The 72089-nt window shown below is 41.2% G+C and overlaps 2 protein-coding genes across 2 annotated transcripts; one reads left to right on the forward strand and one right to left on the reverse strand.

Moving 5' to 3' along the window:
- Positions 1 to 9654: 9654 nt before the first annotated feature.
- Positions 9655 to 51295, reverse strand: larp (La related protein). Its single transcript, XM_065217066.1, has 9 exons — positions 50143 to 51295; positions 39145 to 40200; positions 30304 to 30574; positions 30146 to 30234; positions 29217 to 30085; positions 28008 to 29145; positions 27071 to 27944; positions 26647 to 26998; positions 9655 to 11694 (listed from the first exon to the last, which is right to left on the reverse strand). The coding sequence occupies exons 2-9, from the start codon at positions 39922 to 39924 to the stop codon at positions 11313 to 11315; spliced, it is 4755 nt and encodes a 1584-aa protein (XP_065073138.1). The 5' UTR covers positions 39925 to 40200; positions 50143 to 51295; the 3' UTR covers positions 9655 to 11312.
- Positions 51296 to 59612: 8317 nt separating this feature from the next.
- On the forward strand, positions 59613 to 67411 carry Sptz (Spastizin). Its single transcript, XM_065217049.1, has 4 exons — positions 59613 to 59917; positions 59998 to 65835; positions 65902 to 66023; positions 66089 to 67411. The coding sequence occupies exons 1-4, from the start codon at positions 59858 to 59860 to the stop codon at positions 66525 to 66527; spliced, it is 6459 nt and encodes a 2152-aa protein (XP_065073121.1). The 5' UTR covers positions 59613 to 59857; the 3' UTR covers positions 66528 to 67411.
- Positions 67412 to 72089: the final 4678 nt, after the last annotated feature.

Below are 72089 nucleotides of genomic sequence, written 5' to 3' on the forward strand. Positions count from 1 at the left end.
CCCCATCGTTACCCCTACGAGTCCTGGAACTCTGTACCGTTACCGTTACCGTTCAGGTGTTTGCTGAAGCTCATCGAAGAGGATGGTGAGGACTTTCCTGTCGCCGCTCGTATTGTGAAAGAAGAAACCTACATGGACGATGTACTCTCCGGTGCAGACTCGGTGGAGGACGCTATCGAGGCTCAACAACAGCTGAAGCAGCTCCTTGGACAAGGAGGTTTCCCCATACATAAGTGGTGCTCAAATTCACCGGAATTCCTAGAGCATATTCCCGTGGAGGATCAAGAAAAAAGGATCACGTTGTTTTGGCGAAGCTTCTAGCGCAGAAATTGTAGCAGCTTAAGTCCGGGCTGACGAAGACATCGCACAGCAGTGGCGACAACTCCAAGATTCCTTGTCGCATCTTCACGAGATCGAGATCCCAAGACGCGTGACGATGGACAACGTGATGCCTCCAACAAGGCTATTGGAGCCTGCATCTTTTTGCGAAGTATTTTTGGCGATGGCTCGGCGAAGCTTCGTCTCCTCACCAGCAAATCGAAATTGGCTCCCCTAAAAGAGCTGTCCATCCCACGAAAGGAATTGTGCGCCGCTCTTCTACTAATCCGGTTGGTACAGAAGGTGTTACCAGCCCTGGATATGACTTTCCGTGAAATAGTCCTGTGGTACGACAGTACGGTAGTCCTCGCTTGGATTAAGAAACCTCTCAACCAGCTACAGTTGTTTGTACGGAATCGATTCGCAATTATACAAGAGCACACCAGTAAGTACCGATGGGAGTATGTCCGGTCCCAACAGAACCCAGCAGACATCGTATCCCGAGGTCAACTAGTTGAATCCCTGAAGCACAACAGCCTTTGGTGGAATGGGCCCGAATTCCTGCAAAGAGTTGAGTACTACGTAGATGCCCCTGAAGACGTTCCAAACGAGAAGCCACCGGAACTTAAGGCCTTGGTAGTAGGGCCAGATGTGAGTATGGACTTCTTATCTTTTCTTCCAAAGCTCAGTAACTTCCGCAAAATCCAACAAGTTGTGGGCTATGTCCTGCGATTCACTGCCAATTGTCGGAAAAAGGACCCGACCAATCGAGAGATAAAGCCCCATCTGACCGTCCGTGAGTTACGCCGCTCATCTGAAGTCATCATGCAAGTTTTGCAGAAGGCACATTTCTCCGACGAGATTAAGCTAATTCTGGCAATCAAACCCTGCAAGAGACTCGGAGCTCTTCGTCCAATTTACCACGACGGACTGCTTCGAGTAGGTGGTCGGTTACCATTCGGAAGTCGCCATCCAATCATTCTGCCAGATAAGGATCCGGTAGTACGACTACTAATTCAACAAATGCACGTCGAGCTCCTTCACGTCGGGCAAACGGGCCTGATGAACGTTATTGGTTGCTGAACGCAAGATCCACCATCCGATTTATCACACGCCGGTGCGTGAGAAGCTTCCGGACTAATCCTACCACTCCCAACCAATTGATGGGAAACCTGCCAGTATCGAGAGTAGTGCCGTCGCCCCCCTTCGCTGTGACCGGCGTGGATTACGCCGGGCCTTTCTGGACCAAGCAAGGCACACGTCGTCCAACTTTGGTGAAGTCGTACGTGGCCGTTTATGTTTGCATGGCAACCAAAGCCGTCCATTTGGAGGGCGTCTCCGATTTGAGTACCGATGCCTTCATGGCGGCCCTTCGACGATTTATCGCTCGCCGTGGAATGGTCCAAGAAATCCATTCGGACAACGCAACCAATTTTCGTGGTGCTCACCACGAATTGAACAACCTTTACCAGCAGTTTTGTGACCAACAAGCCGTGGAGACCATCGAATCTTTCTGCCGCAATCATGAGATGGCAACTCTGTTCGCTTATTGTGCAAGTTTAGTATCATCGGCTCTCAAATTTTTCGGAAATTCACTATAAAAGTGCCTCCTATATTTGTGAGTGATTAGTGCAAACATCAAGAAAGTGCTAAGGATTAAAACTTTCAACAGTATGAGTGGATTAGAGATGGAAAATAATAGAGAAGGCGAAGTAGAGGAATTGCGACTTCAAAGCAAATCCATCGAGGATGTTCTTTCGTGTTCTTCGTCCATCCTAAACACTGATAATGATGGTACTGGTAAGGATGATGACTACGATGATGACGACGACTACGAAGATGGCATCAATGTAACCCTATTGTCATCCCCACCATCAACAATACTCTCCAAGAAACCGGAGGAGACGTTCAATGCCTCTTTTCATAAGAAAGAGGGAACAAAAGGGAAAAAACTAAGTGGAGCTGGTCAAAACCGTTACAAAAAACTGTTGGAAAGTGGGCATAGTCGAGCAGAAGCTTTCAGTTTGGCTAAAAACCCACTTACACCATCAGATCCATACAAACGACCGCGAAACTCGGACCTGAATGGGTCAAATACAAGTGGCAATCCAACACCCGCTAAAATTGCTCGGCAGAACTGGGGTACTCGTAAACCTCCAGTCAAGAATAGTTCGGTTCAAAACCGTATTGATGCGTTTCGATCAGAACACTCAGAACCTCCTAGAGGTAAAGAGGGTAAAGTCAACCCATCCTACAGCGATGTTGCGAAGTATGTGAAGCTGGGTGTGCTCCCAAAAGGATACCCGAATATGGAGCTTACAACAGCTCAATTAATTGCTACGCAAAAAGCAATTTTAGCTAAAGTAGCAGGTCAACGAAAAGCACCATTGAAACCAAAATTTGGCGATTGTGTTTTCAAATCGGGCTATTTAGTCATAGTCTGTAAAAATAAAGAAACTGCAGACTGGCTAAAAAGCATTATTTCTACAGTAACTCCCTGGTCAGGAGCAGAGCTGTTAGCAGTGGATGAAAAGGAAATCCCGCGTCCTGAAATACTCATTGGTTTCTTCCCTTGGAGTTCAGTGGACAAAAATGAAGAAATTCTGACTCTCCTAGAAAGTCAAAACGATGGGTTGGCTGTTGATGCATGGAGGATACTGCAGCGCAACGTAAAAAACCAACATGTTGAACTAGTTTTCACTGTCGACGGAGGATCCTTGAACTCCATCAAAAACAGTAAATTCATCCTTGATTTCAAGTTTGGAAATGCCAACATAAGAAAAAAGTTCCAGAAGAGAAATCTACATGATGGTAGTGAAAGACCAGGGCAAAGGGATGATGGTGAATCTCAAAAGACCTACGTAGGCACTGGCGATGACAAGATGATCGTAGATCAAATTGACGAATTCCCAGGACCAAGTGGTGTCGAGAGCAAAAAAACAAACCGTAATGCTCCTGGCTACACTACAAATACAGTCGGTGACAAAAGAAAAGAAAAGAATACACCACAAAAACAAGGATTGAAGCCAGGATACAAAATTACTAGGATCCAAGCAGAAAACAATCCAAATAAGGGGAACCGCAAAACCAATGTTGGGGAAGAACTAAATCCCCATGCGAGCGGTGAACAACAACAACTTCAACAACAATAAAATCAAATTTGTTCAAGTGAACCTTCACCATGCAAAGGGAGCAACTGCTGTACTTTGTAAAAGGTTCACAGAGAGAAAACTGGACATTGCCCTTATCCAGGAGCCATGGACAAATAAAAGTAGGATATTAGGAGTTCCTACAAAATCTTGTAAGTTAATTTACGATGAAGGGCAATTAGCTCCAAGAGCTGCAATTTTAGTAAATGGAAGAGTAAATTTAGTTCCTATTACAGAATTTATAAAAAGAGACATTGTTGCGGTCCTGATGGAGGTTCCAACAACTCACGGGAAAACGGAAATATATATTGCTTCAGCATACTTTCCAGGAGACCTGGGAGATTTACCTCCACCAGAAGTAGCGGCGTTTGTTTCATACTGCAAGAAACAAAATAAGGCATTTATAATTGGATGTGATGCAAATGCTCATCACACAATATGGGCTAGCACGGACATCAATACCAGAGGTGAGTACCTTTTAGATTATATTTCCAACAATGATATAGATATATGTAACAGAGGAGATGCTCCAACATTTATAAATGCAATTAGACAAGAAGTTCTTGATCTGACTTTGTGTAGTCCAATAATCTCAGACAAAATCAAAAATTGGCATGTGTCAGACGAAATATCTTTGTCTGATCACAAGCAAATATTATTTGAATATGAGGCTGGTCAACAGCTCACACAAACTTTTAGAGATCCAAGGAAAACAGACTGGGAGCTATATAATTCAGAGCTAATGGCAGGAAGAGACACGATAGCAATTAACTTAAACACTTGTGAAGAACTTGAGAATAGTTCTAAACAACTTTCAAATTTGATCCAACATGCCTTTTATGAGAGTTGCATCGAAAAGGAACGCTCTACAAACAGGGATGTTCCTTGGTGGAACAACAGGCTACAGAAACTTCGTAAAAAAGCCCGGAAGCTTTTCAATAGGGCTAAACGAACACAACAGTGGGAACAATATAAGGAATCCCTCACCGCCTATAATAAGGAAATACGGAGATCAAAGAGGATACACTGGAGGCATACATGTGAGAACATTGAAAATACTCCAGCAACTGCTAGGTTGCAGAAAATACTCGCTAAAGATCATTCCAATGGTCTGGGCACTTTGAAAAAAGAGGATGGCTCTTTTACTACTTCTACAAATGAAACGTTAGAGTTGATGATGAGAACGCATTTTCCATGTTCTATTATTAATTCAAACGAAGACCAAAACGTGACGACAACAGCAATTGGTATCGATGAAACCAGGACGGATATTCATGAAATATTGAATGAAACGACTGAGTTGGACAGAACAAGAGCTGATGCTTGCACTTTGGCCAACAAAATCTTTACTGAAAGAAAAGTTGAATGGGCGATTGACTCCTTTGAACCTTTCAAGTCACCAGGTAGGGATGGATTTTTTCCTGTACTACTACAGAAGGGAAAAGCGGTTGTAATGCCTATTCTAACAAAGATATTTCGAACAAGCTTAATATTAAGCTATATACCGGCAGTGTGGCGACAAGTGCGGGTTATTTTTATTCCCAAGGCTAATAAAAAGGATAAAACTTCACCAAAATCCTTCAGGCCAATAAGTTTATCGTCTATTTTGCTAAAAATAATGGAAAAAATAATAGATGAACATATAAAGTCATCATATTTAGCCACAAATCCTCTGAGCAAATATCAATTTGCATACCAGGAAGGTAAGTCATCAGTAACAGCACTCCATACGGTTGTTACAAAACTAGAAAGTTCTTTTGAAGCAAAAGAAATTTCACTTGCTGCATTCCTTGACATTGAAGGTGCATTCGATAATTCATCTCACGATTCAATGACTACAGCTATGATGAAACATGGTTTCGATCAAAGCATTGTAAATTGGATCAATGAAATGTTATCAAAAAGAGAAATATCAGCAAACCTTGGAAGCTCACTCATCAGTGTAAGAGCAACCAAAGGATGCCCGCAAGGAGGCGTGTTATCACCTCTATTGTGGTCTTTAATAGTTGATGATCTTCTCAAAAATTTAATAGCCAATGGCTTCGAAATAATTGGCTTCGCAGATGATATAGTCATAATTGTACGTGGCAAATATGATTGTATTATCGCTAACAGAATGCAAATTGCTTTAAATTTTGTCTCATCGTGGTGTGATAGGGAAGGATTAAACATAAATCCTTCTAAAACTACTATCGTGCCATTTACCCGAAGGAAGAAATTTTCATTAGACAACATAAGATTGAAAGGCACACTTTTGGAACTTTCTAATGCTGTCAAATATCTTGGAGTAATCCTTGATAGTAAACTTAATTGGAATATGCACCTAGAGCAGGCAATAAACAAAGCTACTAATGCTCTATGGATATGCAAAAGAACATTCGGTAAACAGTGGGGACTGAAACCGAAAATGATCCATTGGATTTACTCGGCAATTGTGAAACCCAGGATTACTTATGGTGCATTGGTCTGGTGGCCAAAAACAAAAGAGAGTGTTGTTCAGAGAAAGTTAGAAAAACTCCAAAGGTTAGCAACTCTCTCAATAACAGGTGCAATGAGAAGTACACCATCGAAGGCCTTGGATGCTTTGCTTTATATGCTACCATTGCATCAATTTGTACAATTAGAAGCCGAAAAGTGTGCTCTAAGGATTACAAGGTCAGTGAAACTCTTTGAAGGAGACCTTAGAGGACATCTTACGATTCTAAAAACTGTTAGTATCAACTCTCTAGTAAGGAACAACGAAGACTGGATGGAGAAAAGATACAACGTCAATCGACTTTTTCGAGTAGTTGACCCTGGGCGTAATTCATGGCAATTTGGTGGCCCGGTTCTTCGTCCAGGATCGATTGTTTTTTATACAGATGGTTCAAGATTGAACAATCAAGTGGGAGCAGGAGTAACTGGCCCAGGGATAGAAATATCGGTTCCTATGGGCAGATGGCCAACTGTGTTCCAAGCTGAAATCCAAGCAATTTTAGAGTGTTCCGTTATATGTTTGCGTAGAAACTATAAGAGTTCAAATATATGCGTCATGTCCGACAGTCAAGCTGCTCTAAATGCTTTAAAGTCGGCGACATGTACATCAAAACTTGTCTGGGAGTGTGTTCAATCACTTCAAAAATTGTCTTGTCATAATCAAGTCAACTTATATTGGGTTCCTGGTCATTGCGGGATTGAGGGAAATGAAAGAGCTGATGCACTAGCAAGACTCGGATCTTCTCATAAGTTCATCATTTTGTGGCTTATCGGCTGCATCTCTTAGAATGGAGCTAAAAGCGTGGGAATCTTCAAAAGTGGAGGAAAACTGGAAGAACACTTCCATTGCTAGGCAGTCGAAGCGATTTATTAATCCAAACATTTCTGTGACCCACAAAATCCTGGAACTTTCTAAAAAAGATCTTAGTATATATGCAGGTCTTATAACAGGTCATTGTCCGAGCCGTTATCACTTGAAGCTGATTGGAAAACTTCAAGATGATGTGTGTCGCTTCTGTGGCATAGAAAAGGAAGACTCGGAACATTTGCTATGCCACTGTCCGGCAATTTACAATAAAAGGCGTAAGTTCTTCGACAAGGGGCTGATAGAACCCTTTGACATTTGGAGAACAACTCCCAGTGCGGCAGTGCACTTTATTCGAAGTATAATGCCGTGCTGGGATAATGCTATTAGTCAAACGATGGCGATCACTCCTAATAATAGTGATACGGCATCTTGATATAGCTAAAGAAAAAAAAAATGGGGAATATATCACAATAGATCAGAAAAATGGTCGCAGTGATGAAAATACCCGACAAGGAAAAAAAATGAGATTGAGTGGAATTTCATTCCACCCGACGCACCCGAGTTCGGTGGTTTGTGGGAGGCAGCCATGAAGTCGGCCAAAACCCATTTGAACCGGGTAGTCGGTGATGAAATAAATCGAAGCAACCCATGACTGTCTGTTACTACAAAGGAAACATAAATTCCTTCACTTGTGATTTAACCGTATAAGATAACACACGCGTTTTACTTTTACCCTGCTGCCTATTAGGTTATGGGCCCAGATAGTTTTGTGAAGCCAGAAAAATGCAGAATCCTCAAGCGAACCCTGGAGGAAATGGATCCGGTGACCCGGCTAGAACTCTAGCGCGTGCAGCCACACAGAATTATTCCACACAGAACCATCCGGCGATTGAGCGGTTGGTTGGTCGTGAAAACTGGAGAACTTGGAAGTTTGCAGTGAAGACTTTTCTGGAAGTGGAAGACCTTTGGGACGTGGTGCAGCCTACCCCGAATGACGACGAAACTTTTCCTGAGGTGGATGCGCGAAAGGACAGGATTGCACGAGGTAAAATTGTTTTGCTGATCGATCCGGTGAATTATATTCACGTCGAGGAGGTGAAAACGGCAGCGGAAGTGTGGAAAAAGCTGACCAATACCTTCGAAGACACGGGACTGACACGACAGTGGGCCCTTCTACACAAGCTTATCACGACGAATTTGAACAATTGCGGTACAATGGAAGCGTACGTAAATCGGATGGTTTCAACAGCGCATCAGCTAATTGGAATCGGATTCCCGTTGGATGACAAATGGATCGGAATGCTGCTGCTGGCTGGCTTGCCCCAGGAGTATCGTCCGATGGTGATGGGCCTTGAAAATTCGGGAATCGAAATCACGGGTGACATCATCAAAACCAAGTTGCTCCAGGAGACGGATTTGTCAGCGCCTACTACGGGACCGGCGTTTATTTCTGCAAGATAAAACTCAAATGGTTACCAAAGCAACGCAAACACAAATTCGAAAGGCAAAGGACCGAAATGCCGGGGGTGTGAGAAATTTGGTCACATTGCGAAGAATTGTCAAACCAGGACCAGGTATCAAGAACCATCGGAACGAAGCGGATCGGATCGGAAAGGAGACGCCTTTTGCACCGTGTTGTCAATGCAAGACGCGACAACGGACAACAGTCGGCAATACGACTCTAACGTTCGAGGAATTGTATACGATCCTGTCAGAAATCGAGGCCGTCTTGAAATCCCGACCGCAATTGTTCGCAATTTCCAACGACCCGGCGGACCCGCTGGTGATAACTCCAGCGCATTATTTGATTGGACGACCGCTGATTGCCCCAGCTGAACCATCCCTGGAGAACGTTAAAGCATCCCGCTTGACACGGTGGCAACATCTCCAACTTATGCGCGAGCAATTCTGGCGAGCCTGGAGCCGGGATTATTTGAATACCCTGCAGCCTCGGAAGAAAAATCGACAAACATGATCGTGTTGCTTCACGATCGTAACCAACCACCACTCAACTGGAAGTTAAGCTGGGTTTAAACAGGGCAAGTCAATTGATCAAGTCAGTTGAATTCAACTGACTTGAACGCGAATTGAACGTGTAAACCATGCCATTCAACTGACTTGATCAACTCACTTGAATTGAAAAAAGTTGAACCAGGCTCAACTTTGCAAGCCAATTGAATTCAACTGAGTTGATCATTTGACTTGCCTAGTCTAAACCCAGCATATAGCTGTCTATCCTGGAACCGACGGCCTGGTCCGAGCAGTTGATGCCTTCGTGAATGGAACCACGTATCGACGTCCCATCAATAAGGTGTCCATTCTACCCTCCGACTTCCAAAAGGTATTGAGATCTCTCAACCGCCTACTGCCGAAAGAGAGGAGAAAACGTCGACCATTCAGCGACGAGCAAACGGTCGGTCCCGTTCTATAAAAATCCCCGCAGTAGCGTGCTTAAGTTAACTCAGAATAGAGTGCTGAGGATGGTTCTTGATCGTCCTTTCGACACTAGAATAAAAAATTTACACAAAGAGGCAGGCATTGCCAAAATAGATTCGCTCCCGCCCAGTACAGTCCACTTCACCTTGACAAAACCAGTTCAGTAGGAACAGTTGATAAGGTTAACATCATTGGTGCTTCATCCAGCCTGTTGATGTAAAACAACAATAATAATAATAATAAGTCCTCTGGTCAGACTTTACTCTGAATTTTTAAAGTTAAATTCTTTACTCTAAACATTGGTCGTAAAAAGTGACTGTAGTGACTGACTTGAAAATAAAGACCAAGTCACTGAAAGTGACTTGCTACGAGCCCTGCAACGCCCACCAATTCCTGATCCGAATGTCATCAAAACAAAAAACAACTGACCAAATGGGAGCAACATTTTCGGCACGAAATCATAAGACCCAGAAAAACGCACGATATTGTGTGTCCTTAATTTATTAAATTATTTTTAATGTTTACCGAATATATAAGTAGTTTATTATTTACAAGTTATAGGTTTTTTTCCTTGAATTCACAATTAATTACAGTATATGACTATAATTTTTATGTACCTTTTTGAATATTTTTAAACTTTTTTTTTTCGCTTTTCGAATCAATTATACGTTCTTTCTGCAAACTTTTCCCTATTTTCTTCTTTTACAGTTGTAGTAGCACTGTGATACTCAGTAGCATTTTTTGTTTGTTTTTAAATGTTTGTTTGTAGTTTGTTTTGCATCCGTAGCTGTAATATAGTCCCAAAAAAAAAGAAGAAAACAATTCTTTTAAAATTAGTTAACTTATGAAAGAAGAAAAATCGAAGAGAAAGAAATTAAAATTCTTCCTCCCCTTCACGCCTATATATTCTCAAACTACACGTTTATTTAGGAAAAAAAAAACTTGGTAAGGCTTATGCATATTTTCTTCTTCTTCTTCTTCATCATCTTGTCTACAGGTATTCCTGGTCCATCGTGAACTGAGGCGGTCGACCCAGCGGATGGATATTCCTATGTAACAAGCAACTCTTTGAAACTTAAGGCAATTATCCGTCAGAAAGAGGAAAGTATTTTTTTTTTCATTCAAAGACACTAACATAAAAATGAAAACTTCGTGTTGTTACTTCAGTTTTTTTTTTCGTTTGCTTTGTTTTATAGTAGATCACTGTTGAGGCATACAAACTCGGAGAGCGGGGAAAAAAGTCTCCTATCAAACCTTGAAATGTGTATGTGTGTGTTTCGTTTCTTTTCCTCGCACGAATCGCCGCATCTAGAATATAGTTGTGTCTGCCGGTGTGTGAGTGTGTGTGTATGTATATGTATGTAAGTGTATATAAGAACTTATGTATTCTCTTCGATTATTATTTTTCGAACATATTGTATCATGATAGAATGCATGAACAAACTTAAGGAATCGGAAAAAAAGCATACCCATTCAACCGCGGATGGCGGAAAGCTCTAAAATGAAGCGACATTTAAAAGTTATGTTTTTTTTGCTCCTCGATCACTGCTGCAGCAATTCTGCTTTGATTTATTCAGGATGCTCATATCCTACCTAAACTGGTAGAATATCGGATGGCAGTTGATCTCTCTTTTGGATCCTGCTGTTGCATCAGCACACGCGTGACGAGAATTTATTTCAAGGTGGATTCCTTTTCTTGTCCATCAAAGTTGATAACTAACAGGTTTATTTTGTCAAAACAAAAGAAAGCAATCTTCTTTCTACAAATATTCTAGTTTCTTTTAATTTGAATTACTTCTCGATGCCAATGAGTTCTAATTTCGGTGCACCCAGATTCAGATTCGTTTGAAAGAAGAAAAAAAAAACGAAAAGAAAAATATCAATAATTTCTAAATAGCAGTCAAATTCCAATCATTTAAAATATATAGGAGCCAAATATACGCGATATGACGACGATTTCTTATAAGGACGTGTAAAAAAAAAGTAACACAAAACCATTTCTTTAGTTCTCAGAGTACCGAATCTCACAGGTTCGATTTTCGCACCCAATCCAACAACCTGGCCCCGTCGTTTCGTGTCGCCTTTCTTCCTTTCAACGGAAGTTTGCACAAGCAGCACCAAACGCTTTACGAGGCTTTCTCACTCGATGATGTTGCCGATGAAGTCTTTCCCGCAGCCGATGTGGATGATGAAGCAGCGTTGATGTTGGGTCCAGAGGAGGAAGCAGGGGCAGCAGCATTCTCCGTCGGTTTCGTGCTGCTTGGAGCTGCTTTCTGCTGTTGTTGCTGCTGCAGCTGCTGCTGTTGATGTTGCTTACCGGGTCCAGATGGTCGGTGCAGTGAGAATCGTTCGTGTGGCGCCACTCGTACTACCTTGTTGCCAGTCGAACCACTTCGGGGGCGACTGCCAGCCACTCTGGCGGCACCGTCACCGAAGGATCCCGTCCGAGCGCGGGAAGGACCCGGCCGGTTCGTTACATCCATCATCCGGTTGCCGGCTGAGTCACATCTGCAAGAACAGAGCGGAAATTTAGCAGATGTTTGTATGTATTCTTTGAAGAAGCCCTATTTCCAGATTAAAGTCCATGCTGTCTCTTTAAAATTGCTTTATCATATTCTTAACCTTTCAGTACTCGCGCCAACTTTTGTAACACGAGCACGAGTACAAAATACAACAGACTATTATTTTCACCTTGGTCGCTTGGACATGGGTATTGAATTTCTTGCAGCATATTTAGGTTAAACAATAATATTCTTCTTCTTACTGTTTGTTCGCTTTTCTCAATTTCTTTGAAGCACTTCCAGAATTGTGTCTTTCTAATTTCCTCAAAATTCAATGCGCATACCTGATATATGTTATAGATATGTTCATACCTTGTTGTTATCTCTAGATTTAATTCTAAAATTTTCTTAAACTCCCTTTGGAATTTTCAATAAAATTCTTTAATTAGTTCTTCATTTCCATTTCAAGGATCTTGGTTGGATTTTTTTCAAGATACAGAATATTATTATTTTCCAAAGAGAGGACGAAGCATTTTTTTTGTTTCAATGTCCCGATTATCTGGTCACCCCGATCATTAACTACAAAATTGGATAAATTTAAGTTAGGTTAGGTTAGCTTTATTTAAGTGACTACAGACAAATCTCTATATGATGGCTTATATCTCAATTTCTTGAAAGGAATTTCAACTCTTGGTAATGTCATTCGTCTCAACTTCTACATATTTCCATTTCTCCCTATGTTGATTGGCATCTTGATTATTCATCAAAAAGATTTTTTGATTATTCATCAAAACAGACATTTTCGCAGGCTAAAGTCTTCTTGATAATTTTATTTAATACCCGTTTTGAAGGATTTTCGCATTGAACTTATCTTTATTTGAAAGGTACAGACAAAGAGTCCCTAAATGCGCATTGCAAGCAATATCTAAGTACAGATCAACACGGATTCATAACTGGGCGTTCCACAACTACGAACCTGCTGTGCCTAACGTCTTACATCACAGACAGTTTGATTGCTCGGACCCAAACGGACGTTATCTACACATATCTTACGGCAGCCTTCGATAAGCTGAACCACGAAATTGCGATCGCTAAGCTTGATAGGCTAGGGATCGGTGGAAATCTTTTGAGATGGTTTCGTTCATACCTCACGGAGCGCCAATTGACAGTAACTTTGGCAGGGTGTCTACTCAATCCAAGGAATTAAATTCCCTGAGTTTTCCAGGTTTTTCCAGGTCGGATGAAAAAAAAATCCAGGTGCATACAAATTATACACATTATTATTTTATCTATTGATCCATCTGGAATCCCTTTTATGTACTTATTGATTTTTTTTAATGCGTTTATTTTTCCAGGCTCATTTGCTATAGCTTTGCGGAGCCAATATTCATTGATTAGATTACAAAATTACTTAAAACTAACGTTAGTAAAGCGGGGGCCGATTACTCGCGGCTATCTCGAGGTTAGGGGTGACAAATTGTAACAAATGGATGGCAGGGAAGGGATTGTGAACACAAGGTTTGGAGAGCAATGTGCTCTTGATCTCGAACTAAGCGACACTCTGATGAAAAAGACAAACATGGGGGTACACCGATGGGCAGCTAACAACTTGGGAGAACATAAGATGACACTAACTACTAAATCCTCAGATCTATCCGTTTTAAAAACACATAAATTAAATTCAAATAGTCGAGATCTCGGCTCGCCAAGACATCTCTAACGGGTATCGCGGGTTGTTTTCCGCGGGCCCTGAGGGATGTGGATAACTCAGATCTGGCAACACGGTGTAAAGTACACGACCAAACAACATGCTCGATATCGTGATAACCACTGCCACACGCACATAAATTGCTGCCTGAGAGCCCAATTCGATAGAAGTGCGAGTCTAACGAGCAGTGATTGGACATAAGCCTTGATATGACGCGTATAAAGTCGCGGCTCATGTCCAACCCCCTTGAACCATGGTTTGTTCGACACCTGTGGGAGAATAGAATGTAACCATCTTCCCAAATCACCATCATTCCATTTTTGTTGCCAACTGATGAGGACTTGCTGACGAGCAATGGAGAAAAATTCGTTGAAGGCGATTTGTCGCTCAAAAATATCGCCTTCCATAGCGCCCACCTTAGCCAACGAGTCCGCTTTCTCATTACCCGGAATTGAGCAATGAGATGGGACCCAAGCTAAGGTGATAGTATAGGAGCAGTTAGACTTATTGATTTATGTTATTTTCGATTGTTCAAACTTGGGCGTTGGTACTTATAAGTCGGCACAGCAAAAACAGTTATTGAATATTACAGCAGAACAGATGCACATAGGTTGTTTAATATTAATTTGTACAATTTATGTTTAGTAAATGCACCAATAGTGGAGGTTCTTTAGTGCAATGTGTTCCTATGGTGGCTTATAGAGTCTCCCTAAGCCGCTATAGAAGTACATTGTACTAACGTAATGTACACATTGCACTTAAGTACCTCCACTATTGGTGCATTTATTCTAAACATAATTTGCGAAAAGAAATTAAATATATCCAACGGTGTAATATTATATTTGGTTTTTGCAATCACATTAGTTATTCATACAGTAGCATGCATTACGTCAATCAATATTAAATTCTTTTTTGGTATTTGTGTAGTATTTTTTTAATTCAAGAATATAAATACAAGTAAGAAACCTATCTATACTATTTCGATAAAACGATATATCAAAATTTGATAAAAATATGCTTTCAAAAACAACATATCATTTTGATAATATGTTTGAGTTCAACTCTGTTTGGAAGATCAAGACAGAATAAATCATGGTTTCACATGTCTAAAATCTCTTAAGGTCCGTTTAGACTATCTGATTTCTTGGTCTGACTTTGACCGCCGCTATAATGAAAAATCTGCTCGAATTTACTTTCGACACTCTTTGTCGAACCCCCCCCCCCCCCCTGTTTGCTGGTGTTCACATGTCGAAAGAACTGCCAATTTAGATTTCAAAACAAAACTGTATCAGGAATCAAAAGTAAATACTTCCATCGTGAATTACCGGAAAATTGCTCTAGCTTTGGCAGAAGTATTTGCTTTCATTATTTTAAATAAAATGAGGAAGAGAAGGTGAACTTTGTGGAGTAGGAAATGGTTGCTCAGGAGGAACACCGGCAAGGATCTGGCTCATCTTGTCCATCAAGAGTTGCGATATGAAGATGAAAATGGATTTCAAAACTTCGCCAGGATGTCGATACCAACTTTAGACAAGCTAGTGGGAAAAGTTCTCACTAGATATACAAAATTCCTTGAGTTCTGAAAATTTATGTTAACAACTCAATTCTGCAAGGTCTTCAAACCTTCTGACGACCCTGAAGTTTTGTTTCTGTTCTCCGGTAAAATTTCTTTAAAGATCAACAATCTTTCCTTACAATCTGCTAATTTCTCGGTAGTTCTACAGATTTCTTTGAAGTTCTGTGTGTTCTTCAGAAGTTCTGCAAATTGTCCTAAAAATCTACAAAGTTCCTGAATCCCTGAAGATTTAAGATCCTTGAAGATCAACAATTATCTCTGATGTTCACAAAATTTCTAATAATCTACAAACTTCTTGACTGTAATTCTGTAATTTTCTCTGCAGATTTTCATAATTCAATGAATATCTGCAAATATCTCTGAACATCTATACAATTATCTAAAGAATTAAAAGAAATTTTTGAAGTTTTAGGAAGTATTCTGAAGTTTTTCTAATTTTTCTGAAGCAGTGCAAATATCTCTAAAGATCAGCGAACTTACCTGAAGTTCTGTAAATGTCTTTCAAAATCCAAGAACCGCAGTAAAATTCTGAAAATTTATTTAAACATCTGCTAATTTTTCAGTAGATTTACGATCTATCCTCTGAACTTTTCTGAGGATCCTAAAATTTATTTCAAATTCTGTAAATTTTTCTGAAGTACTGTATTTCTGATCGAAAGATCTACGAACTGCCCTGAAGTTCAATGAATTTCACAGTAGATCTCCGAACTTTTCTAAAGGTCTTTAAATTTCTTTGTGGATTCTTGATCTAAAGATCGGCGAACTTTACCGAGGATCTGTGAGTTTTGCTGAAGTTTTGCAAATTTTTTTAAAAACGTACGAACTTTCTGACGTTCTACAGACTTCTCTTAAGGTCTACAGACTTCTCTTAAGGTCTACGGACTTCTCTGAAGTTATTTAGATCTACACAGCTAAAAAGAAAGTAGTGTAAATTTCCGTTACTATGATGCACATAAATGGAGCGTCATATATCATACAAGTTTAGATTATAGATCGTGTAAATTTATGAGACATGTCATGTAATATCCCATATATTGTATGCAACTGTCCACTTTTGTTTGCAACATTTCTTGCAAGTTGCTAGTTTACGTGAAAAGGAAGTTTACATGTATGAATGTTTGCATGCATGGATGTTTACATCGCCAGTAAAATTCAGAATTTTTTGGTGTGTATCTATTTCCGACTTCCATGGAGTTCTGCAAAATATTGTACTTTTGTACTTCGCTGCGATTTGTTTTTGGAATTAAGGTGCTTTTCTGACATTTAACGAATGTTTCTAAAGATCTCACATTTGTGTGAAAATGTGAAACTTTCTGTCAAATTCCTGCAAATATCTTTAAAGTTCTGTAAAGTTGTCTTAAGCTCCGTAGCTCTATTCCCAAGATCTATAAATAAAAACTTGAGGCTCAATAAATTTCTCAGTAGATCTGAAAACTTCTCTGATGTTTTGTAAATTCCTCTCGGGTTACCCTGAAGATTTAAAAATTTCGTTGAAGATTACCTCAAGTTGCCAAAATTTATCTGAAAATATTTGAGCTTCTTTGAAGTTTTAAATGTCTCTCTCAAGATCTAAAAATTTTCCTGAAATCGTGTAAATATTTTTTTTAACCGCCGAACTTCCCTGAAGTTCTGCAATTTTTACTGAAGAGCCATTAACATTTCTGATATTCTTGTGATATTTTTCAGAAATCCTGTAATTTTTTTCAAAGTTTTGTAACTTTGTTCTGAAGATCTACGAACTTTTCTGATGTTGAATAATGTTTACTTTATATTTCACTGTAGATTCTTGGACTTGCCTGTAGTTATGCAAATTTCCCTGAAGACTTGCAAAATTTCGCTTATAGTTTTACAAATTGATTTGAAATTATTTTTGCTTGCTTGAAGTTTTGAAAATTTCTTTGAACATTTATCTGAAGATCTACGACCTTTCTTGTGATGTTGTTTTTATGAATTTCTGTTAATTACTTTCAATTTGTTTGTAGTTCTGTTCTCAAGATCTACGAACTACCCTGAAGCTCAACAAATTTACAGTAGATCTCCGACCCTCTCTGAAGCTCAAAAAAAATCTATGTAGGTTCTCAGACCTGCTGTCTGGCATGCTTATTCTTATACAATACATGCTTCGTATGCTTCCTTTTGCCAGTCTCTCTTTTTCGACTGTTTCCTTTTTACGACGATTTTGATCCTCCACATACAAATCAGCGAAGAGCGAGCGTGACAAGACTCTCTGAATGAACTTGTCTTGTTCGCACACGTTGTCTTAGATGTTAGATGCTTGTCAAATCCAGTGTCCTTAATAAACGTTTCGAGAAAGTTAACGAAAAATTTCTATTGAATTACGAATGAAGTGATAATTGGGAAATTCCCTGAGTGGAACCAAAATTCCCTGAATATTCCAGGTTTTTCCAGAAAAAATAAAATTCCCGGTTTTCCAGGTTTTTTCCAGGTAGTAGACACCCTGCTTTGGGTACTTGTCACTCAGCAAGCTTCTGCGCAAAGTCCGGTATACCTCAGGGTAGCCATCTGGGACCATTAGTATTTCTCCTCAACTTCGACGACGTTCACCATGTTATCACAGAGCCACGATTATCATTTGCAGACGATCTGAAAGTTTTTCTGCGCATCCGCTCACTCGCCGACTGCCGTTCTCTCCAAAATCAGATTGACATCTTTGCTGACTGGTGTAGTTCAAACCGACTGGTGGTCAACCCAGCTAAGTGTACAGTTATTACTTTCTCACGCAAGAAACAACCGATTATTTTCAACTACAAACTACTAGGCACGACTATCGAACGGGTGCACTGCGTGAAAGACTTAGGCGTTTTTGTAGACTCAAAGCTGACATACTCACACCATATATCGCATGTCGTCGACAAAGCGTCCAGAACGCTTGGCTTTGTCTTCAAGATTGGAGATACCCACTTCGTCTTCCAAGTTACGAGAATCGCTGCCAATTGATCAATATCGAGCCCTTACGTATCCGAAGAGATGTTTTCAGAGCCTTAACCGTCGCCGATACTCTACAAGGAAGAATCGACTGCGAAGCAATTCTGCAACAAGTGAACATTAGTGTTCAACCTCGATCACTACGCAACAGTCTTATGCTGAGACTTCCACTTCTTCGAACTAATTATAGCATAGGGAGCGCTATTTACGGCTTGTAGCGAGTGTTCAACCGAGTAGCGTCGATGTTCGATTTCCACTTGACACGGAATATGCTTCGCCGAAGATTCTCTGCCTTTTTTGCTGACCGAAGGCGCTTGATGCCCAACAGCTAAATGTAAAATTTAAGACTTATAAATTTTTAGTAACTTGACAATGCTTTCCTAGTTATTTTCGTTTGTAACTGTAGTAACTGTAGTATATGTATGTCGTCTGTATAATCTGTACTTTTTTACAACACATCATTGGGACTATTTCTAGTCGGTTGATGCAACCATAACAAATAAACTAATAAACAAATAAACAAACTTTTCGACGAGAAGCTCAGAACTTCCTTGAATTTCCTACAAAAAGTTTAGAGAACTTCCTTAAAATTCCCTGAAGTTCCGACGATAAGTTCAGATTACTGCCGATGAGAAGTTCAAAGAACTACCGAAAATAGGTTCTGAGAATTTCCGAAGATAAGTTCAGCGATCTTCCGACGAGAAGTTCAGAGAAATCTAGAGAACTTCCGATGAGAAGCTCTGACGAGAAATTCAGAGAATTTCAGAGTACTTCTGACAAGATGTTCCTTGTACGTTCGACGAGAAGTTCAGAGAACTTGCGAGGAGAAATTCACAAAACTCCCAAAGAGAAGACAGAACTCCCGACAAGAAGTCCAGGAGAATTCCAGAGAATTTTCAAAGAGTGGTTCAGAGAACTTCCGGTGAGAAGTTCAAAGATCTTCCGAGGAGAGGTTCAAAGCTTCTATGAGCATGATTGACCGCCCGCGGATGCTACTCTGTTACTGTCAGATCAACTGTAATTACACAGGTAACCAATAGACGATGCTTGGGACTGTAAAAACTGGTGATCTAAACCTAGGCAAAACCAGGTAGGAATGTGATAGCATGATACCCGCTATGTTGAAAGCCGAGAAATCTTCTGCACTTCCACGAGAAATCACTGGGATGTTGGATAAAAGGGTTTGGTTTGCAGCAGGATTTGTTTTGGTAAACGATAAGCTAAATTGATATCCTAAGGATCCTATAACGCGAAGGAGCTTGAGATTGAACTCACGGTCTTCTGCTCAGTAAGCAAAAACGTTTTCCACTAGGCAGCTCCTTTTATTACGACACCTCAATGAACGATTTATTGACGCGGACTACGTCTTACGGGAAGGTACTGGGGGTAAATCAAAAATCTTAAATTTGCGACCGTCACCAAAAGGTGTAAGGCTTTGAACGCTTATAACTTTGTTAGATATAGATGAAATTTAAATTCAAATTGATCAATCGATAGAAAATAACTCTCACAATCTCTGCTACAATAAATGCTTTTCTAATTTTCTCAATCAAAAAGCGTTGAAAAAAGTACAAGTATCACTTTTTAGATAATTTTATCACTGTTTCAATGAAATAAACGTTCTCCCCAAACCAAGTCGTCAGTCAGTCAGTCGAGTACCATTTGGTTGTGCATCGTTTTGCTTGAACCTATAAAACTATATAAGAGCTATGCTGTCGGTCCTCCGCTCATGGCCATTGGTTGTTAGACCGTTTGTTCGTTCGCTTCGCTATCGAGTTTCTTCTAATTCATTTTATTGTTTCGTTCACGTCGTGGAAGTGCCGTCATCGACAGGCACATTGGCAAGTCTAATTGCACTTGCCACTAAACAACGCATGGTACGCAAGCGTTCTACTACTCCTGCATCGGAGTAAAAAGGCCCAAATAGAAGCCAGCGCTGTTTCGGATGACGCAGCTAATCGGCTGCTACAGAGCAACCAATTCTCGGTGCTCAGAGTTGAAAATTGCGGTGGTGACGCCGCTGAAATTGCCAAAAAAAGAGCGGATTCCCCCGCTGTTTACCCCAATGAAGTACGTCGCCAAGTTCCTGCGATTCAAAATCTGTAGCGTAGGAACAAAGATCATGTGCTCCAGCCTACAACAGTACAAGTCGGTCGGTGACCTGCTCAAGAACAGCACAGTGGAGTTTTACACTCACGATTTGCCTTCGATGAAACCATTGAAGGTTGTTTTACGAGGTCTGCCGTCGTACGAAGCGGCTGCCGTAAAAGATGAACTTGTGAGGCTCAGATTGAAACCAGAGGTACTCCACCCAATGAATCGACGGCCTATACCCAATAATAACTATCGTGACCATCTGTTTCAGGGCATTATCTACTGGGAATCCTACAAACCACAACACCATAATGTGACCCAATGCACTCCTTCGGCCATGGCACGAAGAACTGTCATATGAAATTTGCGGCGGGACTCACCGTGCCACTACTCGGGACTGCCCCAAGCGAACGGAATACATCAACAAGAAGGAAGAAGGTGGCTACTAGCAACCAGCCAGGCCGGCATCCATTTGTTTGCTGGACACTACTGGTAAACTGCTTGAGAGGGTCATCCTCAACACGTTGTCGGCTTACACTGAAGGTGTAGACGGCCTGGGTTCCGTAAGGGCAGATCCACGGTGGAAGCCATCCACGACATCATCCAGACGGCAGAGGTGGTCCACCGGAAACGAAGGGGCATTCGTTACTGCGCGGTGGTAACCTTAGATGTGAAGAATGCGTTCAACAGCGCGTGATGGGAGGCGATAGCCCGCTCGCTACACCAGCTCCAAATTCCCGGAGGGCTGTACACGATTCTGGAAAGCTTCTTCCAGAATCGTGTGTTGACGTACAACACAGAAGATGGCGAAAAATGCGTTCGCAGAAGTGCCACAAGGCTTCATCCTGGGCCCGCTGTTATGGAACGTCATGTACGATGGATTGTTGAGGATAAGATTCCCGGTAGGCGTGAAAATTGTAGGTTTTGCCGACGATGTCACGCTGGTAGTCTACGGGGAATCCCTCGAGGAGGTAGAGCTGGCAGCGGCTCACTGCGTCAAGCTTGTGGAGGAATGGATGAGATCCAGGAAACTGGAGCTTGCCCATCACAAGATGGAAGTGGTCGTAGTCAACAATCGCATGTCGGTACAGCATGCGACGTTGACAGTCGGCGGAAGCACAATTAGGTCTGTGCGCTTTCTGAAACTCTTGGGGGTTATGCTCGATGGCTGTGGGGGCATTATCCCGCATGATGTCAAACAGCTCGACAGTGAATGCCAGTAAACGCAGGCTCCTCGCTGGGGTCGTAGTATCTATCCTCAGATACGGCGGCCCTGCGTGGGCTGCGTCACTAGATATTGACTGTCACAGAGGCGGAAATTAGAGAGTACACACAGGCTAATGTGCTTGAGGGTGGCCAGTGCATACCGCACCATCTCGAGGAAGGCCGTCTGTGTCATAGCAGGCCTTATCATTAAAGAGGACGTGGTGTTCTATGACGTGAGGACCGTTCGAGGGGTGCGCAACAACGCGCGAGCGGTGTCGATTGCGAGATGGCAGTCGGAGTGGGAAAACTCCACAAAGGGGAAGTGGACCTACCGCTTGATACCTTCCGTATCAAGCTGGGTCAACAGGTGCCACGGGGAAGTAAACTTCCACCTGACACAGTTCCTGTCAGGCCATGACTGCTTTAGGAGTTACTTGCACGTTGTGTTCGCCTGTCCACGCTTCGAGCCAGTATCGAGCGCCATGCTAGCGATATGCGGAGCGGATACCAGTCCGAATAACATCGTCCCTAGGACGTGTGGTACCACCGAGAACTGGAGCGCGGTGGTGACTGCGGTCACCCACATAGTTTCGGAATTACAACGACAGTGGCGTGCCGAGCAGCAGTTGCCTACTGCCCGACTAGATCGATAGAGTATTGCTAGAGAAGCGCCATGCCTTCGGGCGGTTCCGGGGAGGTCAAGGGCCAAGCGCACAGGTTAAGGTTTAGTGGGTCGGGAGTGCAATTCTCCCATCCCCACACCCTGAGTTCATTCTCAGGTGTCTGTGAGCAGATTCCCCCCTGTATAAAAAAAAGGCCGGCATCGAAATCAAGTTTCTGCCTCGGCGCCTGGACTATCGTATGCCTGCGCACCTGCAAGACTCGATCTGAACAGCTTCATGCTGCCTTATCTCTCGTCACCAAGTATGGACCGTGAAGCTGTAAAAATAGCAAATTGGAACGCTTGCTCGCTGACAAACAAGCATAGAGAGCAACTCGATTACCTCAACACTAAGAAGATCGACATTGATATCATCACCGAGACGCACTTGAAGCCAGAACTGAACGTATTCCTTCCCGACTTCCGGCTCGTCAGACGTGACCGCACCTGCTCCGGGGGTGGGGGAGTGGCCATCGCTGCAAAACGGAACATCAGTTGTCGGCTGCTACCAAACTTCCAGCTGAAAACAATCAAAGCCATCGAAGTGAAGATGAGCACATCACTTGGCTCAATTACCATTATCGCGGCCTACTTCCTCAAGCAAACCAACAACAGGCACAGGGACGGGTCGTCAGTGGCCCTCCGGGAAGACATCATAAAACTCACCCGGAGGTGCGGGAACTTCATCATCGCTGGCGACCTGAACGCAAAAAACCAAGCTTCGGGCAATGGTCGGAGCAATCAAAACGGCGCCATTCTGAATGAAGACCTGCAAGAGGGCCACTATACCATCTTGGCCCCGGACACTTATAAGGGAGGATTAAAGAAAAGTGTATCATATGCGGAAATATCCTTAACGGAAAGTCCAGAAACAGTCAGAAAAATAACTAACAAGGGTGAGGAAATTGAATGTCAAGTAAATGGAGTAAATTGAAGAAATAAGTTACTTCTACTGTATTATTTTAAATTTATATTAAGAAAAATACACGAGAAGTTCACTAAACATCTCAACGTAGTCTACGTCAACCATGCGGTCGTGTATTGTACACAAACCCACCAATGTTTTTTTATTCCAATGCAAGGTTGCAAAGACTCATTTCAGCTAAAACAATGTTTTTCTAAATTATGAAATAATTAGATGCCATGATCAAATTTTGAATTGGTAGGATACAGGAAGAGGTTGCAAAGAATGTGTTTGACATATTAAACCTGTTTATTTCACTTCATGAGAGTCACAATCAGCGATTTTTCACTCACTCACTCACTCACTCAGCGATCAGCAAATCGCTGATTGTGACTCATAGAAAGCAAAATTTACAGGTTTTATGTTTCCAACGCATACTTTGTAACCTCTTCTTGTAAGTTACAAGTAAAACATGCCATCATACCATCTTTTGGTTTTATTATTGCTTGCTTGAGCTTGAGCTTGATTGCATACCATCTTTTGGTTTTATTATTCCGAAAAACATTATTTTAGCTGAAATGAGTCTTTGCAACCTTGTTCCAATGTATTCAAAATAACCATTGGCGTCCCGTAACCTCACTTTTCACCTGTGCCCCAACTTTCAAAACCAGATTTTATACCTTATTCATACTCGAATCGGTTGAAAAATACACTTAATCTTCTAATTTATTCGATATCCATCCATGGCAAGCAATATTTTGATAATTGTTTATGTTTTGAGAGTTGGCGCACAGGTAGATTGAGGTTAAGGCAACGCCACTGAAACTAACAAATAAAGCAATTAACGAATCTTGAATGATGAGATTTAACTCATGATGTTCTACTCAGTAAGCAAAAATGGTCGCTCTGAGGCCACCAAGCCTCTCATATCACATCATAAAAGCTACGATCGCGTTGTATTGCAACCATTCAAAACAGGCCCCGACGGTGACGTTGATGACGATGACGATGTTAAGTTCGGCAAAACCCACGATAATCAAGCGATGTAACTATAAGTATCCTTAATGTGATAGGACCTGGGATTTACCCGAGGAGAAATTCAGCGAACATCCGAGAAGTTCTAAGAACACTTTCGTGTGAACTTCACAAAACTTTCGACGAGAAGTTCAGAGAACTTCCAAGGAGAATTGCAAAGAACTTCCGACGATAAATTCTGTGAAATTCCTACACAGTACTTCCGACGAGAAGTTCATCGAGAAGAGCAGCATAAAAAGAAGTACAGGGCTGTTACAATATTTTCAAAATTTGATCCGCGAAATCCGCGATTTCTCAAAAGAAATCCGCGACTTCAAATACTAATCCGCGACAAAAAAAAACTGTTTTCATTGCCTAAAAATACCATTTGTATACTACTACATGACATTTCAAGCTTATTGCATATAGCATATTAGATTTTGCCTGCTCTGAACTTAGTGTTCTTTGAAGTACCTTCACATTGATTTGAGAGCTTTCTATGCCCAAGGAAGTAGAGAAATTTGCCAACCCGAAAAATTAATAGACCGAACGGGAGTCGAACTCAGTCGCCTCCAGCATCGCCTCGCTTTGTAGCTGCGTTTTTACCGACTGAGCTAAAGGAGTATCGTTTGTATCCTTTGAAAAAAAAAATCAGTTATTTATGATTTTTTTTATTATTATTATTATGGTCACTTTAACACTCTTGAGTCATTCGTGACTTGTCCGGGGGTGAGATTTGAACTCGTGACTTTGGCGTGGTCGCCCCCTAGTTTATGAATGTTTCTATTGAATAATACAGGTCTAGATTTGATGAAGCATTATTTAAAAAAAAAATTCTTGAAAGTTAACCTTTGCGTCTCTGACGTATTTTGCTGCCCTAAATGTTGTAGTTAATTTGGCGCTAGTTTTCTCAATTTTTGACCGTTTCAAACCATACACCCTGCACATAATCGAGAAATTACCAGAGTTTCATAAGTCACACTTGTTGGTCACGTCGCGGTTCTGTATTTACACAGATATTCCTTGGGGTCTGTCCAATGATGAGACATTGTATTTTCGTTGGCAAATCATAACCGAATCATATATGTATATGTGACTTTGTGGATCATGCACGACTTATTACTATGTGTACTGGAAATTATAGGTTTTACAAATTTGATTTTTTCTACTAGATCAACCAAAACTGCAATAATGTCTGTAGTATCGAAAAATGTCCAATCAGTTTCAAAGTGTCTATGTGGATCATGTATCATCTATTTCCGAGTAATCCAGATGTAAATTCTTCAAATCGTCCTGGAGTTCAGATAATTTGATCTACTAGATCAACCGAGATTGAAACAACGTCTTTAATATATAAATATTTCCAAACAGATGCACAGTGTCTATGTGAATCATGCATGAACTATTGCCATGTACAAAAGATGTTTTAAGTTCTCCAAATCGTTCTGGAGTTCAGATGATTTATTCTACTAGATCAACCATGACTGGGATACAGTCTGTAGTATCGAATTATGTCCAAACATATTCGTAGTGGCTATATGGATAATGTTTAATTATTTCCACTTATACCAGATGATCTATGATCTGTAGTATCGAAATATCGATATGGAAATCCTTAGGAAATATTTGGCATACACGAATATAGGTTGGCATGATCCACATAGACACTGCAAATTTATTTGGACATATTTCGATACTACAGATATTGAATTAGGCATGGGTGATTTAGTAGAAACATAATCTGATCTCCAGAATGATTTCAGAACCTATAACATCTTGTATACGTAGCAATAGGTCGGACACAATCCACATAGACACTTTGAATCTGTTTGGACATATTTCGATACTACAGACATTATTGCAGTCTTGGTTGATATAGTTGAACAAACCAACTGAACTCCAGGACGATTTGGAGAACCTATAATATCCGGTATACATGGTAATTACCCGCATATATACGATTTGTTTATGATTTGACATCGAAAAATGCTATGTTCATATTGGAAATAAATAAAACATGAAAATGTCTCTCATTGGACAGACCTCACGGAATTTCCGTGTAAATCCGGTGTGACTTATGGGATTGAGATTATTTCTCGATTATTTGCAGGGTGTTTGGTTAGAACCGGTAAAAAATTGAGAGCCAAATGAACAACAAAATTGATGACAGCTAAATAATCCGGGACGGAAAGGTTACAATGAATTCCACAATTTTTGTGACAGCACATCAGTCCCTTCGCGATTTTCGCGACATCATTTAATGTTTCCGCGATTTTCGCGACTGAAAGTTCAAATCCGCGACAAATCCGCGAAAATCGCGAAATCCGCGCCTGTTGTAACAGCCCTGGAAGTATAATCCATTACTTGACAAACATGGAGCATGAAATTGGGGTAATATGATGTTGCAGAAAAGTCCGTTTTGGGATTCCATATTCTTGCCGGCACTTTCAATCACTTGCTATTTCTTCACGAATAAGATGCGTAGATTGTCCAGGAAGATGATGAAAAAAAGGCAACCCGCGGAAGAACGTTTCGATTGAGACCTGCTCTAACAGGTGGTCGTTCAGATTTGGAATTTTGATAATTTACCTGCAGAGTTCTGTCAGTTAAATAATTTTAAACTCATTTCATAATATAGAGTGGAAAATGTACGGCCATCTCACCCCACTTCTCCCATATACTGTTTACCAGCATAATTATGCACCTAGTGTCCATCCCATGGTCTAAGATTCCGTCGCAATGACCACAAGTGCTGCTGTTCTAGATAGATTATGTAACTAATGGACCTTGCATGCATGTCCTCTCCTGTAGGTACCCACAAACAGGGGGACCGGTGCAAACAAAACTTACCTCTTTCGACTGTACTGGTACTGATTGTAGCCACCGCCGGAATGTCCGCCGGAGTAAGAACCCGCACCGCCACTGGAGCCCCCATGATGGGCACGTTTGGCGTGGCTCGGACCGGCCACAACCGTAAAACCTTCGCTTTCCGATACACTTCGCGGTCTTCGCTTCGAAGGCGAAGTTTTCAGTTTACCCACGCCTTCCAGCATTTCGTTGATCTGTGGCTCCAGCACGCGGAAATCTTCGATCGACTTGAACTTGTCCAGATATTCCTTCAGCTTTGGATCGACCGACATCTTGGAAGCATTTTTGTAGTACTTAAGGAAGGCCCAGAATTTCTCCAAACCGTAGAGTTGACCTAGTTGAGCGCAAAAAAAAACGATAAACCATCATATTTCGAAAAGAAAAAAAAAACGCCCGTCACCCTTACCATTCTCGTAATCCTTGACCGTTTCCTGTTGAAAGTCTTCGTACAGCATTGGGCGGAATTTCTTCTCCAAACCGTACGAATAGAATCGGAACAGACACTCCAACCCGTAGCGGAATCCTTCGGCAGCATCCTCGTTAGCTATCTGGCGGAACTCGTTGTACATGGTTTTGTTGAAGTTCTCTCGCAGGAAGAAGGACCAGAATCGGAATAGGGTGTTCATTTCCTGCGATTGACCGGGTCCCATGCGTTTGCGTTCCTTCAGACAGCGGCTGTGGTACTTGTGATAGACCTGCTGGGTGAAGCCATTCTCTTTCAGCAACGAATGCGACGGATGTTGGAACGTTGGCAAGCTATGGGGCAAAGATCCGTAGCTGGAAGCCGTCGGCGATGTTCCCGTCGAGCTGCCCATACTGATGGTACGTGGTCGATGCTCTACGGAGTCCATCACCCAGCCGACATGACTTTCGACCGGTGGATTGTTCAAATGCCTCGTCTTGCGCTTTCGTGGAGTGATTGGATCGACAAATTCATCCTTGTTGACGGCGAAGAACCGTGCCTTGTGCCGATGGGCAGCGCTCATTGTGCTTTCATTCAAAATATCCGACGTCTCAATAAAAGTCGGTGGTGGCGGCGGGGGTGGTGCTTCCTGAACTACCTTCGCCGGTTTGGGGATGATTTTGTCAAATTCCTCCTGGGATATCAAATTCACAGCTCGGTAGCTTCCACCTCGGGGTTGATTTATCATCAACAGATCTTCCTCATAGTTATGCAATCCGTCGTTGATTATCTGCTCCAGATCCTGGGTGATTTTGGCACGCGTCGTGAAATCACCCGTTCGATCATATCCTTCGTGCTTTGGTGCCTTATTGGGTACCTGAAAACAATCGCAAAAATTAGTTAATTTGTTGGTTGGTCAATTTCCGTGCGCAGCTTCTACCTGTGTAACAATAAGAAGCTTATTGATTTCGTGATCCGACAGTTCATAGTCGCTATCCTCATCGTCGGACCAGTTGTCAGAGAAATGATTAACACGGCCAACCCCTCGTGGGATGTCAAGTTCTTCGTCGAATTGGAAATCTAACTCCTCCCGTTCTTCACCCTGTTTGGATGACCGTGTCGCAGCGGATGTTGGTTTTCCTGAGGCTGCTGGTGTGGTTGCTGTCGTCGAATCTTGTGGAAGTGTGCCCGCTTCTGGTTGGTCCTTCGGTTTGCTTCCGGAGTCCTGTTTTTGGTCCTGCTTCGGAGCTTGTCCGTCTTGAATGTTTTGATGGCGTTGGGCAGAGCGTGAGCGTCGTTTTACTTCTTTCCACAGTTCGGCTTCTTCGGTGACTGCGGACGTGGCGTCTTTGTCACCTGTAGTAGCATTAGAGTTAGATTTCCTTTCGGCGTTTTTTGGATCCTGTGCGTCCTGAGCAATGTTTTCTTTTTTGTCCGTGCTTTGAGTTGTGGCCGGTTGCGCGGGGGTTCCAGCGGGAGTAGCTGCGGGGGCGGTTGGTTGAGTTGTGACAGTGCCAGCAGATTGCTTCCTCAGAGCTAAGGCTGGGATGAATTCTGGCACGTTGGGGTTTAAGTTTTCCGACTCGGAAGTTGTTGGTGTTTTGGTAGTCACTGGGGGCACCACTGGCACTGCAGGGACTACCGAAGGAACCTTGATGATGGCGGGTTGTTGTTGTGGCTGCTGTTTTGCACTTTGAGTTCGAAAATTACGTGGCATAGGCGGGGGTGGAATACTTGACAGGATCTTGGAAGCTACCGGAACCGCCGATGTCGGTTCAGCCGGGGGCTCGACAGGATTCGGGCCCGACGGCAAATTGGACTGATAGTGGTTGGTTCCCGTGTCCGCTGGATCGATTGGCCACTTTGTCGGGTCGGTTTTCGTACGAACCTTGTATTCGTCGACCAAGTCCAGCTTATCAGACTCTTGGATTGCGATGATGATGATGTTCAGGTCTGCCGTCAATGCTTGGACACGGTGGAACGATGCGATCAATGTCACTGGGAGGAAACCTTCTGGGTCCATCTTGCGCCGGAGGTAAAAATCACGATTCAAATTTTCTTCACTGAAATAGTATTCGCTGCAAAAAAAGAAAGAAAGAAGAAGATATATTTCATTGCAAGAAATCAACATTAACCGCAACAAACATACATCTGCTTCTTGATACACTCCTTGATGCTGAGCTGGTCCATTCCGATGAGCGGTGCTCCGTTGTAGTAGAACGTGCTGAGATAAGGCATCATGAACGCGGTCTGTTCCTTTCCGATCGCTTGTCCCACGCCATTGAATTCCTGCACGAAATCACCTCCATTGGTCAGTGGCTGCCCGGCATGTGGTGCTCCTCGATCACCATGTCGGGGTCCGCCGGGAATGTGACCTCCTCGAACCGATGGGGGTCCCCGTCGAATTGGTCCTCCACGGGAAATCCGACCACCGCGACCTCCTCGGTACACCGGAGGTGGTCCGCCACCTCGACTGGTTCGAATCCTGCTCGACCGTGGTAGAGGAGTCCGTTCCTGATGCCAGTTTCCATCGTCATAGTCATCGTAGCGACGGCGTCGAGGAGTTCGTTCACGACGAGCCCGCGGTTTCGGCAGATCGATTGGCAGTGGGACCCACTTTGGTCGGGGCCCCTTGCGATTGTTAGCACCATTGGCACCGTTTTGGTCGCCGGAATCTGCACTCTTTGGTCGACCATGATCTTCCTCAGTGGAGAGCGGTTTGGCAGGAACTTGTTGCTGAGTTTGGGATGTGATTGTTTCCGCTGGGATTGCCTGCGACGACGTTTGAGGTTTTGGCGCCGCGGAAGCTGTGACTGGGGGTGTTTTGGTTACAGTAGCAGATGCTTGTTGCTCTTCACTGGATGCACTGGTTGTTGGCTTTTCCTGTTCCACTGTATGGCTCGTGGCCGGTGCTGGAGATGAGTCAGTCGTCGGAACTGTTGCTGGTTTCTTCGATTCGCTGGTTTTGGATGGTCCGTCTAGTGTTGGCCAATCGGTACTGCTCGTTAGATCACTTGACTGGAACGTAAGGGGGAATCGTTAATGTTTCGAAGAATGGGAATAACTAAACAGACATACTTTTTGACTAGGTCGCTTCTTTTCTTTTACGGGAGGGACTGGTTTCGGTTGTTCGGGAGCAGCCGTTTTCGGTTGAGCACTAGGTTTGGCTGAAAACAGAAAAGGGTTTCTATTAAATTTCCTTCCCGTGGAGAAAGACGATCGGCAGCAAAGCTTACGTTGTGGTGGGGCCTTGGACTGTTGTTTCGGTTGTAGGACTCGCTTTTCCTGGGGCTGGGCGGGGGGTGCTTTACGGGATGGTGCAGTACTAGCAGCAGTGGCAGAAGCAGTTGTAGTTGTAGTTGTGGTGGTAGTAGCAGCAGCAGCAACAGTAGCAGGAGCAGCAGAAGTCGAAGCTACTGCTCCCGCCGCTGAGCTGGTTTCAGCGGAGGATTTTGCGGGTTTCGTGTCACCGGATGGGATTGGCGCTGGTTCAACCGTTGGAGTTACCTGGAAGAATGCGGGTGAAGAAAATGATTTACATTGATTTGGTATAGAACGATTTTTTTCTGAAATTGTGGGAGGTTCCTTAATGTGGTCTGAGGTTCACTAAATGTATCCTATGCTTCAAAAATTGCTCTTTGAAGCTCTGTTCTGAAGTTCTCTGAACAAAGTGAAAGGAAATTTCTTTGACGATTTCTGTTTCTTTGTTTTAAGATTACCTTTCTCTTAGGTTCCCTGATCTCCTTTGAAAATCAGGAAATTTTCATAAGTTAATTGATGTCGAATACCACCTTGAGAGAACCCTGGTCAGCTCTGATGTTCCGCTTAGCTTATCTAAAAATCCCACAAGTTTACAAGTCCTTCCAATCAGGTGGGAGATGGAAAGGAAAGTTAGAGTGACCTCTGTTGTTAGGGGGGCCGTGTTTACCTCTGCGTCTCCACAAAGGTCCCAGGAGGGAGGTTTTGTTAGTAGGATGGGGTTCGTTCGATCAGGATTCACCTTGATAAGTGATGTGATCATTGTTTTGATATAATGGCAGTTTGATAAGTACACGAATCCGGAGCTATCCCAAGTAACAATTTTGGTTTCATGAGGGTTCTGTAGACCATGAATTGGACTTGTAGAACGCCTAAAACTTTGATAAAACTTGCAATGTTACTTGGGATGAGAAAATGAACCGATCCTATCGACTCTTTACTGTAAAGAAGCCTGGGACTGAATCCATGATTTTCTGCTCAATAAGCAAAAATGGTTAGACTAGACAACCAAGCCCCTTACATCAGAGAAAAAACACTATGACCAATTATTGTTTTTGAATAAGAATGACGTGAAATAACAGAAACGGAAGAAGTCAACTATATTTCGAGAGGAAAGGAATAGATAGATCCAATGTGATAGAGATTTGAACATTTACCCAGCACCTATACCAAATGTTTTTTTTTTCAGAGAAAGTCGATATTTCGTTAAAATCAACGTTTTCCGGTATTCGGCATATGAAATAAATCGCCGTAATTTTTTTGCACTAGCGACATCTGTTGTATTAATGAAACATACCTTTTATCCATTGAATACATATGAAAATCCACCATTTTGCGAGCAAAAGAACGCCTTCCCTACTACGCTATAGAAACCCATTCAAATTTTCTAGATTAATAACTTTGACTATATGTTTAGATGCTAATTTCAAATAACAGACTGTAGTGGTAATTTTTATACGATAGATGGAGTAGATGTAAGCATAGAGTTGATAGTTCCGTTAGAGTACGGCAGTGTGAAGATTGTATATAGATATTAGAGAAGCGAGCTAGGACAACTTTTAAGGAAGGTACCAATCGGTTTTTTCATCTCTCTTTACCAAACTCCCCCTTTTGGAGAGGGATGGTGAGGGGTGTCCCCTCCGCCACCACTGGCAAGGGAGCGCAGGGAACCGTTGAAAAGAATAAGCTGATGGGCTCGGAGAGCTTTTGGAACGTTTGATGAACTGCAGAGAAGTTCAGCGGACGACACTGCAGTTTTTAGGCATGCTTAAGAAGGGATATGAAAACTTACGTGAAAGAGTTCTGATTTTTTTTTTTTGAGATCTATAATCACCTGGAGGTTTGTCGAATAATTTCTGAGCTACATGGTACCTTCAAAATACCTAGGTGATGTAAGTTGAATTGTTGGGCAGTTCAAGATCTTCAGTATGATACCTGATCAAGCTGAAGTCTAAAACAAATATCCTGATCTATTATATGATTGGAATAATTTATGAGCACCCTAGTATCTAGAGAGGATATCTGGGTTGAATTGTTGTGCAGTTGAAGAACTTCTGAATGCTACCTGACAAAACTGAAGTCTCGAAAAAATATTTTGATTATTTTTTGGAGATCTATGATCACCTGGAGGTATTTGAAATAATTTCTGAGCAACCTGCTGTTTGAGAGAATATCTGGGAGATGTGATTTGAATTGATGGGCAGTTGAAGATCTCCAGAATGATATCTGATCAAACTGAAGTCTAAAACAAATATCTTTAGGATTTTTTGGAGATATATGATTACCTGGATGACTTTTGAATAATCTCTGAGCAACTTGGCATTTGAGAGAATATCTGGGAGTAATTTTTCATTTACGGTTTAGCGACTTGCAGTCAATTTAACGAAGATGGCACGGCAACATACCTTGGAGGACGCGCAGAAGACGACAGGCTACCGGCCCGAGATCTTCAAGAAGTTGAGGGGGAGATCGGTCGACTGAAGAACAACAAAGCAACTGGTGTAGATCAACTACCAAGTGAGCTATTAAAATACGGTGGTGAAGCACTGACTAGAGCGCTGCACTGGGTAATTGCCAAGATTTGGGAGGAGGAAATATTACCGGAGGAGTGGATGGAAGGTGTCGTATGCCCAATCTACAAAAAGGGCGACAAGTTGGATTGCTGCAACTACCGCGCGATCACACTACTGAGCGCCGCCTACAAGGTACTCCCCCAAATTTTATGCCGCCGCCTTTCACCATTTGCAAGAGAGTTCGTGGGGCAATACGAGGCGGGATTCATGGATGCCCGCGCTAGCACGGACCAAATTTTCACGATTCGGCAAGTTCTGCAGAAATCTGCACATCATTTGTTCATCGATTTCAAATCCGCATACGACACAATCAATCGAGATCAGCTATGGCAGATTATGCACGAGTACGGATTTCCGGATAAACTGACGCGTTTGGTCAAGGCGACGATGGATCGAGTGATGTGCGTTGTTCGAGTATCGGGGACACTCTCAAGTCCCTTTGAATCTCGAAGGGGGTTACGGCAAGGTGATGGACTTTCGTGTCTGCTATTCAACATCGCGTTAGAAGGTGTGATCAGAAGAGCTGGGATAGACACGAGTGGCACGATGTTCAGGAAGTCCATCCAGCTTCTTGGCTTTGCCGATGACATTGACATCATGGCACGGAACTTTGAGACGATGGAGGAAACGTACATCAGACTGAAGGCTGAAGCTAGGCGGATTGGACTTGCCATCAACGCATCAAAGACAAAATACATGAAAGGAAGAGGTTCTAGGGAAGACAATGTTAGCCTCCCACCAAGAGTTCAGATGGACGGTGACGAAATCGAGGTTCTATGAGTTCGTGTATTTGGGCTCACTGGTGTCTGCCGAAAATGATACCAGCAGAGAAATTCAAAGACGCATTATGGCAGGGAATCGTGCCTACTTTAGACTCCGGAGGAAGCTCCGGTCGAATAACCACCGCACGAAGTTGACTGTCTACAAGACGCTAATTAGACCGGTGGCAAGACGGTTTTATGACAGGTGGGCAGAAACTCACAGTCTCCCAGTGTTGGTGAGTTCTTTGCCGTTAATGTTCACGAAAAGTTCACTATTTTGCTATACAGAAATTCAAAACAAAAATTTTTATCTGCGGATTTGAACAGTTTTTGACCTGTTTTATACTACCGGAAGGTGTATGCTGGTCACAAATGCCGTGCCAAACTGATTTCCTACTCAATTAATCAATCTTTGATGTGAAATTCGCTAATAAACACGAGGCGCATTTCTTATAGCAAACATGCCATAACAAAATGGGCATGGTTCATTTAAGTAAACAAACTAACACTTCTTCCGACTGTGGCACCTATGTATTAGCCGTCTCGGACCGGTGGTCCTCTACGGCCACGAGACCTGGACTATGCTCGTGGATGACCAACGCGCCCTTGGTGTTTTCGAACGGAAGGTGTTTTTTTTTCCTTTGGTTTGTTTTTCCGTCGATCTTATTTTCCGTGCTGAGCACCAATGCGCTACCGACGTGCCAGGAAGGCAGCTCCCACACCTGGACCCTACCTATCGACCCATCAACTCATGAACCGGGGACCAACGGCTTTACTTCCCATCCGAAGGCAGGCGTGATCAGAGATGTTCTGCCTCAGAACATCCCAGCGGCGCCGACTGGGATTGAACGCAGGCCTTCTGGGGTGAGAGGTAATCACGCTTACCACTACACCACCGGCGCCGTTGACGGAAGGTGTTGCGTACCATCTAAGGTGGAGTGCAGATGGATGACGGAACGTGGAGGAGGCGAATGAACCACGAATTGCACCAGCTGCTGGGAGAACCATCGATCGTCCACATTGCACCGTAGGCTGGGCACGTCGTAAGAATGCCGCACGACGACCCAAAGAAAATGGTTCTAGACAGCGACCCAACAGGAACACGAAGAAGAGGCGCGCAGCGGGCAAGGCGGATCGACCAAGTAGAAGGCGACCTGCGGACCCTTCGCAGACTACGAGGCTGGCGAAGTGTGGCCATGGATCGAGTAGAGTGGAGACGACTTCATCGGACAGCAAAGGACAACAAGGCCTTAGCCTGATTGGTAAAGTAAGTAAGTAAATTTAATTGTTTGTAAGAAAGTTTGAACATACTGAGAGGTAAGCACAGATCATCGGTAAGAGACGTGTGTGTGAGAAAATTTGCGAAAAAATCTAAGGGCACCGGTGGAATTCGAACCCACAATTCCCGTGTAGTACACGGGTGCATTGCCAATTATACAACGGTGGACCTATATGGTCTAGGGATGTATTTGGCTAATGACATTTGAGTTTCTTTAGTTGTGCATCCTTACATGCTGAAGTATTTCCAGGTCAGTATGAAATGCAACAGTTGAGTTGCCGGCCTCACCTCCGACCGCCGGGCCGTAGTGGTGAGTATCATAAATTACTTTTTGATTTACGGTTTAGCGACTTGCAGTCAACCCGTGTACTGAATGGGTATTGTGGGTTCGAATCCCACTGGTGCCCTTAGATTTTTTAACAAATTTTCTCACACACACACGTCTCTTACCGATGATCTGTGCTTACCTCTCAGTATGTTCAAACTTTCTTACATGTAATTTTTAAAGATCTTCGGGTGATCAAAGAACTCCGTGAAATCCTCTAAGTGCTTCACCATCTCTGCAAAATCCTCTGGATGTTTTTTTAAAGCTTTCAGGATCATCTGCATTTAACGATTAGCAGACAGTTCGCTTTCAGCTGTGGACGGACACAGCAGCATTTGTTCTCGGTGTCGATAGTGCTATCGGCAGTCTGTTTTTCGACCAAGCTATTGTGTGTTGCGCACATTGTTTATCCGCAGTTAGCTAGCCGTGTGTGGAATCCTGTGGATAGAATCAAGAATGAATGGAGTTGAAGTTAAAAACACCGTCAAATTTAGCTTTGGCGATGGAGCTAGAAAACCGTCGATGGGCGAAATTATAAATTTCGCGAAGACTCTGGATGCGGATCCTATGCAGATAGAATCTATATACAGGGTAGCAGAGGAGAAATCCTTGTTTATTAAATTCAAGGTCGAAGAGGCAATGTGTCACACATTGATGAATAACAGTGAACAATTAACTTCCCGTTATGACGATGGAAAGGCAGTAGAGGTACACATGTTGAATGCGGATGAATACATTCAGTATGTCAGAGTGTACGATCTGCCTCCTGAAGTGCCTGACAAAAACCTAGCATTGGTGCTGGGGAAATACGGCAATGTAAAACGTGTGGTTAGGGAGAAATTTCCTCCCGAGTTAGGTTTTGATATATACACTGGCATCCGCGGTGTATATATGGATGTTAAGAAGGAAATTCCTACATCACTGCATTTCCTCAACCGTAAAGGAAACGTGTTCTATCCCGGGAACAAGAATGTGTGCTTTGTTTGCAAGATTGAGGAACATTAGATGAATTCTTGCCCAAAGCGGAAACCTCGCAGGAAGCTCGAAAAACAACAAACGACGGATACGGAAAAACGTGACCCGGATGAAGCCCAAAGTGTTAGCAGCGTGGATACCTGTACATCATATGCGGGTGTTTTAGCCGGCGATGCTTCAGCGGATGCTATTGAGGTGTTCGATGAAGAAGTTATGGCAATCGATGAGACGACCCCGGACATGGAAGAACAAAAAGCAGCAAGAGGAAGTCAGCTCGAGACCGAAAGCCATCCATTGTTCTTGATCGCGAAGAAATTGAAAACTGCTATTGAAACACAGAAAACGGAAGAAAGCGTGAGAAAGTGAACACCAAACAACCGGCTTCTAGGAAAAAATTAACTAATTTTATAAACACTTTTATTTCAAATTTATGAAAAACTGTAAGAATCGGCTCCGTAAAGCTAACGCGTTTGAGCCTTAAAAATAAATTAATGGATAAAAAAAACGATTAGCAGTTCCATGGGGTCAGATATTTCTTCCTTGATATCAACAAGTTTAGCAGCCACTTTTGATAAACACTATATTGCTCGACATGTACGACGCCCATCACTGCACTCAGCGATACCGTCTAGAATATGCGACGCCCCAATTGGTTGGCTTGCCCTCCCTCGTGAAGAGGGCTGCACACGCCTATGGAAGCCATCCTCAATTTTGAGTGGAACCAAGAACACTGTATGGCAGATCACAGTCCCCTGCTTCCCGCTGCTCTGTGATGTGTATTGAGGTCCCCAACAATTGCCAAATTTGAACGAATTTGGTTATGATCGGGATTTGCGGGAGAATTTTAAATTTTATATGGGAAATCGTATGAGCAACGGGGATTGTTAAGTTGACCCACCAGTTTTTTATGGGTCAATTATTGATTTTTTTAAACTGCATTTTAATGTTTTTATTGGTGCAAATTATGGGCTGCCTTTCATTAACATTTCTCGCGTAACATTTGAAAAGGGCCTATGTCCAAAATGTAAACAATCCAGAAAATGAATTGTAAATTTTTCCGCCAGTATTTAATTCCTATATAAATAAATTGAAGTATTTTAGGCATTTATATTGTTCACAATAACAATAGTAACTATATCTCAGTACACAACATCCAAAACTTGCGAAACGTTTTCAAAAATACATGAAAATCGATAAAAATTTAATATCACAGTAATAAGCCTTTTTGTGAATCTTTAAATGGTTAGGCCCTTTTTGTTAAGCCGTTGTGCTTGTCATCATAAATTGTAGGCCCTTTGCTAAGCCTTTTCTTAACGTCAAATAAATCATCGGCCCTGCCTCAAGCAGTAGGGCCTAGCTTTGATTTGAAATTTTTCAATCATCGGCCCTTCTACGTCGCTAGGCTTATGAATGGAACCTCATCGAACGAAAAAAAATATATGTTAGGCCCGAGGTTAGGCCGTTTTAGCATGAATGATTGGAAAAATTTCGTGGATCGGCCGTTTTTAAAATCAAGTTATTTTTAATGATTTTTAACGATAATGCGGAACATTCCTATACGACTGGTAGCTAATTACCAGTGCTACAGAATGGTATCAAAAATCGGTTTGTTTACATTTTGATCATAGGCCCTTTTCAAATGTTACGCGAGATTTCAGCCCAAGCACTAACATAATGTATGAAAAGGAAAAGTAGGTAGGAAGAGGTAGACGGGGCAAGATCGCCACCCGGGGCAAAAATCTAATATTTTTGAAAACTGCACATACCGTTCCGATTCAAATTTCGGACGATTCAAATTTCGGACGATTCAAATTTCGGACGATTCAAATTTCGGACGATTCAAATTTCGGGCACTTTCATTTTTAATTAAATATTACATCCAGTTAGAAACAAAGTAATAATGTTAGATGATCGTGGAGGGCACTAGTCAAAAAAATTTAAAATTTACAAGACATGTGGATCATATTCGACCGAGATAATCAACTTTTAAAAGTGTCCGAAATTCGAGTTTAAGTGTCCGAAATTTGAATCGGCACGGTACGTACCTTTCACCTAAAATACAACGTTCGAAAAATGATTTAGAAATATTCACTGTTGTGACATCCAAACCATTTTTCGAAATAAAAAAAACGCAATTTAACCCTTTAGATCTGTAACGAAAAGTTTCCAGAGGCAAACCTGACTGTAACGAACAGAACCGTGATACGTGACATGCTTTGCCCCACCTGACCCTACGAAAATTCTCACCGGTTAGCAACGAATACAAAGCAATGGATTTAGTTCCTGTTGGAGAGATAAAAATTAACCGAAACAATCATCTTATCGCGCAAAATTCAAAAAGAACCCAGACAACTTCACAATGTGTACGCTATACCACACTCGACCCCGACGCACAAAGTGTCGTTATCGTTGTCGGTACAACTGTAAGACGTCACAGCTATTAACCATTTCGAAAACAACACAACTGCAAGCTGCCACATCGATCGCCTAAACATCGGCTGATTAGACCGTAAAATCGAAACAGAACTAAACCACCTCACTACTAGAGATTCGATACCAAACGTGCATTACCTTCAAACGGCTAGGTATGTAAATGTAATCATTTGAAAAATTTGGAAACCACGTGGTTTCCATTCGAGCCAGTTTTTCGTTCCATTCGGTGCTTTCGTATCACCAGTCAGCTCCGTTCTTTTTCCTCTTGCTTGTATTCCTCGCTCTTTTCGTCACTGTCCCCCACATGCATCCCGCTCATCGCTTACTATTACCAGACAGATGTGTGTTATTTACACGTCCAAAAACGCAAAAGGCGGAACGAAGAAAAAAAAAAATTGACCCGCTCAACACATGCTCACCTCCCCGAAGTAGAATATGAAGCAGACATAAAAACACCACAACGATCAGCTTACCTTCCAGGCGTTCACTTTCGGCAGAGGCGCTTCCACAAACTTTTTCGGTACTTCCTTGTCAGATCCTTCCTCACTGCTAACCTTGTTGGAGTTGCTGGTTTCACCTAGGGATTCCTTTTCGGGATTTTTGTCCTCCTTCTCGGCTTCTGCGCCGCGTCCTCCGCGACCACCACGTCGCCTTTCTCCCGCTCTCTTTTTGCCATCTTTTTTCGGAGGTCCACCACTGGTACCTTCAGCAGCCTCTTTTGGACCAGCTGCTACTACTGCTCCAGCTCCAGCAGCAACACTTCCGCCACCACCGGCGGCGCCACCACCGCCTCTTCCGGAACGGCGGGACGATTTTGAAGGAGGTTTACCACCTCCATGATGCTCTTCGCCTTTGGCAGCAGCTGCTGCAGCAGCCTTCTGCCTGGAACGACGATCCCGTTTGTTATGCGAAACTACCGGGACAAAGCTGGAATCATCCTCAGCATCTTCACCACCGGCAGGAGCGGCAGCCGCAGCAGTGGGTCCCGAAGCTCCTGAGCTGTCCTTACCGGCAGGAACATCGGGTATTTTCGCACCACCGCTGCTAGGAGCTGGCCCCGCCGCAGGCTTTTCGCTGCGAATGTTTTCCTTGTTGTTGTCATTCTGCTGCTTCTGTTGTTGTTGCTGTTTCTGATTTTGATCCTTGATGTTCAGCAGGACATTCGCGTAGGATGAACTTGAACTGTTGTTGTTGTTGTTGTTATTGTTGTTGGTGTTGCTAGCGCCAGTTTCTGTTGAAACGTGTGTAGCCATTGTTATAGTTTGTTGTGTATTTCTTCGTTCGTGTTTATTGCTTTTGCTTCTCTTCTCCTTCCCACTTATCCGAACCGAGATCCACACTAAGCGCCGCACTTCTAATGCTAGCCCAGATTAGACGGCGAGGTCTAGCTCCTGGGAAGCGAAGGGGGGTGGTGTTTGCTTGGGCGATGAAGAGGGAGGGGCAGTCTCACACGCGGAGGCTATTCCGTTTGCTGTCCCTTCGCACTTATTGGGGATTTCACTTGTGCAGTTGCAGCAGCAGATGAAAATCTGGGAAGAGACGATTAAAGAGAAATGGTTCAGTAAATAATTTATCGCAAACATTATAAACGAAAAGAATGGCCTATGGATTAACACTGTCAGTTGTCGGAGCCAAACCGGATCAATTGCGCATGGGCCTTGAATCATAGAAGTTTTTCGCAGTAATATGGATTAATTTAGCTGGCAACTAATGGCGAATTTGTTTTTGATTCAGTTCCAACCTGGTTCGGGTATCAAGATTGGGTTTGCTTGTTGCCTTTCAAACGTCAGTGTTCGCAAAAAATCGGGTAAATAATCGTTCCGGTTACAAGGTTTACAAGACACATTACTGTTACGTTGATCCCGGAAACCTACTAGCAATTCAGACTCAAAGTTAAGGATAATTCAAGACCAACAATTGAAATGGCCTCAACTCCATTTTTTAAACAAACCGAAACCTACATTCGCAAACCTAAACCACAATCGGGAAGAGGCGAAATTCCCCTACCTGTTCATTAGGTTGGTTTCCTTTGGCGGACTTCGGTTCGCGAGAAAATGGCCTTACAAGGTTTGTTTACAAAATGGAGTTGAGGCCTTTTCAATTGTTGGTCTTGAATTTATAAAAGTCTAATAGTACAATTTAATCATTGAAGCAATATTGGTGACTAGTAAATCCCGATTATCAATTTCCCGGAATATTCGAAATGTTTCCGGTGGTGTGATATAAGTTTAAATTCAGTGCTAACATTTGAAAACGGCACAAAAGCCATTTGTAAACAAATGGTTTGTGGGCCCTTTACTCACTACTTGAAGTACACCCACGCGACACAACAGCAACATCGGGTAGGGGAAATTTTCCCCTTCCTGACGATGCTGTTGGTTTGCGTGGGCGTTCTTCGGGTAGCGAGTAAAGGGCCCACAAACCATTTGTTTACAAATGGCTTTTGCGCCGTTTTCAAATGTTAGCACTGAATTAATCATTACATTCACTTCCCAAGTAACATTGCAGGTTTTATCGAGGTTTTATAGCTTTCTATTAGTCTAAATCATGATCTACAGAACCCTCATAAAACCAAAATTGTTACTTGGGTTGGTTCAATGGGTCATTTTGTTTTCTTTGTTCGGAACATATGTAAATCCCCTGCCACCAGTAAGTTGGTCTATTGAAGTATAAATGGGCCATTGCTAAGACAGCAGAATCGTGGATCGTGAATTTTCGTGTCTGAGTTCAAAACCTTCAAAATTTGTCTATGAACCTTGAAAATTTGCTCAGAAGTCTTCACAGGATTTCATTGGAATGTCCTCAATAATTTGCTTCAGAATCTTTTCCCATCAACAAGTTCTTTTCAGAATTCTTCTAAAATAAATTTAAGATTCTCACTGGAAGTCCTTAGAAAATGTCTTTATAGCAGTACAGAAATTCCAGAGTTCTAGAATTCTCTGCAAATTAATGGAATTCATTCTAAGATTCTCTTCGATTTTCTATAACTCTTTCAAGTATTCACGAACTACATAATTCTATTACAAATGAACATGAATTCTTCCTAGAATTCTCATGCGATTTTGAACCTCACAATCATCTCCTCTAACCATCTGAAGGTCTCCTCTAACTTCTTGTGAAAATTCCAGCGGCGTTTCCTTAACCTCAATCTACCTGTGCACCAACTCACAAAACATAAACAATTATCAAAATATTGCCTTCAATGTATAGATATTGAGTAAACTAGAAGATTAAATGTATTTTTCAACCGATTCGAGCATGAATATGGCATTAAATCTGCTATTGAAAGTTAGTGCACAGGTAAAAAGTGAGGTTACGCGACGCCACTTGAAAATTCACTCGAATTCACTAGAAATTCCTAGCTAGATGTTCTTGAAATTAACCTCGGAATACCATTAAAACTCTTCGCAGAATTTCTTTGGAATTGTGCCCTAAAAATTCGGTTCTTTTGGTATTCATGAAGAATTTCGCTTGGAACTCTGTTTAGGAATCATATTTCGAATTTCCTCAGAATTTCGTTGGAATTCCCATCGGATTGCTCTTGAAATTCTTCTAAGGAGTTCTTAGAATTTCTCAGCTTATCCCCCGGCCTTTGGAAAACGTCTACCATACATGGGACATAGCTCTAATTGTTTTTTTAAAAACAATAATTTTTTTCGTTTGTGTCCAGAACAATCCAATATTTTATTAGAAAGGTTTAGCTAGAATTTTTGATTTTTTTTTATCGAGAAGATAATGGGGCAAGAATGTTACCCCCAATAATTTAGACCAGAAATAACATTTCAGTGCTACCCAAGGGGTAGGTCACTAAGCACAACATTTTCTCAGGGTGCCGCAAGTGTACCGCTGGTGTGCCGATTGTTCCGGCAGTGCCAGGCTTAGAGCAAGCCGCGACTTTTAAAAAAATACGAATACTATGGTATATTTGGCAACCTAGTATTTCTGACAGCTTGAATGTTTAGGTTTGCAATAGCAAAGGCCCCGAAAATGTCGAATGTAGTGCTCGATAAGGATTTCTTCTACCGACGAATAAAACTCCCCTACGCCAGCAGGGAGGATCCAGAGTTTTCCCATGATGATTCGCTGCAGAAGGTGGATTGCATTCTGACGGCGGTCGGCGTAGACGAGGAAACCATCTACGGCAAATCAACCTGGCTGTTGGGATACGAGCTGATCGATACGATTACGGTGCTGTGCGAATAGTCAATCTTTTTCCTGACCAGCAAAATGAAGGTTGATTTCCTGAAGCAGATCGAGAAGGACGGTGAGGAGGGCATTCCTTTTGAAAAGCTGCTGGAGGCGATAAAGGGATCCAAAGATGGCAAATGGGATCCAAGAGCGTCCCAATCGCGTACATCGTGCCCTCCAAGGAGAACTCCGAGTTTATCACCATCAGACGGTAGACGTATTCAACAAGTACATCAAGGATCACATCATGGATTTTATGGATGCTGATAAGAAAGGTACGTCTCCGGTGTGGATACCAACTAGTTGGACATGTGCTACCACCCGGCGATTATCCAGTCGGGTGGCAATTACAGCTTGAAGTTCAGTGCATTCAGCGACAAGAACTATCTGCACTTTGGATCTATCATCTGTGATCTGGGTACGCGTTACAAGTCCTACTACTCCAATGTCGTCCGAACGTTGCTGGTCAATCCGACGGAAACGATTCAGAAGCACTACACCTTTCTGCTCAATCTGGAAGAGGAACTGCTGAAGGTGATGATTCCGGGCAAGAAGCTCTCGGCGGTTTTCAACGTCGGAATGGTTTATGCCAAGAAGAAAGATCTCAAACTAAGACGTTCGGTTTTACCATCGGGTTGGAGTTCCGGGAGAATTCGATCGTAGTACTTCAAAAAGTGAAATTCAGTTTAAAAATTGTAAGTTAATTAGGTTGAGTTGAAGCAATCAAAATTCCGTGTGATTGTGCCGTGATTATTAGTTCGGTATTGTTCAAATGAGTTTGGTTTGGTAGACGACCAATACGGCACAATCACACGGAATTTATATTGTTTCCACTCAACCTAATTAACTTTTATTTTGTTACAAAAATCGACAACCATTTGTTTCATCTCGTATAAGATAACACTACTCTTCTACTCTAAACCGAAATCTCACTTCAAATTTACATACGTCGCATCGGTGGTATGGCCACAGTTGTTACCCTTCACCGCCATCAAAGCATATCCATCGTTGCCCCAATAGTTGGACCAGGAGTTCTTGATTAGCCAGTAATCTTCTCCTTCGAGTTTTCCGTATCCAACCGCCACCACTGCATGATCCAATCCATCCAAATTGCTCTTGCATTCCGGTTCGTAGTACACTCAATTTGCGTAGTAGCTGAAAGACTTGTGACCGGCATCGATAGCAATCGATAGCCCACGGAAGCCTACATTTCGACTTTAAATATGAACCGAGAAGTGAACTGCTGGTGTGAGGTCCTCTAGTATATTCAATTAGAGTATGTATCTGAAATACACAGTCAAACAGCACATGATTATGTTGTTAACAACTTCAATGACAGCTGTCCAGCAGTGCTTTTATTTTACTTTAAACAATCCAATACCTACGACATTGTGCCGATGGATATGCCTAAGCTATGCCGAGTCTACTTTCTACACACTGTGCTGAGTGACTTACCCCTTGGTGCTACCTCATCCTTGAAACTATAAATGGTGTTCCTATGAAAAACTTCAAACTTTAGAAGTTCATCTCACTATCATTTAAAACCCCTAAATTTAGTTTGATATCTGGGAATCTGATATTATGTATGATTGAAAATGAAGATTCATTACATTTATAAGGGTTTCGACTCAATGAAGAAAACTAAATTCCCTGATTTTCCAGTCGTTTTTCAGAAAGAAAAAAAAATTGATGGGGTTGTGTACAAGACACGACCGCATGGTTGACATAGAGAACGTTAAGCTGTTAAGTGAACTTCTCGTGCATTTTTATTGATATTGATTTAAAATACAGTAGAAGTAGAAGTAACTTTTCTCAAATCAAACGTTTGGTTTCCAAATAAGTAGGTGCTTAGTACAACATTTATTAAAATTAAGGGATTCAGTTATTCATTTTCAACATCAGAGCAAAAGTCCGTATACAGGTTCCCTACCTGTTAAATGTTTTGATAGTTTTCATAGTTTCATAGTAGTTCCGATACGAAAATGAGCGGAGGCACGACAGCAGTGCTCTTTATCACTTTACTGTTAGCTACAACATTACAGGTTCAAGCAGAACGATGTGAAACAAGTGGTACTGGATTATGACGTCTGGGTTAGGGAACACGTTTATTTCATAAAAACAGTGACAAAATTATCACTTTTTTGTTGTACATTTTACAACAGTTTTTATGAAAAATTGGAAAGGTATTTATTGTAGTAGATTTTGAGAGTTATGTCCTATCGATTGATGTATTTGGATTTCAATTTCATCTATAACTGATAAAGCTGTAAGCGTTCAAAACCTTACACCTTTTCGTGACGGTCGCAATTCTAAAAGGATGAGATTTATTCTAAAAGGATAAGATGTCAAAAATGCGAGTATAGAAAACCATTCACAATTTTCTTAATTCACAAGTTTAACACATGTCCATTATCTGGGTAATCAGTTAAAGCAGTAACCGAGGTGTTACATTGATTGATAACGATATGTGAATGAACCCGCAAACATTTTTATATCAATCTATCTTTTAATTTTAATTTTAAGTTATGATAAAACGAGCACAACAACACGCATTTTCATCACAGTATGATCGCCAAAAAGTTTTCAACAAGTTCATCTTTCTACAATTTACTCCTTTTTTTCTCCTTGACATGACAATTTCCTCACCCTTATTAGTTGTTTTTCTGACTGTTTCTGGACTTTTCGCATATGAAACACTTGTCTTTAATTCCGTTATAAAATGTATTCCCTGTGTACACTTTAATTCCCATCCCATCTCCGTTGATTTTTCTGGATAAAACGTTTAACCAAACGCTAGATCGCAGAATGGAAATTGTTGACAAGCACATATTGAACATTCCAGGTAACCAATAAGGCCGCTAATTTGGGTATATAAAGCTACATACGACTAATATATATACTTGGGATTGTCCCCCATTTTTTCCATCAAACTAAAATTTGATTTTCAGAAATGTGCTTTCAGAAAATTAGAAATTTTGTTCCATGTGACCCTGAGTTCAATATTTAATCATAATCTGCTACCTCAAGCAGTTGTAAATTCGTCCATCCATGCAGGATTTTATTCGACAGCTTAATGTCTGAACTAATCCGGTTTTTAAACACACAATGAGGAACTAAAACTACAAGCAGGGTTGGCATGCTCATTGGTAATGACTTTTCACTCAGTTCAAGAAAATTTATTTTACTTTAGACTGTAAATCACTGTAGACATGCACAGCGTAGTCAGGTTGCAACATTTGAACAGTCACAAGTATTCAGAAATATAACCTTCATCTCCTAACTCTCCAACCCATTCAGACAGACATTTTGCTGTGCTGGGCCCGCTGTCACCGTATAACATGTTGCCTACGCGCCTGCCACTGGGCTGCATTCAGAGGTTTAATAACCGACATGAACGACCATAGAAATTATCATGAAATTTCTGATCAAAGCACACTACTGACATCTGTTGCCGTGATCGCGGAAAACGTTTATCTAAGCCACGAACACGAGTGCAAAATGAATGAGTTGGTTCATGTCAGATCTATTCTGGACTATAGTGGCTATATTTATAGTCTGGCGGATAGAATTTCGACCTATCAAAAAGCGGAACCAATTCAAAATATTGTAGACCAACAATTGAAAAGGCCTACTAACTTTTTAAACAAAACGTTGATTATTCTTTCCTCCAATCGAACGAAAATTACCAGCATCATCGGACAGGGGAAACTTCCTCCAACCCAAAGATGTTGTTAGTTTGCGTAGGCGTGCCTTAAGTGACGAGAAAACGGGTTCCGGAAGTTTTGTGCGCAATAGCTGATGTGCTCTTTTATGGCCGTTATAGATTTTCGAGTAGAAGTTAAGTTTAAGTTTCATGTCGGTTTGTCGGCCCCAGCTAAATACAACGCCATCCAGAAACACGCTAATCCACTTGGAGAATACATTTTGTCACAACTAACACTGTATAGGTCTACTCAAAAATGTAAATAGATTTTGACCGATCCTCTGGATCCCACTTATTGATCATCTAAGCCCAAAATCACCAAACGTATGTTCTCCAAGCAGAATCTGACGAACACTAGCGTGTAAATTCATAAGATTTTGATCATTCTAACAGTAATACATCTGCATTTTTTATACAATACAGCTGGAGAAGACTATGCTCTTGGTTTAAGTAATTGTCTGTTCAACTTTCACCGCTTCAAGCAATTATAATAATTCATTTGAGCGCCCACAAGCACACACTTATATTGTAGTTTTGATTTGTTTACGAACATCGTCAAACTACACTGAGTAATTAAAATGTAAGCGAGATCAGTAATACTTTTCAGAGAGGGTTAATAAATATTTCCATGATGTTTAAAGAAATTCTCTGAGATTCCCTGATATTTCAGGACTAAAATGGAATTCCCTGATTTTCCAGGTTTTAACAGGTAGTCGCCACCCTGATTCTGTTTTATCAGGCCTGACTGTGAAAGTAACACTCCAGCAGCTGTGACTGAGGACCATTTTGGAGTTAAGGGTTATAAACATGTTAAATGATGAATAACAAAGCGGTTGTTTCCTATACAATTATCTAACAAATTTTGGAAATTTTACGGTAGATTCAAATAGGAAAATATTCACTCAAATTCAATCATGTTGTCGATTGCAAGCTAGTTTGGAGCTGGGATAACTCTCATTTTGCAAGCCACTAGTAATAATCCACTACAGGCCCCTACATTTATCAGAATTCTGTTGCAATTTTTGGTTTTGGTTCAGTTGAATCCTGCCAAAAACTCTGAGCCAGGAGTGCTCGAGCCTCCATGAATCTAATAAAGATTGTTTACATTCGTGTTTCATTGGAATTATAACCAACGTATTGATACTAACAATTTTAAATTGGCTCATTACTTGACTAGCACATTGGTCCCAAGTACTACTATAAGCGTATCCCATTGTCGCACTAGAATTAAAATTTGGAGGTTAAATTTGCCTTTCTTTACCGTTGCTCATTCGTGAATTTTTAAAGTATTTATGAGTTGAAGATTGAAAATATGTTTACCCAAAACAATTTCTTTAATCGGTGCTGCACAATATATATTTATTTCATAAAAAGTTCCGTTTGTTACAAAGCATGGAAACACTCAACATACATTGTCCCCATCGAAGAGAACTTTTTTTCTTAAATAATTTTATTCAGGATGCTTTAATTTTAAACTCACGATTATACTAAATGTTCGGTAGGTGCTGAAACAAGATTACTTCACGGCATTCGCAAATGCATTTCATGCGTCAAATGCATTTAAAGTGCAACGGTGTGCATTTGGCTTTACTTGAAATTTCAATATTAAGTAATTTTGACCGATAAAGGTCATTTAACTGTATCTTGTTTCTGTGGACAGACTTTCAGTCAAAGTCGTTAAAAGTCTTTCAATTAGCAAACGTTTAGTGTATTATCAATTCAAGAATAATAAGGCGCAGGTTAAATAGAAACATTTCGAAATTGATTTGAAAAAAAATATCATTCTCAATTCATGACAATCATGAGCTCATGTTAAAGGATTGTAAAATTCTTTAATTTTTGAAAATGTTTCAAAAGAATATGGTTGAGATAGGAATAAGTCATTTAGTGACGAACCGGCCAAAGACTGAAAGTCTCTTTAATAAAGAAACAAAAAAGGAATAAGCAATCATGACCAGGGGTTGAAACTGTTGACGTTTTTTACGACACTCGCTTCGTTGTCATGCGCGACAGTCTGTTTTTATTCGTACTCTCATGCTCTACCGTCGTATCTCTCACCCAACACAAACGGTAGAATAACATTCGAGCAAAAAGAAAATTATCAAATCACTATCATATGACATGTGTGATTTCGTTCTATTTCCTCAATTTGGTGTAAATTAAACCATTTATGATCAGAAATTTTATTACTAGGACATCACTGCTTGCTATTTCCAGAGATCACACAAATAAAACATCAGCAGCTTTTTTTATGAGAAAAACTAAAATACATACATTCGTGACGGTTTTCGGCGACAGTGTCGTATGACAGAGCCTATCATATGACATTTTTGTTTGATACTGTACTATGATACTTTGGTTTGCAAGTGTCGTATGCAAAGGCAGTCGATTATCACAGAAAATGTGTCGACTACCGTGACCGCTTACAAGACTGATCATGACTTGACTTTACTGCAGGTTTCAAATGAAATCGATAACATTGAATTAGTTGGAAAATAATCTCAGAAGATGACTCTTCATTTATTTAGTTTCTACGAGGAATGAATGACTGAATACTGAGAGAGCTGACCAACGTTGGGGCTCTTTTCGATAAGTTTACGGTTGAGTTGCTCATTTGCTGCATCATTACTATAAGAATTTAGTATAAGTGAGTTATTGGATGTAGATATTGTTGACAAGTTGATATACGACAGCCTGGAGACAAGATTGCAAATTCAACAAACAAAAGATCTAAACCTCAAATTATCATTCAGTTAAAATCCAGGCGTCTATTTGAAATTCTTGTAGGTTTCATTAATCTAAAGTTCCATGAGTTCACCTTCAAACTCTCCCCACTGAACGCAAATATTTTGAACGACAGACTGTGTTCATCTCGCCTGAAATAATGTTTACGAGATCTACATTGTCTCGCTTTTCCATACTATTTACTCCAGAACTTCACTAAAAATCAACTGGTTACCCTACTATAATCCGGTAAACTTATTAATTCTTTGTTTTGAACTTGGTTTCGATCATTCTACGAACTAGGGTTTAGATCTGATCTAATTTCCAAACTAAAATTTAACCATAAAAGTGGAATGTTTTTCCTTAAAATGACTACCCGTGTCAAAAAATCCAACTAAAATACAATGATTTACATTGTCATTGTAACCATGATATTTGCTGTACAAAAATTGGACACATTTGTCGATTCCCATGAAATTACAACGAAATTTGTGGTTCACAACAATGAAAATCATAGTATTTGAGAAATTTACAGTAGAAAAGGGGGCATCTTAACAATGCAAAAAAACTAATTTTTTTTAACAAATTTGAACACTAATGTTCATTGTTTTAGCATTGTATTATTAAAAATTTAAATTTATTTTTGCTCTGGTACAACAATTTAACAATAAAATTTAATGTACTCGACATGTTAATTTTGCTTTGGGTAAGAAAGGATAGCATATACATGTACATTCGTTAATAATTTAAATTCCAAATTTAAAAAAAAAATTATGCCTAATCTCTTTCATTCATCAATCACCCACAACCCCTCCGTCGGTGAAGCATATAACTGTTTATTTTGCGGAACACTCACCTGGCAGCTTCTGCGGATCGGAGGAATGAAAACAAAACCGAAAAGAAAAAGAAAATCGTTTGCTCCTTCCCTTTCTCTCTTTCACAAACACCAACTGTCAAAGCTGGATGATGCAGGAAAAGAGATCGAGTGTCGGTAATGCAGACGGCGACGACGTCGGACGAACGACTCGTGCGTGCTCTCGCGCTGGTGTTGTTGACTACTTTATCGATCTTTTCGCTCCATGTTGGCCTGTTCTGCACGGCTCGCTATCTTGCTCACTCCTCGTGCTTACTGCTCAGATGAGGAGGAGGCACCTTACTGCCGTTCCGGAATTGGCCATTGCGTTGCTCTTTGTTGTGGAACTGGCCGGTTTTCACAATGTTTACAAGAGAGTAATATCAGTCTGGGACTGTGCACTGGAAGGAAATGCACCTCTTGTTTGCACAAACACTATAGTTTACCCTTCTACCGCACTATGAATAGAATCACGATGACATAACTTTGGCTACCCGATAGGCCAGAAGCTGCCTGGTTTTCCTTCTTCCACGGAGAGGCAAAACACAACGTACACTGCAAGGGATCAGAGGAGACCACAATTCTTGCTTAAATTGGTCAAAACACTCACTCTCTCGATTGATTCTTTTCAGAACCTTGAATTTTCGCTTCACTCGACTATGCCTTCGATTAGAACAAGCAAATTAATCACCACACATCGATTCGAAAAAAAAAGCACCGCACCGCACTTTCGAACAGGAAGAGCCTTTCGATTTTTCTTCCCCTTGTGGATGGCTCTTCCAAAGGGAACTCTTGCTGGCTGCTGCTGCCGTTGGCTTGTTCTTCTTCCCTTTCTTGTTTTCTGCGGCTGCCAGAGCAGTGTCGGAAAAAGTGCGAGAAGGTAAGAAGAAAAAGACTGTTCTCTGTGCTTCTGCTCTCTGCCCAGACACTGCACGATACACTTCTTCGGGACAGACGAGTCGAATCGAAAACGAGGTGCAAAAACTAGAATCGATCCTGGCGCGGCCGGACGTGATCGAATTCGCAACACTTTAGCACACCGGAATTCCCGTAACGAAGCCGATTCTAACGGACTGTACTTTACCGCCGAACGGTGGCCAATTTTAGCCAATATTGCAAAATAAATATTTTGTTGTTCCAAAACCACGTTTTGTTGCCCGAGAGCCGAAATGTTAAAGGTGGAGCATGAGTGAAATGCGCACGGTGCCGAGTAGTAGGATTTTCATGATTTGACAGCTCAACTGACAGCCATCGGTGTGCTCCGTAAGTGACGGGCCCTGAAGTTGACTCTGGCGCGTGGAGTGCTGCCAGCAGGCTGTGGCTGCCAGATTGATAATCTATAATGCACAAAACGAAAATCAATTATTTTATCCATGGGTTTCACTTATACATTTTTGTCAAAACATCGACCTTACATTCCATAAGACAAACCAAATAGATCCTATAAGAATGCATAAAAGGTATATGTGACCGCTTATACATTGCATGACACATGATCTTCATTAACTTTATTCAAGGCGTCTGCTTATTAGTTGACTTATACATTTTATGAATAATCAGCAATAGAAATTTGCCAAAAAGTATATGGAGATTTCTATCCGTGTGGTGCATTGTGGGAGACTGTTTTAGTGAAAATCCGAGTAAAATTCTTAACAAACCCTAATCATATTTGTACATGGTTATTTTGCTTAACGACATGGTCAGGGTATCATCCAAACAATTTGTGGAATAGCTCAATCATTTGGATTGTAGTTCGGGTATAATATTTTTTTTTCTTATTAGTGAACCACTGTAAAACTCGTTTTGACCGATCGAAATCCATATACATTCTGAGGTACCTGAGGAAAATAATAAAGAACTAAATAAAAATCAAAATACCTTAATAAAAATGCTATGGTTAATTTGCTTAATGACGTGTTCGGGGTATCATCCAAACCATTTGGAGAATAGTTCAATCATTTCGGTTATCGTCCGCTAGTGTGATCAACTGATTTTTCGAGTGATTTTTTAATTCAATAATTAAAATTTGACAGGAGCCATAACAGTAATCTACGGTTGTGAGAGGCAACATTGATGAACCGTATGAATAAAGAGTAAAGCAAACTCTTCGGTGCTTTTCTTATGGGAGAAAGTAAAGTAAACTCTTTTATTCATACGGTCCAGTTGACCTTTTTGACGTTTATAACACGCACACTAGGGTTATCACATTTTCAAGTGCGAATTTTGATATCCTCACTTTCATTTCATTCAAAAATTCCGTTTGCTATTGTTCACTTTCGGCCCATAAATACTCGCGTGTATGGAAAGGACTATTTCAACACTTCTGTGAAACGGCGCCGGTGGTGTAGTGGTAAGCGTGATTACCTCTCACCCCAGCAGGCCTGGGTTCAATCCCAGTTGGCGCCGCCGAGATGTTCTGAGGCATAACATCTCTGATCACGCCTTCCTTCGGATGGGAAGTAAAGCCGTTGGTCCCCGGTTCATGAGTTGATGGGTCGATAGGTAGGGTCCAGGTGTGGGAGCTGCCTTCCTGGCACTGGCACGTCGGTAGCATTGGTGCTCAGCACGGAAAACAAGATCGACGGAAAAAAAAACAAACCAAAGGAAAAAAAAACACTTCTGTGAGGCAAACTGGCTCCAGTCATTTCGAAAGAATTATCAGAAGCATTATCTGAAAAATCCCATTAAACTACATTAATGAGTTTTAATGATAAATACTGGCCAGGACAGAGCAGTTATAAGGGGAGATTCAAATATGAAATCCACAAGTTTTACCATAGAGGTAACTCTAAGACCACTGGGTCCCGAAGAAAATCATTATTATTTTTGGCTCACTCAGTACCAGAACAACGGTCCCAAGCAGTCCCAAGCTATTTCACTCACCCCTGCATGTTCTGCATGAATCCACACACCCCTGATGTTATCTGTCAAACTTTCATAGCGAATCAAAACAAACATAGTGTAGTAATAGAATTTCAACTAGAATAGGGTACGTTAATCGTTTGCTTGGGACCAATAGGCTACTAAAGTGGTGAGCCAATTTAAAATCGTTAGTTTCGTATTGATTGTTGGTTTTACCCCCTCCCCATGTGTTTTGCTTTTTTGCTTACACACAAAAAGCAAAAAATATATCTTTAAAAAATTTATAAATTTATACCATTTCGAGAGGCTGAAAACCTCTTAAATAAAGAAGAAAAAAAATACCATTTCAAATTAAAGGTATTCCAAATTGATAGTTTTAACTACGGAAATATTAAAAACGATTTTTTTTTGGTTTGAAAGTTTTTCCACAGACAAACAGACATAACACCCGCAAGTTGTTCATCGAACAAGCATTTAACGGTCAATTTAAAAGTATCGTAGTTGGTAGCACCCATAGTCATTTCCCTTGAGTTTGACGTTTTCACACTACCGCCATCTGTTCAGCGTACTACCAACAATCAATACGAAACTAACGATTTTAAATTGGCTCACCACTTTAGTAGCCTATTGGTCCCAAGCAAACGATTAACGTACCCTATTCTAGTTGAAATTCTATTACTACACTATGTTTGTTTTGATTCGCTATGAAAGTTTGACAGATAACATCAGGGGTGTGTGGATTCATGCAGAACATGCAGGGGTGAGTGAAATAGCTTGGGACTGCTTGGGACCGTTGTTCTGGTACTGAGTGAGCCAAAAATAATAATGATTTTCTTCGGGACCCAGTGGTCTTAGAGTTACCTCTATGATAAAACTACAAGGGACATCCCTATGGGGTTGTACGCAATGGTGACGTAGGATTACGTGGGCTTATATAATAAATCTTATTTGTTAACTGCAGCAGGAACTTCTGTTTTATGTAGGAATAGGAATTTGAGCGGGGTTCTCTCTGTTTGTATTGTTTAGTATGACGCACTTGACATAGATGGCCCACAACGACTCACGAAGAGCTACTGATTTCGATCAATAGCGGTGCGGCTTTTTCGACCTTCTATGAATACTTACGTCGGCTGCAGCTCACTGCTTGCAGGCAGCCTTTCATTGTGTACAGGAGAACACCACCACTCACCACGCGGTGCTTGAATAAACACCGTTTGGTGAGACCGGATGGAATCCAAATTTGAAATCTGTATTAGGGAAATCGCTTTTCGCAGGCAATCTGTGATAATTTTAATTATCATAGCAACAGTTGCACATTCACCAGGACATTCGCTCAATTTTCAATAGTGATCAAAACCAGACCGCCATGCACGACCGACTGTGATTTTTTAAATTGTACCCCCAAATGCCTTAAAGTATATCGTATGTTAGATTTGAACATCTTTAGATAGAGCTGGAATTAGGCGTAACAGCTTTTGTAAACAATTACTTCTTTCGATGATTTTTAGGAATTCAATGCACGCCCACGGCAACCAACATTACCGTCGGGTAGGGGAAGTCCAGGTCAAGACCTTAGTCTTAAAGTTACCTCTATGCTTTAACCACAGACAAACAGACAGATAAACAGACATTGAATATTTCTCACCTTAAAACATCGTCGCTAAAACATTACGGCCATCTGTTGAGTACACTGTGGTGGGTAGTACACTGAACAGATGGCGGTAGTGTGTAAACGTCAAACGCAAGGGAATTGACTATGCGTGCCACAGGTGGTGGTACCATAGAGGTAACTCTAAGACTAGAAGGTCCCGAAATAACGTGCTCAACTTTTTGGCTCAGCTCTGGTACTCTCTTCGGTCCCTAGCTAATCGATTAACCCCTCGAAACATAGGAAAATCCACTAACCCCTCATTTTATCTGTCAAACTTTCATAGCGAATCAAAATAAACATTGTGTAGTAGTTGAATTTCGTCTAGAATGGGGTACGTTAAACGATTTGCTTGGGACCAATAGGCTAGTCAATCACGCAGTAAAATGGATTTTTGTTTCAGGGCCTAATGTATTTTGTTATTGATTCAAACATGTTCTATCACTATTTCAACGAAACATATTTTTGAATCAACAAAATGGTTTTTAGAATCAACAAACAGATTATTGACTATACAACCGGTTTATTGATTCAAAAATATTTTTCTTTGAACTAACCGAATAATATATTTGAATCAATACCAAAAATATATTAGGCCCTGAGCCAAAAATATATCCATTTGAATTTAAAAATCATTTCTCTGTGTGAAGTAGTGAGCCAATTTAAAATCGTTAGTTTCGTATTGATTGTTGGTACAACAGTGTACTTTGTATGTCTGTACAAGGTATAAGACAAGAAGGTCCCGAAGAAACGTGCTCAACAGGCTCAGTTCTAGTACTCTCTTCGGTCCCAAGCTAATTGATGCACCCCTCGAAACATATGAAAATCCACGAACCCCTCATTTTATCTTTCCATACGAAATTTACTCAGATTAGGAGAAAAAAAACTGCAGTTACTTACAAGCTACACACTTAATCTAGCTCGATAAAATCTCCAACAGCCGATTACCTCGGCATTTAATTTTGCTGACATCTCTGCAAAATATCTGTTTGTTAGCTGATATCTCAGCAAAATGTTATTTGTTAGCTGAGTCTCGGCAATTATGTTACTGAACCTCAGCAAAATAAATTGCAGAACTGCTCGGCTGTTGGAATCTCGGCGAAAAAATTTAAGTGTGTATGAGTAACTGCAGTTTATTCCAAATCTGAGTAAATTTCGTATGGAAAGAAAATTCTCTGAGTCAATTAATCTCAGTCGCTGAGTTGGTATGATCGTGTTATCCTTATCAAATTTGGGAAGGTTTGAAATTGAGTGTAGCACTCATTTCACTGAGCTCCAATGCTGTCAGTTCGGTTGAACCTCCTTTCTGTACACGGCGAATGAGATCGACCCAAATTTGAGTTTAGTTCACTCATAATCACCAAAAGTGCAGGAACTCAGCGATGAGTAAAATTTGTCTCATGGTTTCCTGTGGAAAACCTAAAAAATCTGCCGGAAAATGAGGAAATTGACGAAAATTTTATTCCGTCTCGGAGTAGTACCAATAGAATGAGTGAATCTAATCTTTACTTTTCTCAAATTCGGGAATTTTTCCCTGGAAAAACCTTGGAAAACATGTGGCAAATTAACTCATGTAGCCTATGGCTAAAAATCTCTCAAATTCTGGATAGAGCTAGAATTAGGGCGAAACAGCTTTTGTAAACAATGACTTCTCTCGATGATTTCTAAAAAGCCAAGACTCGCTCACGTCGCCAAAAAATTAACTCATCGCTGAGTTCCTGCACTTTTGGCGATTATGAGTGAACTAAACTCAAATTTGGGTCGTTCTCATTCGCCGTGTAGAATCGCAGCCATTTTTTCTTCCAGTCCGCGGCTTAAATTATTACGACGTGAACGCGCTTGTTTAATAATAAAATCAATATTAAATTAATTAACGCGTGAAAAAGATAAAATTACATATTAAATAGTTGTGATTTGTAATCGTATTTATGTCGTGTTCCGATTTATCTTATTGGTACCGGCTGGAAATCGTCGAATCTGCGAACCAAAAACATATTGTTAGTGACAATATCATTTGAATCAATCTTGGAAAGTGTGAAGTGATGTCAGAAGGTGAAAATGTAATACCAGAGACGTAGAAAAGTCGCATTTCCGGTGGATAATCAAGCAGCTAAAAATAACGGTAAATACGAGTGGTCATCGGGTTACGGTATTCGATTTTTTCGTAAAGCTTCGTGAGTGCTGTTAACTGAGTATTGAGTGATCAATAGGGTGGTTCGTAAAAGTCATTCTAATTTGAATCAATCAGAAAGTGTAAAGCAGGGTGCTTGCTCCATATCAGGCATAACGTACATACATACATACATAGCAACTGTTGCCCCTATCCAATGATGTTGTTGGTTTGCGTGGGCGTACTTTGGTTCGCGTGTAAAGGGCCTTAGAAAGTTTGTTTACGAATGCTTTTGTGCCGTTATCAAATGTTATGCCTGATATTGCATTAATTTTCATCTTGTTGCAAAGTGATTCCTGAAAATGTAATACCAGACAAGCATAATGGGTAGAAAAGCCGCATTTCAGGAGAAAAATCGTATGCAGCCTCACATAACGGTTAAATTTAATGCAAGTGGTTGGGTCGGTTACCGAGTAACGGTATTCGGTTTGCTTCGTGGGTGCTGCTGAGTGCGTGCGTATTGAGTAATCATTAGGGTGGTTCGTAAAAATAAAAAGTGTGTAGTGCAGTGCAATAAATCAGAAAAGAGCATCAATAATAGATAGATAGATAGAGTTAGAATTATGGCGTAACAACTTTTGTAAACAATGATCTCGATGATTTCCAAGGCTGGCCCACTCAAATCAATGTCCCCATCGGGTAGGGGAAGACTTCTCCTTCCCGTTGGTTATGCTGGTTTGCGTGGGCGTGCCTTGAGTTTCGAGAAATCATTGAGAGAAGTCATTGTTTACAGAAGCTGTTACGCCCTAATTCCAGCTCTATCAAGAATTTTCCACAAGAAGGTATGTTTTTAAAAGATTGATAAAATTTATCTAAAAACAAAGACACCCGATTGTATCAATTTATGTAGTTACACATTAAATGTTTGTCTGCCGTGATATAGAAATTCTTCACTGCACGACGTGTAAATATGTATATTATTGACAAATCTCAGATAATCATGACGTTTTGATCTTTTAGCGAATTCTTTTATTATTCAGTTCCAACCTGGATCGGGTATCAAGATTGGGTCTGCTTGTTTTCTGACAAACGTCAGTTTGCTCAAGATGATTACATGAGTTTTGTAAAAAAAAAAAACGTAAATATTTACGCCGTTTGCAACGCAGAATGTGACGTAAATCCATTCAGTGAATTGTTCAGAAAAGATTTTGTTTAACCTCGCAATTGAGTATTATGTCGTTTCGTTTTTGCGGTGTAGCACTGGTGTAGGTATTCCAAATCCAACAGATATTGCCCCGCCAATGGTGGATAAACCAGTGTTGCGGTATATAGATTAAAAAAATCGTAGATTTCTCTTCAAACATTGCTTTTCGCGGTGAGAAAATTTCTACGTATTGTTCCTTTTAGTAATTTCATGATTTCAGAGCTGCTAGCAGATAACTTTCTAGTGAAAGACCTATCACAAATGTTCGGAGGTTTCGAAAAAAGTTCTAGACCCAATATTCTGGCTATTTTACTTGAAAGCTTTCCAAGCCTAAAATGTCAAAAAATGGTCTAGAAAAATCGTTAAGCTCTAGACATTTGAATAATCTTTGACACCCGGTAGCTTTAGTATTTGTCCAAACATCGAGAAAAAGAAAATCATGTCACAGAATCTTGAGTTAGTACCTTGTTAAGTCCATTAAATTGTATTGTATTTTTTTCCGTACAAACAAAACAAAAATCCAGGTCCAGGTCTAAGAAAAATTAATAAGTCCATGATCATAAAATGTTTTCTATGTTTCAGAAGCATTTAAATTGTACAAGGACTGTGAACTTACATTATATATGTTCAAAATATAGAACATTATTTCAGGCTGCACAATTTTCTCAATTTGTTTGTCTTAGAGATCTCGAATTTTAAGGTCCAACATGGTCCCCAAAACTCTGAAATGTATCCCTAAATCCCTAATTTTTCATGATCGATATTTTAAGTCCTAGACACATTCAATGTTTGTTTAACGTCTGTGATCTTTCCATCTGGGAAAAGTTTGCTCGTTCCATAATAATGAGATTTTTTCTTAGACTGCCATCTAGAAAAGTTGTCTAGGTCCCAGAGTTATGAAAAATGTTGAGTGTTACAGAAGATTATATTCTTTCTATTCTATTCAACGATTAATTCCTTTCGTACTTAGATAAGATTTAGTTTTAGTCTTTAGTTTTAAGATGTCAATTGTTATATTGACATGCAAGTTTAGAAAACCTGTTTAATATACTGAATTGACAAGGCAGGAACAATTTTAAAACACTTAGATATATATCATAACAATTAAGGCTGGTAAGTTACTGTAGTAGCTGGGCACCTTGATTAAAATTGAATGCGATTTATTTTGAAATTGGAACAAATTGGAACGTCTGTTTAGGATCGTATCAATTAACACCGACGTTAAAGCAGCCCGAGCTTGTTGTCATAAAATACCATGGTATCATTTACATGCTATTTTGAGGCTTTGACTTTTAAAAGTGTCGGGATTTGTGGAGTTCAATGCTTCACGGTAAGTCCCGGTTATTGCTGGTTTTATTTCTGAACTAAACCTTCTTGTAAACATTTTAACGGCCAACACTTATTCAATGTTTTATTGTGTAGATGAATCTTCCATTCATCTGCAATTCGAACGACAAATTAATGCATTTCAAACTATGAAAGCTCCCTTATGTTTCAGCTATAGAAATATAAAAACAATAACAATATCACATCATTATTATACCTAACTTCACCCTGTCAAAATGCACTACCTCTGCGCGTGTATTAGTGAAACCTCGAAAGGAAAAAAAAGTCCATCATCTGGAAAGGAAAACATAAACAAACCCAAGACAATCAGAGCACAGAACAGAATAATCCTCAATCCACAGAGGTAGCTTCCGTTCAGTCAGTGTCTACATAGGCAGCCGTTCTTATCAGTCACAGAGCGGTATCAAGTGTCGTCCTAGTTTGTTCTCGGAGCTCCAGTCATCCATGTCACATTCTCCAGTGTAAAGTTTCATTACAGTGCAGAACGAAACTCGAATTAAATGTGTTACTTAGTGCAGTAAGTGCGTGTGCACATCCTACTGTAAAGATGGATAAATTCAACGAGTATTGGGAGCTGCTTTCCGACAGAAGTATTCATATTGGGAAGGTCAGTGCGTTGCTCTATTGTTGTAATTTTTTACGAAGTGATTCACTGATTATCAGCAAATTGTTTTTGTCCTACTCCAGGAGCTTATTGCGTACTACAAAACTCTGCACGAAAATGAAGATGGGTCACCGCTGTCGGAGGAAGGGTGTAGTTTTCTGCTGCAGAATCTTCTGGTCAACCCGTATCCGAGCTGTCAGCTGTTGCGACTGCTGGCGACTAGCAAAATTCCTCTGAAAAATAACACCATTCGCGAGATTTGCGATGAAGGAATGATGGATTTTGTGGACAGTTTCGAGCAGACGGATGTCGAAAAGTTTTATAATTTAATGTCGAATAATTTGCTGTCCAGTGGTGCGATCAATCAAATTGTTCCCGTCGTACTGCGGTTGTTGGACGAGGGGCAGATTGACAGAGAGATGCTGCTGTTGGCTCTGGTTTCAAGAAAATCCCAGAAGATGCTGAAACATTTTCTTAAGAAGATTCATATGTCGCGAGAGCTGCAGTATTTGCAGGAAGCGGTCGATAATAAGCAACACTTTTTGAGCAACATTTTGACTGCTAGTGAAATTGTTTTCAATGATGTAGCCGTTCAAGACTACATCCATTTTTTTCGGTTGATCACTGAAGTAAATAAGGGAAACTTAATTTCCGGTATTCCATCTAAACTGGAATGTCCCGATGGAAACTTTCTGCAAATGTATTTAAAAGAGATCAAGCGGACGGAGCTACTTCAAGGTTTGTTCGAAGGCCAAGAAGACCCTTTGTCAGTAGAAGAATACGCCAAAGAATCGTCTGTAATTGCGCTGTACATGAAGAAAGCTTGGAAAATTTCACCTTCTAGCTACGAGCAGTTGCTGGAAGTTATTATCGAGAATGATAGCTTTAATGAGGCTATTTTGAAGGATTACTTACCGCTAGATAACCTATATGTGCTGCAATCGTCGGGAGATGCGCGGTTGCTGCAAATGATGATGCTGTGGTACTACGTAATGGACGTCATGAAGCTGTCACCACATTTGAAAATTTTCGAAGACGTTCTCGAAAGCAGAGCCAATAGCGTCAAAGCAGTTCTGCAATCCATTGATAGCACTGAAACCTTTGTCGATCTCCTGGAAGGCGTCATTACTCTGCTGTTTGTTCGTTATGAACATCTACCGCAAAGATCTCACGGTCAGGTTGGTTTTATGTGCTCAAACGTCGTTTTGGAAGTGATTTTGAGTAATCTGAAGTTGGTGGCAACTCAAAAGAAGCACGCCGCAAATTATGACAATGCAGACGATGAACTGAAATTGCGTTTGACCAATTGTATAGATATCATCAACGATGCTCTCTGGAGGATATCGTTGTTCTCAAACATTTCAAGCATCAGTGAATCGCCTCTCCAGTTGACGGATATCGATTCCAGCAATATCATTACCAAGTTGCCAGATTTGGTTCAGGACGATGAGGATCATATGTTCCACAGTGCCGAAGCTCTTCAGGATCGAGCTAAAAAATATTCCACCTTTCCTAAGCGGAAACATTCCAAGCATGGTCAGAAACCTCCTCAAATTTCGTCCAGTGGTTCTACAGGAGTCAAATCCATGCGTCATTCTCTCCCACCTTCTAATAAAATGGGTTCATCGTTGGATTCATCCATCACTGACATGGTATCACGACCCAGAAGTTTGTTCTCCAAAATGCTTGGCACGCCGGAAAAACTAGCCACACTCTGTCTTGTCAACAAGAAGTTTGACGAGGCCAAGGCGATAATTAAAAACAATAACCTTTCTGCAACTACCATCGGTCATGATCTGCACTTTCTGGAAAATTTTACCCAGATCCAGGAGAAACTTGGTACCCTGATCACAAGATATGACGACATGCAGAAGCGGCAAGGCAGCGGATCTATGTTGGAAGATATTCGTTACAGAACGGCGATCGGGTTCGAAGCTTCCAAGATCATCAGCACCGTGGAGACTTTCTCCAGTGAGCAAAAAATCCAACAGAACGATCAAGATTTGCAACTGCTAGAGAAGCACAGTGGCCAGTATCCGTTTCTGAAACTGTTTCAAGGGGAAAATCTTCGAAACGTTCACGCAATGGATCTTATGCTAGGATTACCAATGAACTACGATCTTAGTGTTACCCTATACAACCTCGTATCGAAGTGCTTGGATAAAGCGGATGGTATCGATGGAAGAAGCTTCGCATATGTCGGTTTCTTGAAGCGATTGATCGATGATATGCAACTGTTCCGAGCTGGAGGAACAACCGGGAAGCTGCCGATCACGTTTCATCGATTGCTAGGCCAGGAAGTGTGTCCTCTGGAATCTACTCAATTGGCGCCATTGCTGGAGACTCGTCGCAGTCTGGTTTCGCTAGATTCCTTGGAAGAGCTACGAACAAATTCCCGAAAAAATTGCTGGAGTGTCTGTAAAAAGATCCTGAAGTTTGTCGGTGAAGCAGAAAAGTTGATAACTATGTGTGACGATAGTGAAAAATCGCTCACATCGGAGGAGATTATGAAAAAAGATCTTCAGGAGATTGTTGGACGGCTGGTGTTTGAGAAAAACGTTCGTTTGAATGTTTTGGAGTCGTTAGTTGCTGGAATAAACTCGAATTTGACTCATATCATTGCGCAGAAGCTTTCGAGTGAAGTAAAGCAACATTCAGAATATGGCAGGGCAGCTCTACCCGACGTGGTAGATTATGTATCCCAAAAGAACGATCTGTTGGGAATTATCGTGAAGGAAATATCGGGCTTAGACGGAGGCAACAATCTGCTGAAAAATCTGAAGAACCTTCCCTGTATTGAGCTTTTCGAGTCTTTATACGGTTGTAGAATGTCAGCTGCCTTGAATCTCAACCATTACAAATTGGAATCTCTTCTGGAGGATTCAGATTGTGAAGCGATTCAGCGTCTTCGAATGCTGGACCACATTCTCAGCCAGAAAGGCAACCAAGATATGAGTAAATTCCACACGTTGAGACATGAAATTATACTAAACCTGCTGGAATCGAGCGAATGCAGCCAGGATCTGTCCGTGGAAAGAATACTACAAAATACCAAAGACATCAATCAGAAAGCCGAGTATCTCATGAAATACGCCAACAGGATTTCGAATGCCCAAACCATTGTAGAGTTAATCAGTTGCATTCTCTCGTCGCGAGACATTTCCAAGCTGACTCCCGAACACCAACAATCATTAGAAGCATGGACGTTGAAGCAGCAAGTCTATAGCGAGATAGGAGCTGCTATGCAAAACGAAGATTGGCGTTCGGTTCGGGAACAGTCGGTAAACTCGAGAGAATTGATCTTAGAACAATTGATCCAGAAGCACATGTACGACTTGTGTTCCCGTTGGATTAAAATCCATCCTTTGAATTTGGAAGATGACTCCAGGCTTATCGATACCTTCACTATTGGCGTGATAAACGCCTCCCGTCAAAACGAAGATTGTTCTGCACTTTTCGCTATCATCGAGGGGATGTCCAAGGAGCATGTGATTCGTTTCTACGAAACGATTCTTCTGGGTGTCAAGAACGTGGCTGTAATCAAACACGCAGTGAAGTACCTGGAGGACAATGGGGACAACACGAAAACGTACCAGAAATATCGGATTTCGTTGGCAATTTTTGATCACTTGCCGGATGAAGATTCTAAACGCCTTTGGAATCTTATTTGTCGACCACTGTTGATCATCGAGCAGTACCTGATGAACTCAAAACTAGAACTGCTTTCCACCGTTATGGATTCCATCCGTCCTCTGTTGAGGGGCGATGTTTGTGCGACTTGCTATGAGCAGCGGGAATACATTCGAGATCTTCGAGGTCGTCTCAATGGATCGATCAACTTGGATTCAAGTCACGACGATCAGTTCATTACCAACGAGTGCATCGACTGTTTGCTCAGAATCTACGCCGGCAAGGCTCTGGACTACAGAGTATCCAATGATTCTGGGACTTCGGAAGGATCGATGCATAATCATAGTCTAGAGTTTTCCAGCCTTGATTCGTTGTGTGGTGCGTTCACCATGCCTAAGTCGGTTCCAAATAAGGATGCTTGGATTCGAGACGAGGATGCAACTCATTGCATGTCCTGCAGAAGGAGCGTGTTTTCGATGCTTAATCGACGCCACCATTGCCGTCGCTGTGGGAGAGTTGTTTGCCATTCGTGTTCCAAGAAAAAACTGGAGATTCCAGAACTATACGAAGACGTTCCGGTCCGAGCTTGTGATGATTGTGTGAAGCAATCTCAAGCTATATTGACCGTTCCAGTGCAGAGTCCTAGCGCGCTGGTTAATCACAATGATTGCGATGAATGGCAGTTGACAGGCAATGTGCGCAACGATAACATTATACGAGAGGAATACAGCTACGAATATGCTCCATCTACCAGTCAATGTCTTGCGATCTGTAATCTTCACAGTCAGAATGAGGAATTGTCTAGTTTTCTGTTGTACCATTGCGCTAAGCTGGAGTCTCTGCTGCGTCCTATCCATCCCGGGTACCCCAATCCAGAAATCGATTACGCTTTAGTGGCTCGGATGCTGCTGAACCTGACACTGGCGGCCAAAGTGCGTGGATTGCAGTTTACGGAAGCGGACAAGATGAAAGAACATGCCGAGATCATTCTATCGATTGTGAAAAACGATTGCGAGTCGCTACTGCTACAGGAATCCATGAGCAGTACGAACCTTCGGAAACTTAGGGATGCTCTCGTGATGGCCGAGAAATGGACACTAGCGTTGGAGCTCTCGCTCAAATGTGGATTCTCTACGAGTGGAGTGATGGCCGCTTGGGGTACAACTTGCTTGCGAGCAGGGTGTTACGAAACAGCTCGGGAAAAGTTCTCCTATTGCTTGCAGAAGCTCTCTACCGATGCCGACAACAGTACAATTCTGAACTGCATTGAATCTCCGGAAACCAAGCTGGCGAACTATAAAACCGCCATCCCTATCAAACGACCAGCGAAAAGTCCACCACTATTGATGGAAATTATCAGCATTTTGGAGTCGACCGCTCAGGCACAACCACCGGAAGTAGTAGCCAGAGCTAGTATGATTAAGAACTCCAACACCTCCTTGTCATCTAGCAATCGCAAGAGAACCAAAGAGAACATTCCACTTCACGAGCCGGCGCTGAATGTTCTGAACACGCTCTCCAATCTAAAGCACATCACCAAAGGAAATTTCACGGACTTTCTGCCAGAAAAACGAGCGCTACGGAATCGCGATGCTGCAGTGTCCACTAGTGCGAACTCTGCCGATTATCTCCAGGCCTTGGACTGTATCATGAGCACTCGATTCTTTGAAGAATCCATGTTCTATCTGTTAACGTACGGTGCTCATTTGGAAATCGCAAACTTTCTGATCAACCATCGTCAAATTTTACCGGCCATGAAGTATGCACTAATGCAGCAGGTCGATCCAGAAGTGTTCCTCCAAACGATCGTGCTACCATATTTGAAGAGCGGAAGATTGGAAACCGTGATCCAAGTTATGAGCAGTATGGATGAGACACTGCTCACGTGGAAGGCTTACATCATCTATACCTGCCGTTATCTGGAAACGAACCGCATGTTGAACTGCTTGTACAATCTGCAACTGCTGCTGGGCGATCCGATACGGGCGAGTATGACCTGCGTACGATTCTACTCTATGGATGCGAAGAACTTTACCGATTTGGAAGCTAATACATTTCACCTGAAGAATAGTGCTGCGCATCTGCAGACAGAACTGGAATCGTGCAACTGGGAGGAGATTAGCGTGGAGAGTCTCAGCGATCGGAGCGAGACCCACAAGAGTTTGCTGATGAAGATGGAGCCAAAGGAATTGAACAACCACATCAATACGATACTGCGACAGCTGGAGATTACCAAGTTCTTGGCAAACTGCGAGGCCAAAGGGAAGGATGTCGTAGGATTATTGCCGAAGGTTAGAAATATGTTATGGTTAATGGTGAAGGTATCAGGACGAATTGTTTCTTGTTTTTTTTTCTAGCTGTTCATTGAGTCCAACAAAGTGCCGACCCTTTTCGGGACGGTTCATGAAAAATTGCAGCTCGCAGTATTAGTGCTTGTTTGCGGAAAGAACATCGAGGAAGGATTCGGACTATCGTATAGGTAAGTGAATTCGATTAACTTCTGCAGTCAGTGAACAGGATTTGATAAAATCATCATACTTCTAGGGTAATTCAGGATTTCAATTTGAATAGCATGCGGGTGTACAGCCTTACTGCGAAGTACTTTATTGGAGAGTCTCAGGTCGAAGAGGTGGACAAGTTGTTGCAGGCCATCGTCAGCAACAGTGCTGCTACAGTGGATACGAACAGTTTCTGCGATGAACTGATAAAGCACTCCGTCGAGACGGCCATTGCAATCCACGGTAGCAGTTCGCTCGTGAAAACTGCACTGGAAGGAATGATAAAGCGCATCAGCGAAGTCGGGCTGAAGATTCATTGCTACATAATTACCGGACAGCTTAAGACGGCTTATCTGTATGCAAACAAAAACGGAAGAATTGGTGATATTAGGAAAGTTTTACGACAAGCAGAGGCCTTGAACCAAGTGCACGTGAAGAGGCTGTGCGAGTCAAAACTAGCCTCGGAAGGCGGTTCGCGGAAGTAGGCAAATTATGTTTTGTTAAAGCAATGTGTTGATATTTTATAGGAGAATATATTTCGAATAAACTATATTGGAAAATCGGTATCTTGAAGTGAAACAAAGTTCCCTTTTCTGTGAGTTAGATAGGCTTTATTTTGTTAGATATGTCTATGCCTAGTGACTATCTTTTATGCTTGATAATTTATAATAATAAAAATAGTGTGATGTTTCATTAAGCCTGTTCATTATGTACAATTTTGAACACACAGATTCCAAATGTTTGCATCATATTGTCGCGCTAACAATGCGAATCGTACATTACTGGGATACTGGGGTCTATCGAGATAGTTTTTTTTTTCACGTAACACTATTGATACATTTGTATTTTTGTGCTCCCTAATCAGTTGGTTGTCATTTTACAATAAAAATTATGATAGTCTTTCTAATTACACTGTAATGCGCATTTACTTTTGCTCAAGTATTCCAAAGACTGTAACACGAAAATTAAGATTTTGTCATTTTTAAACATTTTTTTTTAGATAGAAAGAATATCACAAGTCTCGCCATTTTCGTATGGGTACAATAATAAAACTGACGAAAGAACTAACAATAATGATGAGGAAATCCTAGAAGCACGCAATCGAGATATGATTTTTTAAGTCGAGTAAGCCTAAATGCCACTTGTTGATTTTCATACGTTTGAAAATAAATTTCGCTTATCACCCGTTGTTCTTGTTACAGAAATGAAGTTACACAATTGTGTCTATAAGCTAATTTTGATCTAAAATTTCGTTTTTCGTTTTTTGTTCGATTGATCAGTACACCGATAAAAGATCCCAAATCAGACTCATAAATTGTTGCTCTTAATTTGTATGTTCTTTCTTATACTTGGTCCCTAGAAAAGCACACTCCCGGTGTTTAGGAACAACTACACTTTTCGACGATCATATTCGGAATGGTACTGTAGATCACGCGATAGCTCAAATCGAAGTACAGCAACTTGATGGGGCTCATCTTCTTCGGCGAGCAGCACGGTATTGCCGAGGTGCTCAGCTGCATCACGTGGGTGTGTTCATATTTGGGCAGAAAACTGAGCATACACTCGCCGGCACAGTAGGATGCTTCGTAGCGTTTCGGAGCGATGATCCAATCCCAACCAAACTTTTCAAAATCCACCGTCAGCGGATAGCGACAGCAGCGGGTTTCGTTGTCGTTTTCGTCACAATCCAGCGATAGGTTGCGCTTGATTCGTTTCTTCGGTGCGTCGCGAAATTCGATCTCGATGTAGGGTGTCTAGCGTGGGAGGAGTACAAGTTGGTTAGTCATGTTAGGTTAGAGGATATATTTTTTTCTCGTAAACAGCGCCAGCGGTAATGGTGAGAGGTTATGTGCACTGCAGGAGAAACTTGGAGATGGACCTGAAATGAGACTTAAAATGATACAGGTTATGTGAATAATTTAATATATTTTGAGTATTTCTTCTTTACTCTACCTGTACTACGAAACTAATAATGTTAACCTTTAATTTACCTGTGTATTAACGGTGCAGTTATGCCAGGTTGCCAAAACCCGAATTTATCCACGTGTGATCAGACCCTTCTTACTTATTCAAGTTTATTTATTTTATTGTCATTATCAGTGACCAAGCCCCCCATCCCCGTGTCATCCAGTGACGCTACGTCACTGCCTGGGGGTACCCGGAATATATCCGGGTGTAGTCTATTTGGTGAGGCTACCAATCACCTTATCATCGTAATTTAATGTGATTTAATGGGTTTTAATTCAATTCATATTCAAGCAACTTCCCCGGGGTACCCGGAACATGTCCAAGTGTGTCCAATATGTTCTTATATCGACTTATATCTTATATCGACTTGCATTGATCTTATTTTTGAATTCTGTATTAATTTGATGTGTCGCATGATGGTTTTGATACGTTTTCCGTTAAATCCAGCGTGAAGGCCCATATTCACCGGATCTTATTCCAGCCATATCTCCGGAACCGGTTCACCGATTCCAAAACCGTTCAATAGCGTTCAATGGGACCCCAAGACCTATCATTTGGCGCCGAGTTTGTCCAAATCGGTTGAGCGGTTGCTGAGAAACGTGAGCGCATACATTTCGTTACATACCCACACACATACACACGTACACACACACACATAGACATGTTCCGATCTCGTCGAGCTGAGTCGAATGGTATATGACACTCGGCCCTCCGGGCCTCGGATCGATAGTCGGTTTTTCAAGTGATATCTATACCCTTCTTTGTAAGAAGGGTAATAAACTTGCTTACGGGATTATTTTAAAGAGTGAGCTCTTGTATACGTATTAGTATATCGTAATTGCAATTAGTATTTGTGCGCAGAGATAAAATCTAAGTCACTTATCGGTGCATGGAAACTTAAATGCCAGGATCACAGCCAAATGTGGGGTAAAATCAACAGCCTTCATAAATGGTCAGAGAAGCCAAAATGTCTTTATCGTGACAAATTGACATACGACTAACAAGCCAAATAATAATGTATGTTCAGGAAATGATTTTGGCATTGGTAGCGTTACTCATCCTAAAATGGAATTAGTACAAAAATCATTAATACTGATATGCTGAAAACTGATGCAAATCAAACTGCAGTAAATTTAACTAATAATATAGTGGTGACTTTGAAATTCAGTAATGAATTTTAAATCATTGAATATTTTGAATTGGAATGTTCGATCTCTTCAAGATAATGAAGGCGAGCTATTTAACTTTTTGAGAGTTTATAACGTGCATATCGCCGTTATAACTGAAACGATCCTTAAACCTAAACATAAGGTTAAAAGGGACGCAAATTATTTCATTTATGATCGTCTGGATAAAGCCGGTCTTCATAGACGTATCAAACATCAAATTTTTTCTTCATTTGAAGCCAAAGTTTTTGAAACAAAATATGGACAACTTACGTTTATAGCTGCCAATTTGCCATTCCAAAGCGTAGGCCAGCAAAAGAATTTTCTCAAGGGTGACCTTCAGAAACTTACCCGTCATAGGTCTAAATTCTTCATTATTTGTGATTTTAATGCAAAACACCGCTCGTGGAATGATGCTCGAAGCAATTCCAATGGTAATATTATGTTTGATGATTGCTCTGCAGGTTATTCCACTATTCAATATCCAAACAGCCCAACATGCTTTTCTTCAGCAATAAATCCCTCAACTATTGATTTGGTCTTAACTGATTCATGTCAACTTTGTAGCCAATTGGTTACCCATGCTGACTTCGATTTTGAGCACCTTCCAGTAACTTTTGAAATATCTCAAGAAATAATTTCCAATCCCAACGAGCTACTTTCAATTACCATAGAGCTGATTGGGAGCAATATCGAACATTATCTAGATAGACCTGGAATAAGAGCGTAACAGCTTTTGTAAACAAGGTATGCTTTGCGTTGGCAAGCCTTAGCTTTCTAGAAATCATCGAAAGAAGTCATTGTTTACAAAAGCTGTTACGCCCTAATTCCAGCTCTATCTAGATTCATGGAATATAACTTTGATCCAAATATTCTTTTGCGAACCCAAGCTGATGTGGTTTATGCTCTTGAGTCTCTGACTACTTCTATAGTTGAAGCAGTGCCAAAATGCGAGATTAAATTCGATTCAATTATAATAGACGACGATCTTCAGCTCTTGATCCGCCTGAAAAAATGTCCGTAGGAGGCAATATTAAAGAACACCTGAAACACCTGAAAAAGCAATTCTCTGCCCAGAGGAAAGCTTTTGAAAATAATGTTTCGAGATTAGACTCAAGTTTCAAACTCTTTTGGAAGCTCACAAATTTTTTGAAAAAACCTTAAAAGCCTATTCCAGCGCTTAAAGAAGGTGGTAAAATTGTGATCACAAATTCGGAAAAAGCTCAGAAACTTGCTAAGCATTTCGAGAGTTCCAATAATTTCAGTTTGGCTCTTACTAGTCCTATTGATTGTAAATCTCTATAATAAAGAATTGAAAAAAATCTTCTTAGAATCAGGTTGCTCGGGATTATCTGAATATTTTGAATAGAATGATGCTTCACATCAATACGAACTTTTTAGTTTGGAGTTACGCTATGAGCATTCAACTACTCATCAACTCTTCAGATTTACCAATTTAATTCGCTCAAACATATCAGACGGCTGTCCAACTGGAGTTGCTCTTCTAGACATAGGAAAAGCATTCGACAGTGTTTGGCATGACGGTTTGATTGCTAAATTGAAAAAGTTCAAAATTATTCAAGTAACAGAACTCTGCAGGTAAATTATCAAAATTCCAAATCTGAACGACCACCTGTTAGAGCAGGTCTCAATCGAAACGTTCTTCCACGGGTTGCCTTTTTTCATCATCTTCATCATCTTCCTGGACAATCTGATCTGTGGCAAATAAATTCGGAAAAGTTATACGCGGCAGGAATATGACTTTTCCGCAACATCATATTAGCCTATTTCATGTTCCATGTTTGTCAAGTAATTTGTTGCCTTTTCGGGATAAACTATACTTCTGTTTATGCTGATCTCGATGAACTTCTCGTCGGAAGTACTGTGACTTTCTAGTAGGAAGTTCTCGGAATTTTACGTCAGTAGTTCACAGAATTTCTCGCCGGAAATTCTTTGCATTTCTCCTTGAAAGTTATCTGAACTTCTCGTCGAAAATTTTGTGAAGTTCACACGAACACTTAGAACTTCTCCTCGGATATTCGCTGAATATCTCCTCGGATAAATCCCAGGTCCTATCATATTAAGGATATTTATAGTTACATCACTTGATTAGCGTCACTAACGTCACCAACGTCCCGGTTTTGAATGGTTGCAATAACAACGCGATCGTAGCTTGTATGATGTGATATGAGAGGCTTGGTGGCATTAGAGCGACCATTTTTGCTTACTGAGTAGAACATCATGAGTTAAATCTCATCATTCAAGATTCGTTAATTGCTTTATTTGTTAATTTCAGCCTTAACCTCAATCTACCTGTGCACCAACTCTCAAAACATAGACAATTATCAAAATATTGCTTGCCATGGATGGATATCGAGTAAACTAGAAGATTAAGTGTATTTTTTCAACCGATTCGAATATGAACATGGTATTAAATCTGGTTTTGAAAGTTGGTGCACAGGTAAAAACTGAGTTTACGGGACGCCAATGTTAATTTGAATACATTGGAATAACAACAAATCGATCATTGGTGTGTCGTAATAAAAGGAGCTGCCTAGTGGCAAGCATTTTTGCTTACTGAGCAGAAGACCATGACTTCAATCCCAAGCTCCTTTGCGTTATAGGATCCTTAGGATATTAATTCAGCATATCGTTTACCAAAACGAATCCAGCTGCAAACCCAACCCTTTTATCCAACATCCCAGTGATTTCTCGTCTTTCAACATAGCGGGTATCACGCTATCACATTCCTACCTGTTTTTGCCTAGTTTTAGATAACCAGTTTTTACATATTGAGGATGAACATGATGGACATTTGAACTTCTAATCGGAAGTTCTCTGATCTTCTCCTAGGAAGCACTCTGAACCTCTGAAATTCTCCTAGACTTCTTGTCGGAAGTTCTGTCTTCTCCT

This window comes from Ochlerotatus camptorhynchus, unplaced genomic scaffold (genome assembly GCF_037179485.1).
Source record: "Ochlerotatus camptorhynchus isolate MF236.1 unplaced genomic scaffold, CSIRO-AGI_Acam_v1.1 ptg000070l, whole genome shotgun sequence".
NCBI lineage: Eukaryota > Metazoa > Arthropoda > Insecta > Diptera > Culicidae > Ochlerotatus > Ochlerotatus camptorhynchus.

What these genes read in the sequence shown, in the direction of transcription:
- larp (XM_065217066.1), bottom strand. Translation starts at nt 39,924, where the DNA reads ATGGCTACACACGTTTCAACAGAAACTGGCGCTAGCAACACCAACAAC. An exon ending in AGCTTCTTATTGTTACACAG is followed by an intron (nt 27,945 to 28,007) that starts GTAGAAGCTGCG and finishes GATTGTTTTCAG; the next exon opens with GTACCCAATAAGGCACCAAA. An exon ending in GGTCAAGGATTACGAGAATG is followed by an intron (nt 26,999 to 27,070) that starts GTAAGGGTGACG and finishes GCGCTCAACTAG; the next exon opens with GTCAACTCTACGGTTTGGAG.
- Sptz (XM_065217049.1), top strand. Translation starts at nt 59,858, where the DNA reads ATGGATAAATTCAACGAGTATTGGGAGCTGCTTTCCGACAGAAGTATT. An exon ending in TCGTAGGATTATTGCCGAAG is followed by an intron (nt 65,836 to 65,901) that starts GTTAGAAATATG and finishes TTTTTTTTCTAG; the next exon opens with CTGTTCATTGAGTCCAACAA. An exon ending in GGATTCGGACTATCGTATAG is followed by an intron (nt 66,024 to 66,088) that starts GTAAGTGAATTC and finishes TCATACTTCTAG; the next exon opens with GGTAATTCAGGATTTCAATT.